Consider the following 72,089-nt stretch of genomic DNA (forward strand, 5'->3'; position numbering starts at 1 on the left):
CACCAGGAGGGAACTTTAGCTTCAGAACCCCGTCATACATCAGGTTCCATAGTACCGGGCCCAGGATTGACCCTTGCGGGACTCCTGCGGTAATGGGAACACTTTTCTGATCGGCATCGGTCTCGTATAGCAGCACTCGGTTCTGGAAGTAGCTTTCCAAGATCCGGTACAGTCCCACCGGCAGGCTAAGCCGGTGTAACGAGAGCGCGATCCCGAGCAGCACAAGTCAGACAAAAATGGTTGCAACAACTTCATTGTGACTAAATCTGGTCACATATGAGTTGCAGTAACCCGTGTGGAATATGTGTGCTGCTAAGGATGGCATCCCAGCTTGCGCTGTTGAATGCGTACTTCACGTCCAGTGTCACCAACGCACAGTATCGAATTCCTCGCCTTTTCCGTTGGATCGCTACCTCTGCAGTCTTGAGTACTGAGTTGATAGCGTCCACCGTGGACTTACCCTTCCGAAAACCAAACTGGTTACTCGACAGGCCATCCGTACCCTCTGCGTACGGGGTGAGCCTGTTGAGGATGATCCTCTCGAGCAGTTTACCCGTCGTGTCGATCAGGCAAATTGGTCTGTACGCCGATGGGTCGCCCGGAGGCTTCCCGGCCTTCGGCAGCAGTACCAACTTCTGCCTTTTCCATCTTTCAGGGAAACGACACTCATCCAGGCATCTCTACATAGCTAGCCTGAACATGTTCGGGTTCGCTATGATCGCTGCCTTGAGTGCACTGTTTGGAACTCCATCGGGGCCTAGAGCTTTGTTCATCGCAAGGGTGTTACCCGCTGCGAGTAACTCTTCGTTCGTCACCGGAGCCACCATTTCGGCCACACACCCAGCGCCTTGCAGCGCAGGAGGAGGCCAGGGACTGGTGGCTCGGGACGGGAAGAGTACTTCGATAATCCTCGCCAACCGGTCCGGTGACCGTTCGGGGGGTGAAGAGCCCCCTTTGGCCTTGGCCATCACGATCCTATACGGATTCGCATTGGCACCCTCGCACAGGTCGTTGAAGCACGCTCTCTTGCTGCTATTAATGGCCTTGTTAAGGGCCAGTCTCGCAGCTTGGAACACTTCCCGGCGGACCGCTCTTTCCTCCTCGGTGCGGGCTCGTTGCGTCCTACGTCTAGCCTTGAGGCAGGCTGATCATAGGGCTGCAATTTCGGCACTCCACCAGTATGCCGGGCGTCTGCCATTTCTTGGCAGGGCTTTCCTCGGCATAGTAGCATCGCACGCGCGTGATAGGACAGCTACCAGCGCATCCCCGCTTAGACTGTCGGAGTTGGCCTCCAGTCCCATGGCCGCGGTGAAAACTTCGCTGTCGAAGTGATTGGTCTTCCACCCACGGACCTGACAGGGATCACCCGCCCTCGGACGCTGCACACCATAGTTGATCTTGAAGCGAATTGCTAGGTGATCACTATGGGTGTAGCCCTCGTCTACCCTCCAGTCCAGGTCCGATACCAGACTGGGGCTGACAAACGTTACATCTATCCATGACTCGGCCCCATTCCTACGGAATGTGCTACTGGCTCCGTCATTGACAAGCACTGCGTCGAGTTTTGCAAGTGCCTCGAGTAACGCTTGTCCCATTCCACTGCCCAAGCATTAAAATCTCCCGCTATAACGAACGGGCTCCGACCTACTATGTCGGACGATAGCCTGTCGATCATCTGGTTGAAGTGTTCCATTAGCCACCTTGGTGGGGCGTAGCAGCTACAATAGAACGCCCCATTGATCTTGGCTATCGCGACACCCTCCGCGGAGGAGTGTACAACCTCTTGAACGGGGTACCTTCCCGTTGTGCAGATTGCCGCCGACCTAGACCCGTTCGCCACCCAGTTGCCATTGTCGGCAGGGACGTTGTACGGGTCGGACAGGAGAACGACATCGATCCTCGACTCCGAGACCGCCTGCCACAGCAGTTGCTGGGCAGGTGCACAGTGATTCAGATTCAGCTGTGTTCCTTTTTCCGCTTTTTCCGATTGGCTTCTCCGAAGGGACACGCAGGCCCGCCCATAGCATGGTTCCGGGCCTGCTTCTTAATGGCGCAGATAAGGCACCTAGGTGCCTTGACGCATTCCTGCGCCTTGTGTCCCTCCTTGTGACCTTTTTGGCGTCAGCCACCGGTAGTCTGAGATAGGCTACCTGCGTACCAAAGAATCCCCCTCTTAGACGTACAGAGACGACGTCTTCCCCCGAGCAGGAGCGACGACCTCGATAACAGAAATTGGTATGATTTAGCCTTGCATAAGAGGTAAAATACCAAAAAATAATACCAAAAACTTATATGCAGAATACTTGAGGCATACCATGCTTAGGTATTTCAATACCAAACGAATAATAATTGGTTATGCATTTGGTATTGAAAATCAATTTAATAAATGAGTTTGTTATGGCTTAAGTATTGTGCATATTAGTTTTTGGTATTATTCCTTTGGTATTTTACCTCTTATCTAGGGCTAGTTCATAACAGAGTATGGTATCAATAACAGAATTAAGTATTATTCAGCCAATTCCTCCTGCTCGGGCCGCGGTCGTGACCTCGTCCAGTTGCTTACACTGGAGGGTCACTTCCGCACCTGAAGAGGCTGCTGAAGAGGAGTATACTTACCCGAATGGAGCATTATCAATTACTTGAGCATTGTATATGGCTCAAACCTTGGCCTAATATTCTGTGGTTGAGAACATTTATCGTTGTGAATCTTCATAAATTCAAGCTCTAACCAAAATTATGTCACCAGACGGCTTTCTTACTTTTGTTCATTACGCCAAGTAGTCAAAAAAACAATAATTGTACACAATCTCTTTCATAAGCCATCACAGTAATCAAGCGAAATGGAATTTATGTTTAGCAAATTTTCCTAATCTCAGCTGGTGGGTGCTGCCAAGTCGCTCGCTGCGACAGCCTTTGCAATGGGATCGGCAATGTCAGCATTCTCACATGTTCCACTTAACAGCATTGGTTTATTCTAAAGACAAGCACAAAGGAACTTTCGAAGTCAATTGATCTGCAACGCAACACCTTTTATTGTTTTTCTGTATAAGAATGAATGTATTCATATCACATTGTACAAAATACGTTACTTAAATACGATTTTGATTGTGAATGCTTTCCTATGTGGGCTACCGGGTGGCATAAATATTCGCCAATAAAGATAAAACATTTATAATCTCAGTACTGTGATGTACCTTGGTGGATAGTTAAGGTAAACCAAAAGTTATATTCCACAATTTCATTAACGAAATACAAGTTCTTTTTTGACTTAGAAGCATGAATCAGTACGAAGGAAAAGGTAAAAAATTTCTATAAAATCATACGTTTTTATTTGCTATTGACAAGCATTCAGAAATTGTGGGAAACGCCCACAAAATAAAAGTGCCCTTTTCAAAGCTACTTGAGACTTACATATCTAGAAATCATTGCATATCAATATAAACAAAATAGAATTTCTAGTTTTGACTAATTGGTAATAAACTAGGAAGATTTGGGACCACCGATCGACGGTTCGGTAGAATTGGGAACGACTTGTTGAACGGTTGCTGCAGGCACTTTTTCTTGTTTCCGGAGCTCCGCCACATAATTGCGAAGGTGGGTCATGTAGTCTTGCATTAGAGTTGTGTAGGCCTAAAGTTTTGGAATATAGAAAAGTCTATCATTTTAAATAGATATTCATGAATAGCTATTGGGAGTACTCACAGTATCTAAAACGTAACGTGGAATATAGCCTTTCAAATCCAAACACAGCAGCCACTCGAAAATGCAGTAGTCTTTTTGGTTCTCGATCTCACGCATTGCCCAGCATGACACTTTGTTCTCGCCTCTAAAAAATATGAAATATTAAATATAAAACTGTATAAAAATAATATGTTGATTATGATTATAATTTTGTATTGATATTTTTTCAGCACATGCTCTTAATGAATAAAGCATCCTAATAAAAAAATCGTATTCTAGTCGCACGAAATGTTGAAATGTTCCTCACAATTCCAAGAGATGGCAATGTTTCAGTTTAACATGGAAGTTTCGTTCAAACGAGAGAGTGGAAACATGTTTGTCCAACCAACTTGTATACCAATCTCACTGTCCTTCATAATAATATTTTGACAATATTTAGTTTAAGGTTTGTAATCTTTTGACTTGACTTTCATAAACTTTCCTTTTTTAGAGCTTCCAGTTTCAAAGAAACTTTAGGAAATCGATAATAACTATTGGATGGAAAATGCATGTGAACAAACCAAGTTAATGCTTAGAGCATGTAATTTTTTAATTTGAAAAAATGTCATACTCAACAGAGGAATATTATGTTTAAGCATTGCGATTATAAATGTTTAAGCATTGCGTACTTTTAATTGATAAAAAAAATCTCTACTCACCGTATATACTTATTAGAAACAGGAGCACCAGGATAATCAATACTAATTGCAGCACTCACAAACACATTGCCACCCTTCGGCACCTCATCACCAGGTCTGAGCCTTCTCCGGCTCTTTGCAGCGGTATCCCTGTTAGAGTCCCCTGCTCGGTCATGATGTTCAGTAAGAGCATCCGAAAAGACGTCCTCCGGGTCGGAATTGGCACCGCCAGCTCCACCGTGGTGAAAATCTTGTGCACCCAAACTTTTACTCAGCGACGAAAAAGCCCTTTTTGTAGCTTGGTCGTTACTATCACTTACACTACTGCTTCCTAACTTAAATTCACTACACGATTTGGTCATCATCGGCGATGCCTTTTGCAGAATGCATTCTTCATCACTATCGGCACCCCCGATGACATCATCATCGTCATCGTTGTCCTCTCCGTCGTTGGTCTCCTCGGTGACTGGGGTCAGAAGTGGGGCTTGAGAATTGGAAGGATGTAAATCCACGCCCTCTATCACACGTCCGTCGCGACACAACTGCCAACATCGGAGATTCACAAAGTCCCGACACTTCACTACGCCTCCCCCACCGCCGATGGTTGCTTGGTAGGAAATATCCGTGTGACTGTCTATTTTCTGAGAAAGTGCAATAGCATTAATAAGAAAGTTTTGACAAAATTATATGTAAACTAACTCTGATGATCTTTGATTCCAACAGTGTAGGATTCCAGGTGGGCACATCTTCAATCTTGTAATATAATTCCTGCAGCAACTTTTTTGCCGGATAATGTATTTTTGCCTAGAAGAGCAATAAAATATGATAAAAATATATCTATTTGAGCTACACACTGATATTACCGTCAATTTATAAATTTTTCCTACTTTATCCTGAGTACAACTTTGGATGGTATCCCCTTTGGAAGTAATCTTCTCAACCTTCCAATCCGTAGATTCAAGCAATACGTACGCCTTGCGGACACATTCTATGCCCATTTTTTTAAACTCCTCATCCTAAAACGAATTTCGTAGCATATTAAAATCACTATTTTTTTGATAATAACTAGAGATCTACAAAGACAGATTTCTCGACACAGGACATTGTAAGACTGGGTGTTGATCGTTTCAGTTCTGGCACAGCACTATAGGCATTTGCAACAGCGAGATGCTGGACACAATTGAAATCGAAAATGATTTGAAAATCAAATTTGGTACCAAGCGAGGGTCAATCTCACCTAGGAATAAATAATGCTAATGTGTACCCAAAGATAGGTTTAATTTACATCAACTTCGTATGAATAAAATACTACTGTGGACGGAGTACTGTATCCCACCGGATGTGGACTGAAACAGCTCGGTGAGTTGGTGAGAGAATGCAGTCTTCAATCTTTACCCCGGATAGCGGGATATGTAGCAATGCGAAGACATATTTAATCAAATATAATCTACAGGCGTTCGATAGTCTCGTGTTCATCCCGGTATAAAATTGCATACAAATGCGACCCAAAGATACACTATCGAGCTGTTTCAAAATACGCCACATAAAGAAGCTACAAAGCAAAGTGCAATGCTGCAACCTTCTTGGACTTCTCTCAAAATTCAAAACTTAAATATCGGTTGGTTCAACTCATCAACGCGGCACAATACAAAGGGGCGCGCAATAGACAGCGCTCGATTTTGGAGGAAAAAGCGCAGCTATAAAAACCGAACCGCGAAGAAACGGTGCAACTGCACAGCGCTAGGGTGGGTGTACCAATCGTCACCATACTTAAGAACAACTATTTTTAAATAAAAAAATAAAATGCATGTGAATGGTATTTATATGTCAAACGAAAGGTTTCCTTTCCTGCTCCTTAGAACAAATGTGAAAACCGCAATCAAATTCGCGTTAGTGCCCAAAAATGCTCTGTCCGTAATAGGAACGCATGTACCAGTTGTGGCACTATTCTTAATTTTATGTTATGTTGCTGTTATGGCAAATCCCATTGTTTTCTTATGGGATTGGCCAGAATGGGACCCCTAGTTGGACAACTGCTGCAAAGGACGTTAAAAATTAGGAAAAAACAATTTTTATAATTATGTTTTGTTAGTTTTGGAAGAGATTAAAAATGTTATCGAGTCATATGAATATGTTTCGCTGATCAGAATATATTTTGTGGTAATATGATGTGCCACTTAGGGCATAACGCACTAGTGCGACAACTGGTGCTAAAACCACGACTGTTATATCTACCCTAATTACGAACGAAATTATTAGAGAAATTGAACCACCCTGCATTGGGTTTTGGAGGATGCCGCATGAGTGGATGGAAGGTGTCGTGTGTCCCATCTACAAAAAGGGCAATAAGCTGGGGTGGCATTGCGCATCTCGATTCGAACGAAATTCTATCGAATCGAGCATGTTTGGCATTATGAGTTTCGATTTGATCTCGAAAACAAATTATCGTTCGAGGAGGTACAATAATAGCGAGATGTACATCAGACTGAAGAGGGAAGCAAAGCGGATCGGACTAGTCATTAATACGTCGAAGACGAAGTACATGATAGGAAGAGGATCAAAAGTGGACTCAAGATGAAATCGAGGTGTTTGAAGAATTCATGTACTTGGGCTAACTGGTGACCTCTGAGAGAGAGAGAAAAAAAAAGCAGAGAGTTCGATGCCGTACCAAACTGACTATCTACAAAACGGTAGTTCTCTACGGACACTACGGACTACAACCTGGACGATGCTCGAGGAGGACCAACGCGCACGCAAATTCAGGCCTGGTAGCGAGTAACTTTTTAGTGACTTGGTCACTATTTTGAGTCTAGTCACCAAAAAGTCACTATTTGCATCCAAAAGTCACTAAAGTCATTATTTTGCAGAAAATGGTCACTAATGTCACAAAGATAGTGAAAAGCCTCAGTTTCATCACATAACAATGATGTTTAACATTTCTCAACGTCAGGGAGAATAATGAGCGATAAGGGCGTCAATCACAGAAAGTACAGTATGATTGTTAAATCCGTTTATGATTGTTAAATTTGCCTTGCGACTCTTCGAGATTACTCTCGAAAAAAAATATTATAGAGCAAGTTATGTCAGAAAGTCAAGTCACTAAATTCAAAACTTTTGATTGAAATTATTTCAGAAATATCACATTTTTATAAAAAGATTTTGTTTATCAACAATTCAGAATATATACTAAAAAAAACTATTGTAGAAGTGAATGAATTGGTCGAATTTTCAAAATCTAAAATAAAATAAAATAGTTTTTCAGTTTTTTAGTAACTAGATTCAAAAGATTGTTTTTAGCTCGAGATTATTTGGCCACCCTTTTTAGCCCTCTAATGCCCAAGACCGCCTTTAGACGGGGTATTTTGATTATTTTTTGTAATTTTCAATTGATCAGATTTCGAAAAGTTTTTGATGTTGATCGATAACTTCAATTCATGTTTAAATGTGGTTTAAAGTCAATTTTAAAAATTCTACGCATTTAAAAAAATATATTGAAATTTAAGTATTATTTTGTTCCTCCGTATTTTTGCTCGTATTCCTTTGAATAGTGAATATTGGTAGTTCAGCATTTTTCTACAACTAACTTTATTCGATAGAAGGTTATAGTGATGAATGTTACACCCTAAAATATTTATGAAACTCGTTACATGAAAATTACAGATCATTTTATATAATTCCGTTAAGGTACAGTGGGGCAAGTGGGTAAAGGAAATCGTATATTTCATGTTCATCAAGTCATAAAAGTTGAATATAATATTGAAAATAATCATATTTATGACATAACGAATCATCTATCTAATCTTTATATGCCTGCGAACAAGATCTTTGAAAAATACTTTTTGGATATAAAATATTTGGAAAACAAAAAAATCGGTTTCAATTTTTCAGTTGCCCCACATGTGGGGTAAGTGAAAAGGTGATTTTAAAAGAGGATTTTTCAATATAAGAACACATTTTCCGATCATATATTTCATGCAAATGATAATTATACTGAATAGAACATAACTGTTGTGATACTTTTTGAGACTTCATGAAAGTCAAAGGGCACTAGAGGGATCTATTAAATAATTTTTATGTTTTCTTTACTTGATTTTTTTGAGATCTAATATTTCATCTCCATTTGTGTCTAATACTATATTCTATTTCAGGTTCAAGCAGGTTATAGCAGGTTTATAGTAAGATAATGAACCTTGACGATAATGCAGAGAAATTATCTTTGAAATATTCATCTAATCTGGAATCATATTGTGTGTCATTAACAATCCACTTTTGATGACAGTATTCGAGTCTACATTAACAAATAAATAAATTTTATAAATTTCAACTAAATAAATCATAATTGTTGATATATTGTTGATAATTGTTGACACATTTTTTCACGAATTATTTATCAAACATGGATTATTTAAAACACTGACACGCTTGGCACTGTAATAACCAAAAGCCTTAGATTGAGTTCGAATTGGTATCATTTGTTTATATACGCTTAATAGAAATTATTTGTGTTTGGAAAAATAGAGAAATGCATTCAGTGTCGGAAAATTTTCACTTGCCCCACTCATGGTAAAAAACAGGCAAAGCAACAAAATATTTTTTTCAAAATTTTTAATGTTCATATCAATATTTTTGTGGCTGGAATTCAAAACTACAAAGAAAACCAACTTATCAATGCACTAATTGAATGTGTTATGGAAACCAACATCAAAAAATATTTGTATTTATTGACACGCAAAACAACTTGTGCAAAAGATAAACTTGAAAGGTTAATAAACTTTTACTCTCGCATGTTAAAATGGTTAATTATTTCATGTTTCACTTATTCAACGCATTGATTTGAACGGCCTTGTATGATTGTGAAGTGAAATTGAATAATTCTGTGCTTCATCAGTGAAATACTTGCGTTTTTTTTCACTTACCCCATTTACCCACTTACCCCACTGTACCTTATACAGAATACTTGGAGCTCATATTAAACAACAAATGTTGTTGTAATTATCAACATAATTTTGTGACACAACTTGTAACTCACTACCCGTTCCCGTGATGCCGGGTAGATACCTTCTCGTGGTGTGTTACTTTATATGAGGTAACATGGTCACATTGCTAGTTTCTGGATGACCCATCTTATGTACTTATGAGAGTGACATTATTATTATTTCCAGATTGGTTTAAAACAATTCATTCGCTTTTAAAACGATTTTGAGAAGTTTTAGAAAAAATGGCTCGTCAAATCCAACTAATTCATTACCAAACATGGTCCACTTTCAACGACCATTAGTGAATGAGTTCAAAATCCGCATTTAATCGAACAAGTAATTAACAGAAGGCGCAAAAAGCGAATGCACCGGACAGCTTGATTTAATTAACATTTGTGGTCCTATTTTCAGTGTTTAACTTTGATTAGTTTTATTGAATACAAGTAAATTAGTTTCAACATAATTTTCATTCAACTTATAAATGGAGCTTTGAAAATATTCAAGAAATCAATGGGCGACGGCTAGGATAGGATGTGACAATTGAATTGCGACTGCCTTGTTGTTTCCTCAGTCGATTGCTTCGACGAGGTGGTGTCCAGTGCTTCCGAAGATTTTTTATGCAAAATCCGCCAAATAATATATTTCGTAATCAAAGATGCTACGTAATATCAGCAAAAAGTTTTTACATGAAAATAGATGAGTTTTACAGTGAAATGAGTAAAAACTTGCTTAATATTGCTTAAAATCGAGTATTTCCAATTAGCATATAAAAAAAAAACTTTTATTTTCTCATAAATTTCAATTTAATTACCCAGCAACACGGCCAAGGTAACAACAAACTGCCCTTTTGAAAATGGGATACCGCCGATCGAAGTAATCGATTGTCATTTTCACCCAATCAGCAACCGGTACGATTTTGACAGTAAATCGGTACGATTTTTAATGACTAATTGGCACATCCCATCCTAGGGCGACGGTACTGTTCGATCTAGTATTCAATTGTTTTTTCCCTTTCAACTAGGACAAGTTTGCTTACAATCACTTTTGTTATTGTTAGTGTTCCTTCCTTCAGAATGTTTATCAAAAGGCTCTTCCAACCGCTTTTAGTCAGTATTTTGAGAGAAATCGCATTTGTGTACTTATAACGCATAGGTATTACAGAAAAAATGTTTATATTTCTAGCACATCTAGAACATTCACTCATAAAATACATCGTCGTTGAAACACTAACGACATCTTTTGATTTCAGTTAGTTGTGCAAATCATGAACCAGATGGCGGTAGTGAGCAAACGTCAAACTCGAGCAAATCCGATGCACGCGCCACGAGTGATCGATTGGACAACTAATAATTATTTAAATCGACCAGTAAATCAGTGAACGATGGAAATTTTACGAGTGTTATGTCTGTTTGTCTGTGTTTCTAGCATGGATATCTGTACCACATTGATGTATGAAGTGACCAGCCTGGTATGATCATAAGGGTGGTTCAAAAAATCGATTTTGCTCCACAGTGCTCATCTGATTCTTTACCATGTTCTGAGTGTCCTCTGAAAATTTGAGCTCATTTGGATTAAAACTGATTTAGCACAAGCCGTTTTAAGTTTGCATGCAAATTAGTATGGGGAAATTTATGTTCTCATTATACTGTTAATGACGCTTCCCCATCAAACGCATGTTAAAAGAAAACCTACGTAGCTAAAAGGAATACTCAACAGCTTTCACTCAGTTTTGCCGGTCCGATATATTCCACTGGTCATGACTTTTGAGGTGCTACCTATTTTAAATTTAACAACAGGAGAAGATATATTTGATTCATCTATTTGAAAAACTGCCTATATCCATTTTACACAATTTCGAGAAATTAACAAAAAACTGTTTTTGGTCAATTTGGCACCGAATCTTTCCATTTTTTCGCTACAGATCAATAGTTTAGACACTTCTCACTCCTCATTTCTCACTTTTCGCTGTCAAAAGTGAGTAGTGAGACGTCTAACTTCTCACTCCTAATTTCTCACTTTTCGCTGTCAAAAGTGTGTAGTGCGAAGTGAGCAGTGAGACGTGAGACAGTTTTTTCTTATTTTTTGCCAAAATACGTATTTTTGAACGATGATTCAAAATATATAAAAATCTCATTTTGGCCAGAAATGTTACATATGCAGTTTCTCAAACAAACGGTTCATTTATGTATTGGTCATCCTGTTTTGGTATCATAATTGTATCAGTCACAAAGAGACGCGCGCGGATGGCTCTGGCTGAGTTTTCTGTCACGGTTTTTTCGAGTTGATATTCAATAATATGGACGATAAAAAAAAACATGTTCCTATTCATGTCCGTTGTTTCGCGCTAATAGTCGTCGCCGTAAAATCAGTCCGTATTCTTTCATTATCAGATTCTCGAACAAATTGATGTTTCGGGAACAGTAGGTTGTTGGCCCAAGGTTCCCTTTCCACCGGGAATAGCATAGCAGCCGCTGGATGCCAGAACAGACGCTGTTGGAGCCCACTTGCACATATGATGCGTACAAAATGATATTCCATCGTGGCATTTTCGTGATGTGTGAAAATTATTCATGCGATGTGTAAAAGGTTTTTGGCATGTATGAAAACCAGTTTATCGCACTTATACACAAGTACAAAAAACAGAATCGATCAGGCAGCCTCCACAGAGAAGCAATGACAAAACACTTTGTTATTGCTCATTTTCCGTTGGGGACTATAGATATGTTTTTGAACAGCTGTGGAGAACTTTACACGCTACCCCAGATCTACCCAGATTTTTCATGCTCTTTCTCTCACACCGAAACCGAAATTGATGAAAAAACCGTGGTTACTCAAAAGTGGGTAGATCTGGAATAGCGTGTAGATATGGTTTCGAACAGCTCTGAAGAAAAAATTGAAATGTATCATGAGAATCTGTGCCCCCACATTAAGAACTTTTTATAAGGAGTTTACCATGGCGTATACTGCCGCTAACCGCAAGTCGAGCACATCTGTATATGGAGCCCCATATACAGATGTGCTCGACTTGCGGTTAGCGGCAGTATAGCCCATTGAAACAATTTATTATCGTAACAGCTTGCGAAAAACGTCTCTCATTGTATACTACATATCGCGAGGGTAGATAGAGATGATAAGTGAAAAATTTTTCATTTAGCTTTGGATTCAATTCCTCGTAGTGCGAGTAAATGAAACCACTTGTAAATCTAATTTACTTGGTAATTTTCGGTAAAACACTCCCGGTGCCTGGTGCTTCAATGGTTACCAGTTCTTTCTTGCAACCAGAAGATCGTGAGTTCAATCCCAGGCATTGTGTCATTATCATATTTTATCTTTTTTATATGTTTCTCATGTCAGTCACTTAGTCTCATGAAAGACAGTGAAAATCATTATCTGATCTTTGCACTATTTCTCAAAATATCAAGTAAGCAACGCTGCTTTGTGCGTTGTCGGTTTAACTCGGTAAAACTATTTTTCCGCTTAAAATACTGCTTCAATATCAAAACCAGTGTAGTAAAATCACGTGATTTTTTCAAGAAAAATATCTAAGCTCTCAGTACACTGTTTGCCATGATGAAATATATTTGTCGAATCCGCCTGATTTCTAATCAGTCAGATAGGGACACGGCAGGTATTTCCGTCCATCGTCGTAGGGGCTAAAACCAACGAAAGCAACGTACATTTGCTAGAACTCCACTATAGCAGAACGTTTCTCCTGAGCCTACGATTTGGTACGTATGAGTTTTACAAAAAATTGGTTTTACTCTTTTATTGGTTTTCGAGACTATGACGAACAGACGAAAATACCTGCCGTGTCCCTAGATGCCAGGATAAATTGACAAATAGTGGCTCTAAATTTCAAAATCCTCGTAAAAAGTTTCACAGTGTGCCCACTCAAGTAACCAAAAGTTCCTTCAAGAGTGCGTTTTTCGCCAGTGTCAGAATAAGTGAAGAAATGTGAAGTATCATGATAAAACAAAAACCATTCGATTTTGGCAACATAAAAGTGCCGAACGTGTTGCCAAAATCGAATGGGGTCTGTATAACAGTTCTCTCTCACAAAAACTTGATCACCAAAATACAAACCTTCACAAGTAAAATTTCAGCACCGAGAAAGTCACAAACACACACAGTTCTTTGCACAGCTTCATTCTTCCGAATTCCAAAAATGAGCTTCAATAAGAAGTTCTTCATTACATGGGAGAGAATCTGTGAAGTTCAAAGGAAAAAGTTTTTATGCCTGCCGTTGCATCGACTGCTAATTTAAGACTGAACCAAATCATCGTAACCCTTCGAGTTGCAAATACAGTTATGCTGAATAGATGTAGGTCGAAGATCAAACGGTAATTGATTAATGTAGCTTCCTACAATTATGCATCGTTTTAATTCGAATCAATTGTACGAACTACTAATCGGAAGCTTGAATCATTGTCATGAATAGCAAAATTGAAACAGATTTTGCTTTTAAGATAAATTGTGCCTAAATCAAATTTTCTGTAGCATAAGAACTTTTCCCATCTGATGACTTTTTTATTTCACTTGCCCACCAAGTCTTTCATGCATGCATTTTCATGCTAAAAAATCAACGTAATCACTGGGAAAACATGTTATTTATTTCAGAATAAAGAAGACCTATTCCACGTCACATCTACCAGAGAGTCAGTCAGTTTTTACGAAACACCTGCAAAATCCCCAGTATTTTGCCTGCACCATAACTTGAAATGACGCTTTCGTGCAAACTTTTATAAATTGAATTCACCTGCGCATCTTCCTCATCGTCGCTGTTGTGGATGGAGTCGTACGGCGAGTAGAAGTTACCCACACTTTCCGTCCGGCCACTCAGGGCAGCACTCAGGAATGGTGCCAGCAGTGGCGTCCGAGATTCCGCCGCTGGATTGCTTAACGCTAAAAGATGTACGAGTTTTTAACATAAGAATGTGAGCTTGTGACCAAACTGAATTACACTTACCAACATAATAGTTCCTAGCGTAACGCTCCTGTGGTATCACACGGCAGTCCAAAAACCATGCCTCTCCCCATGCAATCACGAACGAAACAACGATTAGCAGAACCTCAAAAACGGGTTGCGGCGTTGCTGTCCACTGGAACAAATTAGATGAAATTAGTTTAGGAAAATGCGTTATTTGTTTATAATGTTCATATCAGTCACGGGAAATAGCGTTAACAATTTTACTTCATCGCCGGCGATTCGATCCGGAGATGGGATCAAATTTATATTCAAATTTATACAAATTTCATAGTCAAAACCCACTATTATATCTATACCTACCTATACCTATACCGGATTACTTTAGACATTTTTAAACAAGAATTATAACGAAAATTACTATAAAATTGTCACTATTACATATCGGGTGTCTTGTTGATAGCTGGATGGCAACTTTCTGTTTCAAATTTGGTATTTTTTCCGTTTAATTTTTTCAAAAAATCAAAAATCCAAATAAGCCCCCGAAGTCAAAAGAAGCCCCGCACGACGGTAGTCAAGAATATTTCACACCCGCAAACATCCTAGAACGGAATGAAAATCGAACTTGATATGTCCAGATTTGCAATCCTATACCTTTGGTTACAAGATTAAGCTTTGGCTTATTGTTGCATTGTATTATTCAAATATATTTGAACAACTGACTCTACTGAGGCCCTCCTTAGCCGTGCGGTAAGACGCGCGGCTACAAAGCAAAACCATGCTGAGGGTGGCTGGATTCGATTCCCGGTGCCGGTCTAGGCAATTTTCGGATTGGCATAAAAGTATCATCGTGTTAGCCTCATGATATACGAATGCAAAAATGGTAACTTGGCTTAGAAACCTCGCAGTTAATAACTGTGGAAGTGCTTAATGAACACTAAGCTGCGAGGCGGCTCTGTCCCAGTGTGGGGATGTCATGCCAATAAGAATTAGAAGAAGAAGAAGACTTTACTGGGTGACAGTCATCGTACATACATATTCTATCTCATTTTACGAGTACTTATTGAATAAGGAGTTATGCATGCTTCCTGCAGTTGTGAAAGACTCTCTCTGTCTTTTGCACATTTTATTTTCCGTCCTAGACGTCCTACTTCCTTTCTATAATCTTGCGTCCGTGCTTAAGCATCTTTTATTTTTTTCTTTGGCATGGAGAAAATCTATTCATCAGCTCAAAATCAAATTTATTAAGGGCATTCGCCACTTAAGGTCACTCCTGACGGAATCCAAGATTAAAAGTGCTCGCGTTTTCGGGGGCACACCACTCGATTCAGAGGCGGCGCACAACTGTCATTTTTGTTGATTTAGCTTTGCTGCGTCGCAGCATGCGTGAAGTAATAAAAATGACAGTTGTGCGTTGCTTCCGTATCGAGTGGTGTGCCCCCGAAAACGCGAGCCCTTTTAATCTTGGATTCCGTCAGGAGTGACCTTAATGTAATACACTGTTTTTTTTATTTCTTCGTATGTGATTGACGTGAATGCTTTCGACGCATGTCAAAACTGTCCAACATTCAAATTAATTTTGGTATTTCAAAAGTTTCGGAATTACGTTTTCTTTGGTGAATCTAAATAGTGAATGCACTTCACTGTATTCGAAAACCAGGATGAAAGAATCCAAAGAATTGGAAGAATCAAATAACAGGGGCATTTTGCAAACTAAATTCAGCTCGCAAACTGGAAATCTGGAGAAACTTTTCGTTTTGCTATTTTGGTACAATCAATTCATTTTATCTTTTTATCTAGCTGATTCGACTAGAACGACGGGCTTGGTGTTTTCATGTCTAACAGCTCAGCCTTATAAGTAAGAAGTAATGGTTTCAATTCCAGGATCAGCCGTTTCCTATCTGTAGAGGAACGGTTTGGCACTTCATCTCACAGCTCCCATTTCCATCCCATCAAAAACAAAGCAATGAATAGGAATTTGATTTGTTTTTAATTTTTGTGATTTTTTTCAACAGTGAGCAGGCATGTTAGAAAAAAGAGGTAACAAGATTGGTGCTGTATTTCTTTGTTTTGCGATGAGATGAATATATGTTCAGTGAGATGGAAAATGGAACAGTTCCCCTATCTGATTGTTATATCTGTACATCACGTTCTACGAACAGTTTCTTACTGTTATACCTTTCATAATAGCAAATCTGATATTCGTGACACCATCTTGAAGATAGTTGAGTTCTCTGCATCTTTCTTAGGTAGGTGTCGAACTAATCATCCTACATGTTTTTCAGCACAAGTCAGTGATTAGTCCCAAATCCTTATCTGTAGTAAAGAACGGGTGTGATTTTTGTAAATCACTCAATACTAATGTTATGTGACTGTTTTCACATTCTGTCCGTGTGCGAAGTGAGATAATTATCTGAAAACATTTATATAGTCACATAATGCAAAAGTGGCTCCTAAATTTTCCTTATTATGAGGAAGTGCAATATAATTCCAATCACATCTCAACAACACGATGAACCGCCCTGAAAATCACTTTCAGCAAACTTACATTGTATACAAACACTTTGTAGATTAAAAATCCGCACGAACCAGTGGTAGACAGCTGAAAAAAAACGAATTTCGATCACTGACCGTTGATAACACAATTAGCTCACACGCCAAACTAACCGCAATAACAACCCAATGATTCAGATGACATAATCCATAAAATAAGATTAAAAACAAAAACCGTAGCAACGCGGTCACCACCACGTCGAATAAGGACGTATAGATCGTGTAGTGGACGACTTGGGTTTGAAGGGCATGCACTATGTTGTCGCCGGTTATCTGAAATCATTTGAAAATGTATTACAATGAATTTATTTTTGCTGTCAACAAACTGCAACTTACCATTACACAAATGATCCACAGTAACGAGATAAACACAACGTCGAAAGTAACAAACAGACAGAAAAATCTGCGAACTACCGACATCCGTCCCTCGTCCATGTAGCCGGCGATGAAGTCTTCGCTCAGCAGGTTAACCATGTGGGATTGTGATCGTGGAACTGCAAATAATGACGGAATACATTCGTTATTGCAGTCCAGCCCAAATACGCATCGCAATGCTTACGTCCTGCGGCACCCGGCATCACCGATGAGCTGTATGAATGGTGTGAGAGTTGTGGTGGTACAGGACCATGCGGCATGAACTGCTGCTGGTACTGCTGATACTGTTGGCTATACATCGAATGAACTGCAGATCGGATTTCATCTTCATTGGCCATGCTCTTGTTGCTGTTGCACTGGCAGAGAAGCACTGGGGCTAGTGCTTTCTGCCGTTTCAGTGGATGGTGCTACCGGGTTACAAGAATTCTAGGCGAGAAAGCAACACAAGTGATGTAGGGTTGTTGTTATTGGAATAAAAAATGAAGCGTGTTTTCATGTGACACATTGTGTAATGAGGAATGAAAAAATAAACTTTATTCATATAACAATAATAGAATGTTTGAAAAGGTGTTGGTTACAAAAAATATTTACAAAATGATAATGTCAGAAAAAGTTAGTTTGTATACTTTTACAGCCATTCTAAAAGATTAATTCCAAGTCCCACACAATTTTTGGGTCTGATTTCGCACTATTTCATTCTACATGAGCATTAGGCTTTGAGTTCGAAAAAAAAATGCTGATAGAGAAAAAGTGAAGTTATAGAAAATAGGAATACCTTCGAACTTCTTTAGAAGAAATCCTTCCGAAATTTGCTTAGGAAATTCTTTTGAAATTCCTACAGGAATTCTTTCGGAAATTCATTTAGGAATTTCTACGGGATATTTAGAAAATCCTTCAGAAATTCTTTTGAGAACTGCTCCAGGAACTTACGCCAGGAATTTCTTTTGACATTCCTTCGGAAAATACTCTGGAGATACCTTGGTAAATTTCTCCTGTAATTTCTTGGAAACGTCCTCCTAGAAATCCTGCGGAAATTTCTTCCAAAATTGTTGCAGGAATTAATCTAGAAATTTAGTTGGAATAGTTTGCCGAAAATTCAATAAAGAATAAATTAGGAAATACTAAAAGAATTTTCCGAAGAGTTTCCTGATGAAATTTTGGAAAGAACTTTTAAAGTAGTTTCCGAATGATTCTTAAATAAATTTCTGAAGTGATTTAATTTTGGAAATCTTGGACTAATATCCGAAGGTCTACCTGAATGTACGGAGGAATGTCTGAAGATTTTCCTAAAAAAATCAAAAGAATTGCTGCATGATGTTTTGAAGAAATTCTGAAGGATTTCCAAGAATTTCTGCCTAGAGGGATCTCTTAAGGTCACTCCTGACGGAATCCAAGTTTCAAAGTGCTCGCGTTTTCGGGGGCACACCACTCGGTAAGGAAGCAACGCACAACTGTCATTTTTATTATTTCATGCATGCTGCGACGCAACAAAGCTAAGTCAACAAAAATTACAGTTGTGCGCCGCCTCCGTATCGAGTGGTGTGCGAGCGCTTTGAAACGTGGATTCCGCCAGGAGTGACCTTAAAGAATTACTGGAAGAATTTGTTTAAGAAATTGTTCTTTCCCGTCAATTTTTTTTTGCTTTATCAATTCTTTATTTTATTCAAGGTCAACTTTCCTAAAGAACCCATATTTGTTTAAGCCTCTAAGTATTTAAAAAAATTAAAATATAAATTGAAAAAGTGCTGTTTTCAAGATTGGCCTAACATTAGCCTGATTTTGAACGAACATCGGGTGAATTTTTCAGACCGGTTCACACGTGCAGCAATTTTTCTGTTTGTTTTTCGATTTTTAAAATAGTTAGAGGCTTCAAAAAATATAGGTTCTTAGGGAAAGTTGACCTTAAATAAGCCAAAGAACCGACAGAGACAATGAAATGAGATACAATTATTGACGGGAAAGGTCAATTGCTGAAGTGATTTCTTTGAAAAGTACGATGGAACTCCTAAACCATATCCGCAGGAATTTCTGAAGCAATTAAAAAAAAACAGTCGGAATTCTCCTAAAGGAATTTTGGAAGAATTCCTTGATACAATTTCCGTAAGTATTTCCGAAGAGTTTTCCGTAGGAATTCCGATTTATTTTCCAACAGAGTTTCCGAAGAAATTCTTTATAGAAAATCGTTAAGATAATTTTGAAGGAATCTTTTGACACATAGGGATTCTCAAGCATAGCATAGCATAGTTACGGTGTACTTCGTAGATTGGACACTAGTGATACTCATGTTTATCTTTTGAAATCCTTATTCAGATTGCTATCAGAAATCAAGGTGGGTGTGGTCCTTGATTTCAATCTAGGATAAAAACCACAGAAGCATGAGGATTCCCAACAAACAACGACAAGCTACTAATAAGCATCTAGGTTGAATTATTGTTCATTTGTGATCTTCGTAGCTGAATAAAATGAATGCTAACTGATTCGCTAGACAGATTTCATATCAGCATCTAATCTAACTAATATGCGACATGGCCTATTTATTTGTTTACTACCTTTATTTGAAGTCGAACTAACGTTTTCGTTTTATCACATTTCAGCATATTGGGGAAGTTTAACAATATGCTGAACTAATGATTTTTAAAGTTTTCTGTTCGACTATGATGTGATGCTCTGAAAGGGTGGTCGAATTGAGTTTGAATAGTAAGTTAATAAGCAAGCATTAGACATCCTTCTTAACCGTTGTCCTTCTTAACCATTGGATTTCACATTTATCTGATCTATCGCACAGTGGAAAAAAAAACATTATGCTTTTCAGTTTGAAAGAAAATCTGGATTCTAGATTTGGAAAATTTTATTTATAGGAAAATAATGAATTATTTTCAAGACATGCTTTTTATATTCGTGATTTTTTAAGCTGTCGGAACAAACAAAACTGCTGGGGCAATGAAAAAATCATGCATTCATGCGCAACTAAATTTACTAAAAGCCGGACATAACGCCGTTGAATAACGTCGGAAAATAATTGAATCTTTGATGTGTGGAATCCCAATATTATCGCATGGATGTTGATGAAATTGGAATAATCTTAGCATTTGACAATCATATCGCAACCGTTTTTCAAGAGATTCTGGGGAAGGCCGAATATACATTGATTTTATTTTCATAAATTCATAAATAGCATTGGGGACGGATTTTATTTTATCGTTTATCGACATTATTTTTACGTATTTTTCCTAGTGTGCGATGGTTATGACTGGCTGAACAATGGTCGAAATAAAAATCTTGTACAGTTATTAACAAACTGTAGTTTGACAGATCGACTTATTGAATAAGAGTCCAATTATGATTCATATTCAGCAATAAGTTTAGTTATGTTATGCAATGAGTGAGCCATATCTAACAAATCAAGGATGGCGCGGATGACAACGTTACCGGAAGATGATCAAATGACAGCAGTTCGAGACCCGATTTAGGAAAGTTTTAAAATGATCATATGAAAATAGCAATTGCTTTAAAATACGTTCATTGGAGATCTTAATGATGTTACCTTCTATGTGTTATTATTTTCGAAGAATTCACATGTAGCTGAATTGAGGCTTAGTAAAATGCTTATTAAAGGTTTAACGAATCAGTTAATAAAGTTGTTTTGTAAAATGAGATATTATAGTTGTATAACTTCGCCAAAATTGTGTGAACAAAGCTTGAACAGAAGTTGTGATAAGAAATAGTACAGACATAATTCAACACAGCGCTGAATTAAATCATCACAATGATGTTAGTTCAACTAGTGAATGTTTGTTGGGTACTACTCCTGGCCACGCCCATCTTCACCGTAACTTGGAAGAGGAAGGAAGTGTTGATGTAGTATTTACTTAACGAGAGGCCCCCGACTCAGCGACACCCTCATAAGTACCACGGAGTTGGATATTGAGGAAGGTATTCGTTGGGTCAGGATTTGCCTGTAGCTGAGAATGTGACCGTGGTAGATCTTACACCGTAACACACCACGCAAAGGTGTCTACCCAGCGTTACGGGGCAATTTCCGTAGGGATTCTCAAGATCCAAGAACTCCTTAGGGAAAATCTGAAGGAGTTCCTAGAATTTCTACTTTGAATTTTCGAAGGAATATCTTGATGCGTTCGAAAAGAATTTCTGTATCTATCTCCGAGGAAATTTCCTGAGAATTTGCCGAAAGAATCCCTGGAGGAAATTCCGAAGGAATTTTCGAAAGATCCTACAGAGAAGTTTAAGTTTTTTTTGTATCTTTTTTAAGGAGACATTCAGCCCTAGGCTGGCTCGTTTCCGAAATTAAAAAACTCCTTCAGGAATTTGTTCGGTAACTCCTAAAAGTAATTCCGGCAGAATTACGGGAGCCGAGGGAATGGAATACCTGTTAAACTTAATCTAGAATTGAAAAAAACACCTTAATAAAGAAAAAAAAAACACCTGAGAGAATTTTTGAGCGTATTGCTATTAAAGGAAAAAAAATTTGGAAGAAATTTTCGAAAGGATTCCTAAAGGAATTTCTGAAGGTGTTCCTGAATTAATTTGCTGAGGATTTTTGATGAAATTCCTTAAGAAAATTAGAATGAATAATGAATTTGATGAAATTCCTTAAGAAATTAGTAATTCCTTAAGGAATTTAGAAATTTACGATGGAATTCCTGGAGGAATTTATGAAAGTATGCATGAAAGACATACTGGATGACTTATCGAATTTATTCCTAGGGTATCTTTTTATGAAAAAATATCTGGATTATATTCCGAACGAACTTTTGGATAGATCCATGAAATATAACTTGGATAAGTAGTCTAAGAAATTTCAGGAGATATTTCCGAAGCAACTTCTGAAGTAAATCGCTAAGGAATTCTTGAGAATATCCGAAGAAGTATGATGCTGGATCGACTACAAACTCCAAAATTTGTTTGGGTTTATATTTTTGTCATGAAGTCCTAATTCCAGATTCAAAACAGGGTTTTGCTTTACTGCTGTCCGAAATTTCCAAGAATTTCCGAAGCTGTTCCGAAAGTGAATTCCTGACGGAATTCTTGCGAAAGTCTCTGAAGTAATTTCCGAATGAATTCCAATAGAAATCTAGAAGTTTATATGAAAATGCCCGTAGAAATTTGTTTGAAAAATCCATTGGAAATTCTTTCGTGCATTCCTTTTATAATTCTTTAGGAAATTTCTTAAGAAATTCGTTTCGAAAATCTATTCAGATTGTTCTTTGTAAATTCATTCTAGAATATGTACATTCTAAAATTCCTCCTGAAATGCATTTGGAAACTGCTGTAGAAATTTCTTCCAAAATTTCTCCAACAAAAATCATTTAGAAATTCTTTCGGGAACTCCACCAGGAATAATTCATAAAATTCCCCCAGTAGTTCATATGAAGGATTCTTCCGTAGAGCCTTCCGAAAGGCCTTTAAAAATTTCTCCAGATATTCCTTAAGTAAAACAATGTAATATTCCTTCAGAAATTCCTGCAGGTATCATTCCGGAAGTTTTGTTGAAAGAATTCTTTCGGAAAATTATTGAAGAATGAAATTGGAAATCCTAAAGGAGTTTTCATAGGAGTTCCTAAGGGAAACTAAGAAGGATTCTCGAAGAAATTCCCAAAAGAATTTTCAAATGAAATTTGCGAAGAATTCCTAAAAGAGTTTCTGAAGGATTTTCCAAGAGATTCCCGAAAAAATGCTCTAAGAAAATTCGGAAGGAATTTCTATAAGAGTTGCTAAAAAATCTGGAGGAATGACCGAAGGAATTCTTATAAGAATTTCCGAAAGAATTCCTGGAGATCTGAAAAAAATCGTGAGGTAAATTTTGAAGGTTTCCAAAAATTTTCTCCTAGAAACTCTAGAGAAGGGATTTCGTGAGAAAGTACTAGCGGAATTCGTAAATAAATTCCGAAGAAATTACCTTATAAATTTCCGAAAAAAAAACTGCCAATGAAATCTCCAAAGGCAATTTTAAAGAAACATCAGAAGAAATAAAGAAATTTCTGAAGGTAATCAGTAAACAATTTTTGTAGGTATTCCTGAAGGAACTTCAGAAAGATTTTCTAAAATAATTTCTAAAGAAATTCCTGATAGAATTCACAAAGGAATTTTCAAATGACTTTAGATATTTCTCATGATTCCTTCTTTGAATTTTCGACAAATTAAAAAATAAGCAATCTTCCAATTTATTTTTTTGGAAATTCTTTTCTAAATTTTCTCAAAAATTCCACCAAAAAATCCTTCGGAATTGCTTATAGGAATTCCTTCAAGAATCCTTCTATAATTTTTTCTATTCATTTTGAAAATCCTTTAAGAATTCTTCCACAAGATTCATTAATTTTTTTTAATTCCTGCGAAAAACCCTTCATAAAACCTTTTAAGAATACCAACGGAAATTGCTTCAGGATAATCTTCCAAAATTCTTTGAGGAAAATTGCCTTAGGATTTCCTGCAGATTTTGAATAAGGAAGTCCTTCAACTTTTTTTAGGAATTGCATCAGCAATTCCTGAAAGATTTTCGGATAGATTTCGCAAGAAATTGCTTAAGGTATTTCCGAAGGAATTCTTACAGGAATTCAAATTTGTGTTAGTTGTACCTACATCCTATACTCAACCCGAAAATTGTGTGCACCAAATGGAAGAGTCTTCATTATACAACCTTAATATTATATGTACACCAATCGATAAAATGTACGTTTGTTTCACTAGAACTAGACCATTGTACTAAACCGATCTAATATGTCTTATTTAATAGAATAAAGCAACTATGTACATGTTTTCTCGCTCATAAGAACAGAAGCAAAACATTCGGGTACACCCAACCAGTGTGTTTTAGATTTTCTGACAAGTATGTATGAGAACCTACCAAAATCTGTATAAATAATGGGAACAAGCGAAAATGAGATACTTATACAATTTATCATTTTTTTTATGAAATTTTAGTTTTTAGACGTTTTGCGTCACAGATGGGGGTGGGTGGGTAAGAAGAAAATGTTACAAGCAAGTCACGGAGGGGTGGTGGTGGGTGGGGGTTCAAATCTGTTTTTTTGCGTTATGAAATTTGTGAATGAGTCCTTAATAATTTCGCATATGCCCAGTTCTTAGACAGGTTTTGGTAGGTTTTCAGACAGAGCTGTTAGAAAATCTAACGGTCGCTGGTTGGATGTACTGCATTATGCTTTATACCAAACTTATTGAAACATTATGGTATTCAAAAATCATCAATAATTCTTTTAGCTATTCAGACTATATAGGCGACTAGCGTGTGCACGGATGCAATATGTGAAGTTCAAATTCAATAAATAAGGCAGCAATCATCTGTCGCCAATTAAGAACAGTACCGATGTTTTTCAACCTAAGTGACAATTGTCACACATTAACTGAAATGTGATGTGCCTTACAATAAAATTAGTACAGCTGACCGCTTTCATGATGATTATCTCTAAAAGTTTCACAGAATTGCATGGTAAATCAAACTATTTTCTTAGCGGTTTTGCTGAAGAGCAATATGTATTATTCAAAAACATCAGTTTTATTAACTAGCGTGAATAATCTATGTGTCCCTTCGTTTGAAAAACGTCGGTACTGTTCTAAATTAAACGTACAATAATAGTTTTCCACATTTTTTTGTTCAGTGTATGTAGGCCGTAGGGTGGCTGTGCCCGTAATATTGGTGTACCAGTAATAGTGAAAACACGATTTTCCCTGGATTTATTTTGTTAAAAAAAATTGTGAAAAAAAATGTTAAAAAATTACATAGCGCTTGCTTATAATTGGTGAATGTGTGCGAAAAAGATTTGAAATCTTTCGGGAACATATAACAAAAACATCATTTCTCTTTACCTTTTTGCTACTATATAATAGTGAATCTCATAAGAATCCAATGGAATTCAATATTATAATTAGCTAGTAGGACCACTATTATTTGTCCATGTACTAATTAATGGAGGAAGCGATTTCAAAAAGAAAACAATAACCTTAAAAATCAACATTATTTTTCCCGAAAAGTAGAGGTCTGTTTTCTGCTAAAATATTCACATAACATTTGTTTTGAATTAAAAAAATTGACACTAATACCGCTATTAATGTTACACCGACCCTATACGTTTTTATTTTTCGCCGATTACCGCCAGTGTGCATATCATTCATAACACTGCAGGAGATTCCTACTCCTCAATGTTTATGCGTGATAGGGTTGGCAGAATATTTCTATATATACAAAATCACACAAAATGTACACCATGCAATAATAAACAATAATCGAAAACATAAGCACCTATTATAGACACAGACACAAACATAGTTTTTGGTGACTAATGGAAAGCCATTTGAAACGTAAACAGATGTTGAAGAGGCAGAAGCAGAGATTACAAATTTACCGGGATGCCTCGCCAAAATCGATCCTTGAACATAATTGTTTTCACGTTTTAAATTTTATGATATATTAATTAAGCTTCATTTATTACTTGCGATATGATTTCTTAGTTACGTGAGTCATACCGAGCAGAACGGTTTGGGTGGATACTTTCGAATGGGAAAAGGAGATGAATTGAAAAACGAAGCGCGTTGTAGGACCTGAGGGGCCAGTTCATACGAATAAAACACGCGAAGCAAAACTCAAGAGAATGAAAACCAACAGCAGCACCAAGTAAAGGATGCACTTCGCAACCTGCAGACAAACTGATCTCATTTTCTCGATCCTCCACTGACGATTGGAAAGTGTCCACTTTTTTTTTCTCCAAAGGAATCACCCCCAACTGCTATCTTCACTTTGTATTGCTCACAAGGAAACGTACAACTTCTTCCAGGCCACTGCGATGCACCCTTATCGTCGTTCGTTTGTAAATATAGAGCTGATTATTGGTAATTACCAATCCATTCTTGGCCACACATTATTGCGCAGATCGCAATTGACACCTTTTAATACTTGCTTCTTATCAGTTCACTCGAAATATCAACGATTTATTCGCTAATGACTAAACGGTACACCAAAACAATGCATTTTCCTATTTTCACGAACTGTCAAAAGCAAATGATGATGCATCTTGACAGCTCTCTTCAATCCCGTCCCGTAGAGCTGTGCCCAACAAACAAGAGTGAGCGCATGGAGCGCACAGTTCTAATAGGATTACACAAGCAGAAGGAATTACCCAAAATTCATGTGTTTACTCTCAACTTGTAACTATACGAGATTGTCATCCAACTTCCTATGTAATCAACTATTTGATGCAGGAAGGAAGGTAAAAAGCAATAAGTAACACAAGCAGGATAGTAAAATGCTAAAGCTACCAGATGTTTCACGGCACAGTCCCGCATTTTTACAATTTGTCATGTACTGTCGATCTTCCTTCTATACCAAGCTTCCAATTGGAGCGGATTACAGTGGGAAAAACAGGACCCGAAACGCGAAGGAATTTAGTTTCTCAGCTCGGAGTGGGACGAATTTGACAAACAATACATTTTCTCAAATATAAATTACTGGAGAATTGAATGGAGATATGGTTTTATGCACCGCACAAAACCAATAGTGGAGATATCGAACTCATTGTACCCCAATACCCCATGATTTTGTAAATAATTCATCAATACCTTGACTCGGAGCTCCAGAAAATCAAAAAAGCACGGCTTTCCTATCTAATGTAGCTGGTTTCGTAGACCACACGGCATGAAAAAAAAGATATGGCCTATTTTACCCCATTTTTCCTCATTTATTATATTATTTGCCAATATCTTTGCTCGAAGTGCACCAGAATAAACAAAATTAGGCTCATCTTATGTAAAAATAATCGTAGAATCAAGGGAAAAAGGTTTCATGCACCACACGATACTGTGATTCGAGGTATAACTAAGTTTACTAACTCCCCTCATATTTGTAAGTTATTCACTCGGCAAAGAAAGGCTATTCCGATGTGGAATCTCCTAGAGAATCGAAAAGAGGTGTTTTCATAAACCGCACGGCACGAAGAAATAAAATATGGACTATTTTACCCTATTTCCCCTTATTTCTTGGAATTATTCGTCATTATCTTTGCTTGAAGCATGCCAAGACCAATGAAATTGTGCTCATAGTATGTAATTTTTTCCGTAGAATCAAGGGAAAGGGGTTTCATCTGGCGCACGATACTGTGAATAGAAGCATGACTCACTTTACCCCAACTCCCTTCATACTTGGTAAGTTATTCATCAATATCTCTAAGCTCCTTAAAATAGACAAAGAAAGGCATGTTTCATGTGAAATTTCCAAGAAAATCGAATGGAGATGTTTCCATGAACCGTAAGGCATGGAAAAACAACTTTTGTACTATTTTACCTCCTTTCTCCTTATTTTTAGAACTATTCGTCAATATCTTTGCTCAGAGTGTGCCAAAGCCAGCGAAATTGGACTCATCTCACGTAAAACTTTCCGTAGAATCACGGTACTTTACCGTTTTAGACACCACACGACCTTGTGATTGGAGGTGTGGCTCAGTTTACCCCAAATTGCCCACAATTGTGAAAATTAATAATTAATATCTCAACTCGGAATTCCCGAAAATCAATACAGTAAGACTTGTTTGCTGTAAAATTGAATAGAGTTGGTTTCATATTAAGGACATTCCTCACGGAATCCAATTTTCAAAGTACTCGCGTTTCCAGGGGCACACCATTCGATACAGAAGCAACACAGAACTATCATTTTTATTATTTCAGCTTTGCTGCGTCGCAGCATGCGTGAAATAACAAAAATGACAGATGTGCGTTACTTCCATATAAAGTGGTGTGCCCTTGAAAACGCGAGTAATTTGAAATTTGGATTCCGTGAGGAATGCCCTTAATCTACAATCGGAGAGAGAAATAGGTTTAGAATTAGATTTCTCGTGTACATATGAACCGTTTGTTTGAGAAGCTGCATATGTAACATTTTTGGCCAAAATGAGATTTTTATATATTCTGAGTCCTCTTCCAAAAATACGTATTCTAGCAAAAAATACGAAAAAATTTTTTTTGTTCAGGAATGTATGATTTTTTTTTCGTTTGTTTGAGAAACTACATAAGTCCACGCACTTTGAAGAGCAATTATGGAGTACTGTTTACAGTTTTTGCACTGGAAGTGCCTCAGGATGTTGAGTTTTGCCAAAAACTATTGATCTGTATCGAAGAAATTGAAAGGTTCGGTGCCAATTTGTCCAAAAACAGTTTTTTGTTGTTTTCTCGAAATTGTGTAAAATAGACTTATGCAGTTTCTCAAACAAATGATTCATATACCATTCAAACATTGAGCGAAACAGTTGTGAACCATACATACTTTTAGAATCTTACTCTCAATTCAATACAAGCAGCATATTCCATACATCTCTCACATATAGGGTAACCAACTTGATTTGGACCCCTACACATTTTGGACCCTCCTTGCGACATTTTCTTGATTTCTGAACTAAAAACAATGCTGCTGCTTATTCTCCCATTGGCTTCAGGAAAATAATATTGTTCAGCATCTGTTTCACTGGTTTCCCGTGTGAAAAAGCGATATTTAGATGACATTTCGAGAAAATTATATTGTTTAAGAAGGCGAGCGTTACACTTAAATATATACATCACTGAAAATCTCAGAACGCACACAAAAAGTTTAAGTCGGAATAGTGAATTTAAAACGCAGGAATCTTATAATTGATGCATGCCAATCGAAAAATAAGACCTTTCTTTGGCTCAATCGCCCACGGTAAATTAGAAATTCTGATTTGAAGAGACTAAATTGGGGGTGTCCAAATTGTGAACATTTGGGGGGCCAAAATATGTTGCACTGTTCAAAACGAAGAATGTTTCAGATTGAAAGCTACAATTCCCAGCGATTTATCGACGCTTGATGGCAATTTCAAATTTCTATTACATAAATGAGACTTCCATCTATAAAATGGTGTGATTTCCGCCTATATCTTTTCTTATTTATTACCAGACTAAGGCCAGAGTGACCTGTGCAATACATAAAAGTCTTCTCCATTCAGCTCAGTCCATGGCTGCACTTCGCCAACCACGCAGTCTGCGGAGGTTCCGCAAATCGCTCTACACCTGATTGATCCACCTTGCCCGCTGTGCACCTCGCCTTCTTGTTCCCGTCGGATCGTTGTCGAGAACCATTTTCATCGGATTACTGTCCGACATTCTGGCTACGTGCCCGGCCCACTGCAGTCTTTCGGTTTTCGGAAGGTGTGAACGATGGATGGTTCTCCCAACAGCTCATGCAACTCGTGGTTCATTCGCCTCCTCCAGGCACCGTCCGCCATCTGCACCACACCATAGATGGTACGCAGCACTTTCCTTTCGAAAACTCCAAGTGCGCGTTGGTCCTCCATGAGCATCGTCCAGGTCTCGTGTCCGTAAAGCACTACCGGTCTAATGAGCGTTTTCGTTTATTCTATTCGATCGGAGCGTTTTGCGGAGTTCAAAGTACGTACGATTTCCTGCCATGATACGTCTCTGCTGGTATCGTTATCGGCGGGCTACGAAATGGTGAATTGACATCTGGGAAGGAGCGCCTAACATAGCTCTGGTCCTCATAAGTTCCAATACTCGCGCTTCCACGGGTCTTCCGATGAAAAATGACCGCTAGTCAAGGGCTACGTACTTAGCTGGTAGTGTAGCCTGGGCACTGTTGTCCTTCTGACATCAGCTAGAGTGAGAGGGTGTATCCTGTGGGGTCTGCCTAAGATGTGTTGGTTCTCAACAGTGGGCTCTGTTGAACTTCTATAAAAAGATGCATGTGTACCCTGGTAGACCCTATCAAAGCGAGCGTGTGCCGCCCAAAGCGCACTAGCCTAGTCCTGGTGTTGGGTGGGACTTTAACCAAATTTGACCCGACTGAATGAGCGTCTGTTCACCAAGGAGGTGCGGCTGAAACAGCGTCTGTTCTGGCATCCAGCGGCCTATTCCCCGGAAGTTATACCTAAGATGACAGCCCCATCCGGTAGATAGGGAACCCTGGGCCAACAACCTACTGTTCCCGAAAAATCAATTTGTTCGAGAATCCGATAATGAAAGAATACGGACTGATTTTACGGCGACGACTCTTAGCGCGAAACAACGGACACGAATAGAAACATTGAACGTTTCAACCCTGGCCCAGCAGGGTAAATTGGTATTGGTACAGGGTAATTGGACGGAGTGAAGTCCGTTGGCCAAACTTTGGAGAACACAGAACGCCGTCGGAACAAGTTCTGCTATACTCTGATTTACGCTCTGCGCTTATGAAGTGGGAACCTATAAGTGAAAGGATAATCGTTGCCAGATTTAGAACACTCTGAAACCTTACTATAATCCAAGGTTATGCGCCAACCGATGCTGCCGATCTGCAAGGCAAAGAGAACTTCTACAGTCAACTCAATGCCGTCGTAAATATAATTCCGAAGGGTGATATCAAGATATGTTTGGGCGACTTCAATGCGAAGATTGAATCCGAAAACTCGAACCATGAGCGCATTATGGGACGCCATGGTTTCAAAGAAATGAGACAAATCGGAGAACTGTTCGCAGAATTTTGTGGTAATAACGACATGATGATCGGAGGATCGCTCTTCCCTCATCGACTGGTTCACAAGGTCACGTGGGTCTCCCGTGACGGCTTTACAGATAATCAAATCGACCACATCTGCATCATCCGAAAATGGAAACGGAGCCTTCTTGATGTACGGAATAAACGTAGTGCCGATATCGCGTCTGATCATCACCTCCTCATCGGCGAAATACGCCTGCGCATTGCGCGGATTCGTCGGCAGGAGGAAAGAGTTGGATGACGATTCAACACACGCCGACTGGAAGATGCCACGCTGAAACGGTCCTTCGTTGAAGAACTGGAGACGCGTGCTGCAGATATTCCGGAAGGTGGCAGCGTGGAAGACCAATGGACCGGGCGAATTGCGATGGGCGAACTGCGCACCCAGAGAAAACAATGGATCACCGATGAGACCTGGAGGAAGATTGAGGAGCGAACAGAAGCCAAAACTGCGATAGAGTGATTAAAACCAGAGGAGCCAAAGTCTTAGCCCGTCAACGATACTCGGCTCTTGAGAAGGAAGTAAAACGCTCATGTCGACGGGACAAGCGAGCGTGGGCAGACTCTCTGACCGACGAAGGAGATAGAGCCGCAGCCACCGGGGACATTCGCCTCCTCTACGATATCTCACGACGTTTAAGCGGGGCGAAGATGAATGCAACGATGCCTGTAAAAAACGCGAATGATCAGTTATTGACCGACCCAACTGACCAGCTGAAACGCACTTCGAACAACTTTTTCAAATGCCAGCCAGGCCACCACCCCGGCATAATCTGCCTAGGATCCGACGTATAACACGCGTCAATACCGAAGCTCCATCACTGCTAGAGATTCAAACAGCCATCCAGAGCATCAAATCGAATAAGGCCCCGGGGGTCAATCGCATATCAGCCGAGATGCTCAAAGCTGACCCCATGACATCCGCTTAACTACTGCATCGTTTATTTCGTAATATCTGGAATACCGCAACTTTCCCGGTTGGCTGTATGCAAGATACCTTAGTGATCCAGTGATCCAAATAGGGTGACCTGACTGTATGCGATAACTGACGAGGCTCTATGCTGCTTTGTACCGGTCTCAAAGTTCTATGCAAAGTAATCCTAGCCCGGATTCAGGAGAAGATCGATGCGACTCTCCGGCAGCAGCAGGCCGGATTCCGTGCCGGAAGATCCTGTGTGGACCATATTGTCACGTTCAGTATCATTCTGGAGCAGGTCATTGAATTCCAAGAGACCCTTTACTTGGTATTCATTGACTACGAAAAGCGATCGACCGTCTCAATCACGAGAATATGTGGGGGGGGAGGGGGCTGAGACGCAAGGGGGTTTCTGAGAAAATCCAAGGTTATGCACCAACCGATGGATCCGGATCGTAGCTGGTGTGAGGCAAAGATGTTACCGTTACTGTTTCTCATCGTAATCGACGAGATTCTGGTAGGTGCGATTGACCGTAAACCAAACCGCGGGCTGTTATGGCAGCCTATAACCATGGAGCACCTAAACGACTTCGAATTGACTGATGACGTTGCACTCCTCGCTCAACGGCGCTCAGAGTAAGCTCTACGACCTTGCCAAGCGCTCCTCTTCGGCAGGCAAAGTCATCAACGTCAACAAAACCAAATCGTTGGATATAAACACGGTGACCCCTTCCATTTTCACAGTAGCCGGGCAACCAGTGGAGAAATTGAAAGCTTCCAATATATTGGTAGCCAAATGGCGTCAGACGCCGGTATCAAGATCGACATAGGCGCACGGATAAAGAAAGCCTTTGCGAGTTTAAGAAATATCTTGAAAAACAGGCAGATAAGTGAACGCACCAAAATACGAATTTTCAACTCTAACGTGAAATCTGTGCTGTTATACGCTAGCGAAACATGGTGTGTATCAGTGTCAAATCTGTAAACAAGCATTAGATTGGAACCCAGCCTGACATCGCAGCAGAGGCAGACCCAGAGGCTCATGGCGGCGAAGCCCCAATAAAGAAATAAAATAAGTCGACCGAAATCTAACCTGGCAATAGGTTAAAGCGATAGCTGGACAACGCTCAGGATCCATAAGTGAGTATTGCATCTATGTTTTCTATGATCAATTTTTCAGCAAAGTATCGAATTTGTATTTGCAAAATGTCAAATGTAGGAAATAAATTTTTCACAGATATTCATATACATACACATCCATCCATATCCATATACAGATTTTTCAGATCTTCTTCTTATTGGCATTATATCTTCACACTGAGACAGAGCCGCCTCACAGCTTAGTGTTCATTAAGCATTTCCACAGTTGTCAACTGTGAGGTTTCTAAACCAAGTTACCATTTTTGCATTCGTATATCATGAGGCTAAACACGATTATACTTTTATGCCCAGGGAAGCTGAGACAATTCGAAAATTGTCTAGACCGGCACCGGGAATCGAACCCAGCCACCCTCAGCATGGTCTTGCTTTGTAGCCGCGCGTCTTACCGCACGGCTAAGGAGGCTAGATTTTTCAGATATTCAATGTCAATCACTTTCATTGCCAGTATGTGTTAGCGAAGTGTGATAACAATCTAGTTTATTAATTGTACCAAGTTCAAAAACCAGATTGTTTGAAGAATGATAAATTTCTGTTCTGACTTCCAACTAGGGATAGATTCAAACATAGTTGGAAAATGTTTTTTGGACTAGAACTTAATAAGGCAATCGTGACTGTCTACACATATTCTTGGCCCCCATGATTGTATGCTCCTAAATCCAACCAATGAGAGTTATTTCTTTTATAATCCGTTTCAAAATAGAGATTAGAATCAAATGAAAAGCAGGTCAAGTTCCAGTTGGAATGTAGAGCCATTGAAGAAGAAGAAGAAGAATATGCCACAAAACAGTTGACCAAATTCTTATAAATTTTTTTTTGAAGAATGTCCGTACATGATAGGGGAAGAGGCCGCAAAACGCCTGTCCCAGTCTTATAGTTGAGATTTGAGAACGTAGATCTGAACAGATACAAAGTTGTGGAATATGGAAGAATAGTTCTTTTATAGACTAGTTGAATGATGCGTGATGAACTTATAAAATAAAACAAAATAAAATTAAAAAAATTCTCACAGAATATTGTTAGTTCCTATGAAAAACCGAAGTGAGATCTGGTCTAAATCCTTACGGATCTCAATGTTTTGCCTTTCTCGTATACAAAGTATACGTAAAGGCTATAGGATCACTCCAAAACCGAACTTTTGAAAGAAGGCTCGGAGATCCATAGTATACCAATCGACTCAGTTCGACGAATTGAGGTGATGTCTGTATGTGTGTATGTATGTGTGTGTGTGTACAAAAATGTGAGACACACTTTTTGGTACTTAGCATTATTCGATTTGCTCGCAACAAGTTGCAGTCGATGCGGATTGCGGTCTAGTTGTTTCCTACTGAAAATTGGCCCGATCGGTCATTGTATTCCAAAGTTATTGAAAAAACATTGTTTTTCTGCCCCTTGGCAATTTTTTTTTAAAACGAAAAAAAAATTTTTTTCAAAGATTGCAGCAATGCATTCAAACGTCCGCAAATGCATATGAATTGATGGAAAAAGTAAAATCTATCCCTCTAAAGTGCTATTTCGACCTCTCTTATGTGTTTTTCTTATTTTTTAATGCGCGAGAAAGGCACCACCAACGCTAGGTGGATTGATCTGGTTTTTTTTTTCAAAAATGCTTAAAATATTTACAAAATAAAAATCTAAGAAAAAATGACAAAAATCTCGCAGAATCTCAAACATTAGTGTAAATATTAGAACACTTTGAGAAGTTTGTTTCTTTAGTAGGTTCAGTCGTGTATGACACTTTGCGAAGCCCCAACTCATTTGTATGCAAATATTATGATCATAAACTCATAATAATAGAGATTGCATTTAAATTTCCTTATTATGGACCCCATAATATCAACAAATCATCTTCGTTTCTACGTTTATTACGTGAGGATTTTTTCTGCGCTCCCCGTCTCACAATATAAGATTTTTTTCATTTAAGTTATAGTTTTTATTTATATGGAGCGTGAGAAAACAACAGAACTCCTCCTTTCCCCGATAGCCCTCACGTAATTAGTGTACGGCTATCGCAATCTTCAAAGTGCTCTAAAACAAACATAAAACTGAATAAGAAAACCTTGTGCATAAATCATTACGAAAAAATAAATACACTCAAACTAGTGTGGTAATTTTCCGAGGATTCCGGACAAACCTCCGGCTGACTTCCATTCGATCTGTCAGACTCCATCTTATTTTTTTTTCGCTCCTTACCTACCGACTCACGAGCGCGACCACACGGTCCAAACTTGATCGAGAGAATGAAGTAAAGTTCGTTCGATGCTACGACGTAGAGTTCGGCATTATACTGATGTGTGTAATTATTATTTATTATATTTATTTATCATCAGACTAAGGCCGGAGTGGCCTGTGCTGCACATAAAAGACTTCTCCATTCAGCTCGGTTCAAGGCTGCACTTCGCCAACCACGCAGTCTGCGGAGGGTCCGCAAGTCGTCCTCCACCTGATCGATCCACCTTGCCCGCTGTGCACCTCGCCTTCTTGTTCCCGTCGGATCGTTGTCGAGAACCATTTTCACCGGATTACTGTCCGACATTCTGGCTACGTGCCCGGCCCACCGCAGTCTTCCGATTTTCGCGGTGTGAACGATGGATGGTTATCCCAACAGCTGATGCAATTCGTGGTTCATTCGCCTCCTCCACGTACCGTCCGCCATCTGCACCCCACCATAGATGGTACGCAACACTTTCCTTTCGAAAACTCCCAGTGCGCGTTGGTCCTCCACGAGCATCGTCCAGGTCTCGTGTCCGTAGAGAACTACCGGTCTTATAAGCGTTTTGTAGATAGTCAGTTTAGTACGGCGGCGAACTCTATTCGATCGGAGCGTCTTGCGGAGTCCAAAGTACGTACGATTTCCTGCCACTATGCGTCTCCGAATTTCTCTGCTGGTATCGTTATCGGCGGTCACCAGTGAGCCCAAGTACACGAATTCTTCAACCACCTCGATTTCGTCACCACCGATAGAAACTCGTGGTGGGTGGCTCACATTGACCTCTCTTGAGCCTTTTCCTATCATGTACTTCGTCTTCGACGTGTTGATGACTAGTCCAATCCGTTTAGCTTCGCTTTTCAGTCTGATGTAGGCTTCCTCCATCCTCTCAAAGTTACGTGCCATGATATCAATGTCGTCGGCGAAACCAAATAACTGGACGGACTTCGTGAAAATCGTACCACTCGTGTCAATCCCTGCCCTTCGTATTACTCCTTCCAAAGCGATGTTGAATAGCAGACACGAAAGACCATCACCTTGCCGTAACCCTCTACGGGTTTCGAAAAGACTCGAGAATGCCCCTGAAACTCGAACTACGCACATCACCCGATCCATCGTCGCCTTGATCAACCGTATCAGTTTATCCGGAAATCCGTTTTCGTGCATTAGCTGCCATAGCTGGTCCCGATCGATTGTATCATATGCGGCTTTGAAGTCGATGAATAGATGATGTGTGGGCACGTTGTATTCGCGGCATTTCTGCAATACCTGACGTATGGCGAACACCTGGTCTGTGGTAGAGCGTTCACCCATAAATCCCGCTTGGTACTGCCCCACGAACTCTTTTGCAATTGGTGTTAGTCGACGGCATAAAATTTGGGAGAGTACCTTGTAGGCGGCGTTCAGCAATGTGATTGCGCGGTAGTTGCTACAATCCAGCTTATCGCCCTTTTTGTAGATGGGACACACGACACCTTCCATCCACTCCTGCGGCAGAACCTCATCCTCCCAAACCTTGGTAATCACCCAGTGCAGCGCTTTAGCCAGTGCTTCACCACCGTGTTTAAACAGCTCTCCTGGTAGTTTGTCAGCTCCAGGGGCTTTGTTGTTTTTCAGCCGGCCGATCTCCTCCTGGATTTCCTGGAGATTCGGAGCCGGAAGTCGCATGTCCTGCGCGCGTGCTCCTAGGTTCAATACCATACCGCCACCGTTGTCTGCCATATCGCCATTCAGGTGCTCTTCGTAGTGCTGCCGCCACCTTTGGATCACCTCACGATCGTTCGTAAGAAGGTTCCCGTTTATGTCCTTACACATATCGGGCTGTGGCACGTGGCCCTTACGTGAACGGTTCAACTTCTCATAGAACTTTCGTGCGTTATTAGCGCGGTACAGTTCCTCCGTCTCTTCACGGTCTCGATCTTCCTGCTGGCGCTTTTTCCTCCGGAAAATCGAGTTTTGTCTGTTCCGCGCCCGTTTGTAGCCTCGTTCGCCCTCGTGCGGTGTTGCAGCAATCTCGCCCATGCTGCATTCTTCTCCTCAACTAACTGCTCACATTCTCCGTCATACCAGTCGTTTCTCTGATCCGGAGCCACCGTGCCTAGTGCAGCGGTTGCGGTGCTTCCAATGGCGGATCGAATATCTCTCCAGCCATCTTCAAGAGATGCTGCGCCTAGCTGCTCTTCCGTTGGGAGTGCCACTTCCAGCTGCTGCGCGCAGTCTTGGGCTAGTCTACCGTCTTGTAGCCGCCCAATGTTAAGCCGCGGCGGACGACTCCGACGCGTGTTGATCACCGTCGAGAGTTTTGAGCGCAGACATACTGCGACGAGGTAGTGGTCGGATTCAATATTCGCACTGCGGTAAGTGCGTACGTTCGTGATGTCGGAGAAGAATTTACCGTCGATTAGAACGTGGTCGATTTGGTTTTCCGTTACTTGATTAGGTGATTTCCATGTGGCCTTGTGGATATTCTTACGGGGAAGAAAGTGCTTCGGACTACCATTCCGCGGGAGGCTGCAAAGTTTATGCATCGTTGGCCGTTGTCGTTCGATACGGTATGCAGACTATCCGGTCCGATGACCGGTCTATACATTTCCTCCCTTCCTACCTGAGCGTTCATGTCACCGATGACGATTTTGACGTCCCGCAGTGGGCATCCATCGTATGTCTGCTCCAGCTGCGCATAGAACGCTTCTTTCTCGTCGTCGGATCTCCCTTCGTGTGGGCAGTGCACGTTGATGATGCTATAGTTGAAGAAACGGCCTTTTATCCTCAGCTTGCACATCCTTGCGTTGATTGGCTGCCACCCAATCACGCGTTGGCGCATCTTTCCCAGCACTATGAAGCCGGTTCCCAGCTCGTTGGTGGTGCCACAGCTTTGGTAGAAGGTAGCCGCTCGATGCCCGCTTTTCCACACTTTCTGTCCTGTCCAGCAGATTTCCTGCGGCGCTACGACATCGAAGTTGCGGGGATGTAATTCATCGTAGATTATCCTGTCGCAACCTGCGAAGCCTAGCGACTTGCAGTTCCATGTTCCAAGCTTCCAATCGTGATCCTTTGTTCGTCGCCTAGGTCGTTGCCGATTGTATCGAGTCGTATTATCTTCTATGTTGTTCGTAATGGTTGTTTTTAAAGGCGGCTTATTGGGCCTGCGCAAACCTCCTGTCTCGTCGGAGGGCCGTCGTGTCAGGGCTGTTTAGCGTCCCACCTAACACCAGGACTTGGGCTTGTGCGCTTTGAGCGGCACACGGTCGCTTTGGCGGAGCCTACTTGCGGATTCATACAGCTTTTTATAGAGGTTTAACAGGGCCCACTGTCAAACCCCACCACATCCTAGGCAGGCGCCACAACTCGCAGATGGCCTGGGGAGGGATCGTCAAGCCCTTGGACATAGTCCCTGCTGCCCCCAATGTGTAATGCATTACGTTGTTAGTATGTGTAAAGCTTATAGTACTTCTCGTCGTGATTTGAGCTGTAGAAGTATTCGTTACCACGGAGATGAATCGAAGCAGATATATGAAGTGGTAAAGTCGAATACAGGGTTGTCTACATATCGCAATGAATTTCCTGTTGTCCATATTATGTGAAATTAGGAATCACCAAGGTTTCAAATGATAGGTATAATTATTCTGTTTTTTTAAACAATAATTTTATTCGTTATATGAACATCTCTTATTACTTAACCTTTCTCTCTATTTGGGTACTAGGGTAAAGTGCCCAATAGTGGACCCCCCAAACCAATAGTGGACCCTCCAGACATTTTTGCATTATTACAGCACAATGGAAACATTTTGCTATGAAATTCCATCGGGAGAACCTACCTTACAGTCCTATAATTTGATTACATGCATTGAAAATGCTACGGAAAGTAAAATTAGTTGATTTTTTACAATTTCATAAAAAATAAATACGAGAGTGTCCATTACAGGAATATTTTTGGGGGTCCATAATAGGGAAGAAGAACGTCCCGAAACGAAACATGAAAATCAAATGAAGTGTCGACTATAGGGAACCAATTTCCTATTATGGACCCCCAGGGGGTCTACTATAGGGCAAATTTAGTCCGACTTTACAATGTTAATTTTAAAGAATAACGTCGAGTATTTGAGCGTTTTATGTATGAATCGTAAAGAGGAGATGCAGAGCTTGATATTAGATATCACGATTCTTCTGGAGCTTTCCTTACATCGTTAACATTTCTGGTATATTGAACACCGTTGTTGCTTTGCTGACTACAACAATTTTCGGCCCAACTCTTGAGACAACTTTAAACTGCTCGGAAGAGAAATTAGGATCTATCTTGTTACGCTTTTGTTGCAAAATCAAAACTCTGTCACCAACTCCAATATTAGAGCTTTTAGCTCCACGTGATGAGTCAGCATGTTGCTTGCTTACCAACTTAGACTCAGCGTCGCGTTCTCTTATATCAATTCTGTCCAAATCTTTATTGACATTACACCAGAGGCTTGGGAATGTTCCCCGAAATTTCCAACCCGTCATTAATTCGAACGGAGTAACAAGCAACCGTGAGTGGGGAACCAAGGTATTATGGTGATGTACATAGCGCTGCAAGGCTAGCTTCCAATTTACATAATCATAATACTCATAATTCATCTGATCTTTTCGTATGGGCAAATAAAGGAATTCCTCCAAAATTTAAACATGTCAAAGATTCATGTCAATTTCCACAAGATTTTGTTTAAGTTCTTGCGGGGAAATTATCTGAACTACCACAACGAATATTTGAAATTTTAGGGATGTCTCTTCAGATTTTCCATATACCACATTTTCATAGAAAGTTCTAAATTTCAACAGGAAATTGTTTTAAATTTTCTCAGTAAATTTTCTTAAGTATCCATGATCGAAAATTCTTACGAACGTCGACAAGAAATTGAAATTGTTCTGGTGTTGGATGGCTATTTTTCACAATTGCCACGGTAAATAATTTGATGAATAAAATCAGAGAAATTTCATAAACAAATCCGCCAGAGTAGAAATTTCAGGGAACACTCGTTACACTTTCTCGTTGAATTCCTCCTTGAATTCCTTTGGTATATTTTCTAGAAATATCATTGGACACTTTTCCAGATTTTTATCTGGGAATCCTTCTAAGAATTTCTCCAGTAAATCCCTATCTGGAATTATTTCTGAAACTCCTCCAGGAATTCGTCCGCAAATTCCTTCAAATATTTTTCAGAAAATTTCTCCAGAAATTCGTTTAGAAGTATTTCTAGGAGCTTCTCCATAAGTTCTTCCAAAAATTTCTCCGTAGGATCCTCGAAGAATTCCGTCGGAAATACCTCCAGTCGTTTCTCCAGTAATTCCTCCACAAATTGTTTCTTTCACGACTTCCTCCACCGAATCTTCCTGGAATGCATCTCAAAACTCCTGCCGGCATTCGTTCGGAAATTCTTCCAAAAATCCCTTTGGAAGTTTCTCCAGGAATTCCTCTTGATGATTCTCCAAGTATGTTGCCGAAAGATTCTCCAATAGTACCTCTGAAATATACTCTGAAATTTCTCTGTTATTTCCTTCAGCAATTCTTTCGGAAATTGCTGCAGCAATACCTCAGGAAGTTCCTCCAAAAAGTTATCCAGAAGTTCCTCCGGAAGTTTCTTCAGAAATTTCATCAGGAGCTCCACTGGAAATCCTTTCAGTAATTGCTCAGGAAAATCCTTCAGGAATTCTTCAGGAAAATCCTTCAGTAATTCCTCCAGAAAATACTTCAGTAATTCCTCCAGAAAATCTTTCCTGAAAATTCTTCTGCAATTCCTCCGCAAGTTCCGTGCCAATGGAACTAGCATATCACCCGGAAGTTCCTTTAGAAATTTATCTGGAAGTACCTTGATCTAAATGTTCTAACAGTAATTCCTCCGTACCTTTTAGGAGTTTCTTTAAAAATTCTTCCGAAAAATCCATCAGGCAGAAATTTCTTCAGAACATCTTGTGGATATTCTTCCGAATACCTTCAGGGAATTCTTAAAAAGAAACTCAGAGGAATTCCACATGAAAATTCGTTTGGAAAAATCCTTTAGATTCATTAGAAAATCCAAGGGAAATTCACTGCCCTTATTCGTGAAGATTTGAAGGAATATTCTCTTGAATTCTAACAATTTGAGAGTTAATGCTACAAAAAACAAGGAGATGCTTGAAATTACAAACCTGTTGGATTTTGAAATTTCTTATTGATAATCGTAATTTTGATATTGAAGACATTTGAAGACATTTTTACTCGACTTTGAAGACATTTGTAAATATCCCCTGGCATCCCTGGTTGCTGACTACAACAATTTTCGGCCCAACTCTTGAGACAACTTTAAACTGCTCGGAAGAGAAATTAGGATCTATCTTGTTACGCTTTTGTTGCAAAATCAAAACTCTGTCACCAACTCCAATATTAGAGCTTTTAGCTCCACGTGATGAGTCAGCATGTTGCTTGCTTACCAACTTAGACTCAGCGTCGCGTTCTCTTATATCAATTCTGTCCAAATCTTTATTGACATTACAACAGAGGATGGGGAATGTTCCCCGAAATTTCCAACCCGTCATTAATTCGAACGGAGTAACAAGCAACCGTGAGTGGGGAACCAAGGTATTATGGTGATGTACATAGCGCTGCAAGGCTAGCTTCCAATTTACCCCATCGATTTTGGATCCTGCCATAGCTTTTAATAATCCCTGATTCTGTCTCTCAACCAAACCATTGGTTTGAGGACAGAGGGGGATCGCCTTTCGAACTCGTACTCCTTTTTGTTCCCAAAAATCCACAAAGGCGGTACTTTGAAAGGGGGACCCATTATCACTTTGGATTATTTTCGGACACCCCCAGGTCTTGAACACTTCGCACAAAGCTGCATTGGTACTGTTTGCATCTGTTTGCTTCATCTGCACAACCGACAGGTAGCGTGAATAAGTATCGACTACCACCAAGAAGTGACCAGAACCAACCGTAGGGACCGAGAGAAAGTCAATCTGAAGAATCTCCCATGGCCCTTCCGGAAGTTCGCGTGAAGATAGGAGAACTGGGGGACTTTTCCTTGACAACATAGCACAGGTCTCACACCGTTTTACGAACTTAACAACGTCTGAGGCCATCCCCGGCCACCAGAAAAACTCACGCATGATTCTCTTCATCGCAGTTCCTCCCATGTGGCCACTGTGTGCTAGTTCCATAGCTTTGAAACGAAGCTTGATTGGCAACACTGATTTACCATCGTTGAAGACAAGAGGTCCTAGTACATGAAGATGATCCTTTTGTACTTCGAACCTACGTAATCCATGGGGCCATTGCTTAGCTATAACAGCATCTCGTATTTGTCGAAGCTCTGCATCTTCCTCTGATTTTTGTTCTATTTCTTCCCATGTCATGGTCATACTGCACGAGCTCGAGCGGTTAGTTTTTCGGGAAAACAGTCATCACAATTTGAAAAATAAAACACTTGAACAATTCTGATGTGACTTGCTAACTCCAAGTCCAAAATCCGACTCTCTTCTTTATTTACAAAAACGTTATTTATAACTACTGGCTATTGTTTACAATTTTTCTCTCATTTTCAATAATGTTGCAGAATGTTGCATGCTACCTACATTTACTCTCATGTGACATTCTGCTCCGAGAGCATTCGTACTGTCTAAATAAACAATTATTTAACAATTGAGTCAGCTACTATTTCCAGGCCAGCTTATTCGCCAAGTTTTGCTTATACTTAAATATCCGTTGTTTATTTTCAACAGCGGTTGCTATTTGATAAACATAAATGGACAGGTTCCAACCTGTCCAATCTTTCCTTTTTTTCGTTTATATGACATACTTTAAAATTGGAAGAAAAATGATGATTATTGCATGGCGTTTAGGGTCGCTACATCTCTTCCAACCCACTGAGCTTGAAATTGTAAATTATCATTTCAAGTGGATAGTTGATGGTTTCGTTTCAAAACTTTGGGGTTCTCCTGAAGCTATAGATCAAACATATTCATGAAATATTCAAAAGTTGTCCTCTGATCATTAAAAATACAAATTTTCAAGCAGTATATCTTCGAAATTCCTTGATACTATTTTTCGTGAAATTTTCTGATTCCTCAAATTAATTTTGCTATAACTTTTTTGTAATATTTTCGCTTAATCCTTCTACACATATACTTCCTCGAGAGTGTCTTACCTGATGATGCCTTCTTAACTCGCCTAGCGTCTGCTTGCTGATGCTCGTTTCTTCATCATATCTCGTGTAGATCACTTGGTCGGTTTCAGATTCCGAGTGCAGGGTATACTCCTGGTATGTTGCTTGGTTGTTTGAACTTGTAACGTAATATTGGATCTCCGTGGTGAAGTTTTTGATATATGATGTCTATCGTTTGCTGGGTGCGTAAAATTTGATCGTACCGTTCACTAGTAATAATTTGACGTGCCATCTCCGAATGTATATGTTGCTTTCCTCTGGTTGTAGTTCATGAATTTACTGCTTGCCTTATAGCAAAAATGTGTAGCTATTATAGTGTATCTCCAATAGTTTTCAGTTGATTCTCCGTTGATACGTAAGTTGTGGTGAATTGCCGTGTATACGCTGCTCAGTTTTGTTGTGAGACATTCGCATCTTTTGTTGTGTGATGCAAATTAGTTGTTATTGATAAAATTTTGCTCGTTTGATAATTCGCCTTGGGTTGATCCTCTTCATAACTTGTCTTCTATCGTGGGAGTTTAGTCTTCACGGTTTTTCTGTTTCTGCTTATCTCGGAGTTATTGTGTTATTTCGCCTGGTTAAATCTTCTTTCATATCGCCTTGTATAATTCACCTTTTCCTAGTGTTCCTCCGAAAATTTCTACTCCTGATGTTCCTCCAAAGATTTCGTCCCGTTGAATCCGTCTTGATACCCCCACACTCTTTATCTTCAACCTTCCGTATGACCTGTCGTTCTGGTGATACCAATTAACTCTGGTATGTATTTCTCGATACACGATGTCTTCCTTCGTTCGATTCTCGATGTCTTCCTTCGCCATCGGATGTTGTCTGTTCGTCTTCGCTGGATGTTCTTTCGCCCGTTTGCCTCTCGAGTAAGTTATTGTGCACATTTACATTTGGAAAATAATTGTGAACTATTTTACTGTCTTTTACTACTCTACACTGTTTTTTGTTTTTTTTTTTGATTACCGGATAATGATTACATCTTCAGTGCTATGTTACTATTTTTATGAATTTGATTCTACTTAATGGGCCTTGCCTCCTTTTGAATTTATCGTTCGATAATAAAAAAATAATTGATTGTATTACTTCATCTGATTATGTTATTCTCGCTGAATTATCCCCCGTGAAAAAAAATTGATTTGCAGCAAAGAATGTATTCTGCAGGTTTTTGTACAGATATATCTCTAAAGATAATAAAATTTTCTGCGAAATACTTTCTGCCACATATTCCATATTATACCTTATTGTTTTTTTTTGTTTAGGTTGGCCTTGATGGTTAATTGCTGCAACTGCTCCCCTCCACCGTTTCTGGCTTTTGGCGTGTTTCTGAAATGAGACTTAGACCTCGTGTTTAGTTTATATTTCATATTTAGGCGATAATTTAACATAAAGCATATTTGAACAAAAAGCAAAATTCTCAGATTATTATTTTTGGTTAATTTAACAGTAACTCAGCTTGTTTGTAATACCTCGATACTTATAATAATATCAACCATTTCCAAATTCTCTTTCTTTTCACGAGTCTTACTATAGTAATTTAAAAAATGTTATTTAGTATAACCATGATTACCTTTTCATTTATTTGTTTTACCTTTTTTTTTCAATTCTCAAATTTTTCAATTGTCTAATGCCCTTTTTTTTAAATTCAATTTGATATTGATTTTCCCTAGATTTCACTTAGATTCGCTCCACTTTGAATTTTTTTCATCCCCATTTTAACCGCATTGTCTCTTCTCACATATTTCATGATTTTCGTTTTGATCATTTTCTCAGTCACTATTTGTTACATATTTAATCAATCATTCATACAACAAGTTCCATATTCACACATTCCGAGGACGTCTCCTCTTGTCCATTCAAATAACTGTTCACCTTCATACTATCAAGCACTCAAACAAAATGTTTCATTTGTTGTCATACTCTGTCACATATTCCTTCTTTATGATATGTTTAATACAAGCGATACCATCGCGCAAATCTTTCTCGGTACCCAAAACTAGTTTCTCATACTCATATTAATTAGTTTTAAAAAAATCACTTTCATATATCGTTCTTCTGGAATCATATTTTTACATTTCCGTTATACTTACAAACTTTACGAATTTCCATCGATTATAATTTATTCAGCTTTTTCCATATTACGTATATATTTTTTTAACTTTTCTTGTTGTCTTCTCATACCTGTATTCAACTTCTAGTTCCTCATATTTCCCTTTTTTTTAGCATAAGTCTTTCATATAATAATTTTGATATTTATATTACCTGATTTATCTTCAAGTTGATCTCGTATTCTTATCTGTTTCATTCTGGATGGCCATCCATTATCTTTTTAAAATGCTTTCTCACTTATCATCAGTTGTAAATACGTTTGTAATAAATCATTCTGTTTAAATTACTGTTTTATCTTTGCATTTAAATTTTTCTCGCAACGAATCAATTAAACTTTTCATAGAAATTCTTTTTCCATACCATTTTGTATTTCAGCTATTCGACGATATATATTTTATATCCCATTACATGTTGCCTTTTTATTTTCCATCATTATCCCTCTTTCATATTTTCCCATAGTTGTTCTGTTTTAGACCCCAGCAGGTTACCCATTTTCATCCGTATTGGATTTATCATTCTTTTTTTTTGTGTTCTCCCATAGTGCCCCTGTTTTAGACCCCAGCGGGTGTCCCATTTATATTCTCGATCGTGTTAATGTTTTGTATTTTCCCATAATTTTCCAATAGCTTTTACAAGCTTCAATAGAAGTAATAGTTGATTCGTGTTACACAGCTTTCCGGCAATGCTGTTGTTATACTTGTAAATGTAGGTTCGTTAAATTTAAATATTAATTCGTTGACTATACTGTTTATGCTAGTTACCTTCTTCATCCGTTGTATTAAAACATATAATATACGCCTTAAAAATGTAAACGTATAAATCATTCCATTCTTTGTACTTATTTTAGTTGAATTTATTGACTATTTTGTATACTATTTAAATGAATGTTTTTTTTTTCATCATGCTTGCTAATATTTTAGTTTGTCTCCAATTATAATAGTTATGCGCTTAACTAGATTTCATATTGTTTTAAATTTATTATATTTATATTTATTTGCTAAATCGTACTTATTGATTGTATATATAACTTATATAATGTAAATTAAAATGTAAAGATATCAAAAATAGTCTTAGTCAATATATTATGTATAGAACTTAAATCAATACTTATTCTAACTAAGTTTAAAACTTATTTTAAATAACTATGTTCTATCTATTTACATTACTTATGCTAATCCTTATAATGATAATCCTTAAACTTACTATGTAGACTCACCATGCTCGATACTAAGCTTTACTTTTCAGTCGTTGTATTTCTTTAGTCTGTTATTATGCACTTTTTCAAGTCTTTTCCTGTTTTTGATTATTGTAGTTTGTGCACTTGGAAGACTAACTACTTCATATGGACCTCTCCATAAAGATTGCAATTTCTGTCCTGTACCTGTGGGGTTGGCTTTCACTAAAACCATATCTCCCCACATTGGTTGCCAATCTTTAGCTGTTTTGTCGAAATATTCCTTCCGTTTCTCCTTCGATACTATCAAGTTTTCTCTAGCCGTGTCGTGAATATATTTTAGAGTGACTTTCAATTCATTGGAATAGTCTCCATAGGTAAATTCCATATCTCTCATTCTGTATATTGAATTAGGAATTCTTGCTTTTCTGCCATAGAGTAATTCGAAAGGCGTGAAACCAGTCGATGAATTAATTGTAGTGTTATACTGGAATGTAAAATGGGGTAAAAGCCTATCCCAGGTTTGTGGATCTCCTCCTATAAATTGGCGTAAGTAAATTTTTAATTCTCTGTTGGATCGTTCCACAAGATTTGCCTGAGGATGATATGCTGTTGTTGTTAACTTTTTTTTGTTTTTAAAACTTTACAAACATTTTTCATGAGTTTGCTCACGAAATTTGCACCTTGATCTGTTACTAGTTCCTTGGGTGTTCCAAATTTACAAATAAAGTTATCTACGAAAGTTTTCGCTACAGTTTCGCTTTCTTGATTTTCCATTGCCGCAACTGTTAGATATCTGGTTAAGTCATCCTGTATGACCAGGCCATATTTGTTGCCATTATTAGATTCAGGTAGTACTACAATATCCATAAATATTTTATCGAATGGTTCAGTAGATGTAGTGGTAATCTTCATTGGAATTTTGTTTGAGGCACTAATTTTGTTCTTTTGGCAAGAGTCACACTGCTTGACGTAGTTTTCAATATCTTTTCGCATATTTTCCCATATGAACATTGGGCTTATCCGTTGAAACATACGTTTACCCCCAACATGTCCCCCCAACGGGCAGTCGTGAAATTCCTTAAGTACTGTATCTCTTTCTTCATGTGGCACCCACATCCTCTCTTTGTTTGGGGCAAACAACGTGAATTTCTTATTAAATTTTTCTGCAATAAATCGTAGCATGTTTGCATATATAGGAGCTTGGAGGTTTCTAAACGAAATTATTTGAATATTTTTCGCTTCATCTGCGAATACTGGATGTTTGTTAAATCCATTCGTCAATTCCTGAAATAATGTTTTCGGGTCTTCTTTTGATTGCTTGGATCCGTTCAATATAATGCCCCACATTTTGTGATCTGGTATTGAAAATATGTTTCCATTCAAATAATCTTTCAGGCCATGAGGCAGCTTAGCCAATTCGCTCAACTCTTTGTATGCTGATCTGCTGTTAAGAATAACAAACGTTGCATCTATTTTATTTTTTGGAATTCTTTCTTTTGAAAAGTTCAAAATTTGAAATCAATTTTACCATCTCGTTCAGCGTTTTCAAATTCTTCGTATACATTCTCATGACATTGATCGTCATCTATTTTGAAGCTTAAATCAATGTTATCCAGTCCATCCATATCTGCGCTCCAATTTTTACTCGTTTTTCCATTGAAGGCTTTTTGTGTTTGCATTGTCATGATTGGTCTTTTCCTTTTCTTGCTGTTGTATTTGCCTTCTTTGTCGTCTGGTAACGACTGCAATATGGTTTGGGCTACTTTCCTTCTCATTATCCAGCTGCTGCAGTCTAGATAAGAAGTCCGCTACAACGTTATCCTTTCCCTGTTTGTATCGAATATCAATTTCCAATCCCTGCAATTTCAATCTTAATCTGGTCAAGGTTGGAGAGGTTTCCTTCAAGTGCCATAGCGAAATCAGTGGTCTATGATCAGTGTAGACTATAAACCGCTGTTGATAAATATAATGTTTAAAATAGTTTACCGCCCATACGATTGCAAGTAATTCCTTCTCAATTGTACCTATGATATTTACGTTCAGCGCCAACAAGACTCCTACTGGCAAATGCAATAGGTCTGTTTATAGATTTTTCATTTGAAAGTACTGCTTCGATCGCATAATCACTAGCGTCTGTAGTTAAAACAAATGTATCATTGTAATTTGGCCTTAGTAATAAGGTATCCGAAGTTAAAAAGTTTTTCAATTTTGTAAATGCTTGTTGGCATTCGTTGGTCCAATTAAATTTGATGTTTTTCCTGAGCAAATCGTTCAATGGTTTTCGTATTTCGGCTATTTTGGGTATGAATTGTCCGTTACAGGATGAATTCCGCTTTTATTCACGATGTGTCCCAAAAATTTTAATTCTGTCCTTAAAATTTGGCATTTTGATGGTTCAATTTTCAAATTATGCTTACGAAGAGCCCCCAATACCTTTGACAAGTTTTTGTTGTGTTCTTCAATTGTACTTCCTGAAACTATTATGTCATCTAAATAAACGAATGCTTTTATGCCTCTTAGTTCGTATAACACAGTGTTCATCAATCTTTGAAATGTTGATGGGCTATTTCTGAGTCCCATAGGCATTCTCGTAAATTCGAAATGTCCTGTTGGCGTGGAGAAAGCTGTTTTGGAGCGTCTTTCGGATGAATAGCAACCTGATAAAATCCTGATTTCAAATCGATTGTTGAAAAGTATTTGCTATCACCAAGGCTATCTAAAATTTCGTCAATTATGGAATTGGGTATACAAAAGGTTTTGTGATAAGATTTAGAGCTCTGAAGTCTACTACAATGCGATATTTCTTATTGCCGTCTGTATCCAAGTCTTTCTTCGGAATACACAAGACTGGTGCATTCCATGGACTTTACTCGGTCTAATGATCCCTTGCCGCTCCATTTCCTCTATCTCTTTATTGATTTGAATTTTGGTTTTCTGGGAATCGATATTGTCGTTTGTTGATTGGCACATAAGATGTGGCTTCGATCTCCTGAACAGCCGCATTTGTTACTGTAACGTGATCTCCTTGGAGAAGAAACATCTTGGTAATTAACCATAATTTGGGCCATTGTATTAAAATCATCTGTTTTCAAATGTTTCATTTCTAGTAATTTCATTAATTCACTTGTTCTAATATTTCCGTGCAATTGTTCATGAATGTTGTTTTCTACAAGGCTGCAATCCAGTTTTTGATCTAAATTTTCGAACCCATAAATTTCCTCGGATGGTTCATCTACCATAGCCTCTGATGTAAAAACTTCTCCCATTTTCTGTTAAGTTTGGCAAGGTCGTCATTCACAATAGTATTCCCAAAGTATTCTTCTTCGTCTGTGTATATATCATCTGGATCTGGTTCCTCTGGTTCTTCTTCATCTTCATCAACATGTTTCTTTAAACTGTCTTGGTCTTCAATATCCCTTAAGACGTAGTCTACTATGTTCCATCGTATTCGATTATTTTCCATATATGGCTTCTTACCCTCTGCATTAGTTTTGAAAATTCCAATTTTAAAATTATCTTCAATGGCATGAACGTGTTTTTTGATAAAATTCGCTCCAGTTATTGCTGGGACAGTCAGATTTTAACCACATAAAATTTTGTGGGAAATATTTTCTCCAATCTTCAAATGTATCCAAATAGATCCTATTGATAAAATCGAATTTTTAGTCACTCCTTGAACTGTCATTTGATCTTTCGTATTTATGGATTTTGCCCCTACTCTGATTGCTCTTTTGGCGCTGATTATATTCATTTGAGCTCCAGTGTCTAAAAGATATTTTGTTAATTCGTTTGGATTTTCAAGTGTGGCAAGTTCCAAACAGAATCGATGATCGTAGGTAAATTCTATGGGGTATCTAATACCTTCATTTTTCATTTCGTTTAATTCCTGGTTTTCTTGAATCTTAAGCGAATAATTGTCTTCAAGTTGGTTGGTTTGTTCCTGTTTGTCATAATTATTTTCTGCAAAACAATTTAAATCCGTATGTTGTTTCCTATAAGTATCCTTAGGAAAATGACCTGTATCAATAGTTTGATTATTTGTTCGACATCCTTTGTCAATAATATGTTCAGCTTCTTTAAATGCAAAATCTTCGTTATCTGTTGTCTCTGTTTGACAAGCCATGTCACTAAATAATACGTAATTCCGATTACTTGTGTTTCCTTCACTGATTTTTCCAGCTAATGAATTGACGCCATTTATTATCTTTGATTTATTTTTAGTAGTGTTCGCAATAATATCTGGTTTGCGCAAAATGATATACGCAAATTGCTGATCAATATATAATGTATGTTGCTTAAGAAATTCTGCTCCTATAATTCCCGGTACACATAATTCTTTTATTAAATGGAATTTAATTTTATATTGCGAATTCCCCATTATCACGTTTATTTCTACTGATCCTAATGTTAACGTTTGCGTTGAATTGAATCCAGTCATATTCAATTTGTCGGACAAATTTACTTCAGTTTGCCTCATATTAGCAGCTACGTCCCATCTCATTAAGTTACAACAAGCACCAGTATCTATCAAAAACTTCATTTTACGATTGGGATTGCCCATTGCTTTGAGGGCCAATAAAAATTGATTATCGCTCGTACGTATAATTGGCACCCTTTCATGTGCCGGAATGCAAATATTAAGCTTGTGCATACTTGTAGAGGAGTTTTCTTCCATCTTATTTGAACGTGAATTATTGGAATTTTCCCTATAAACTTTAAATTTATTGTTATTATTATCCACATTATTATATTTAGCAATATTAGTGTTATAGCGTCTAATTGGTTTATTATCTATTTGTCGGGGTGTTCGGACGCAATATTCGAAACCCCCATTGATCAGTTTTTTTGTTTCGTTTTAGATGTAATCCTTTGAACATATACGTGTGAAAAATCATTTTGACATTCTTCCCCATTGAAGTTTTTTCTATGTCCCTCGTTAGAGATTTGATTAAGATTGTCTTCCATAGCCTTGTTCAATATTTCCACTCTTACGTTGATCTCTTCAATTTCATTCCTATCGTCCCACTCGTTTTTTAACCAGATAAGTAACTCTGGAAATGATTTTTCTCTCTGGAATATTCCTGCATGGGCTAGATCCTTGTTTCGAAGTCCCCCTAAGAAGTGTTTTCGCAAAGATGATAACCCAAACGGCCCTTCATTTTCTATCCATTTATACAATTCTTCTCCTCTCGCTTTATATTCATCAAACGATTCGTTTGGTTTCTGTAAAAGTGTTTCAATATCTTTCATGAGAGCACTAATGCTTTTCTGAAACTTAAATTCTCGTTGTAAATTAGCTTTCACTTCTGTCCAAGTAGGGGCAATTATATTCGAAATTCTTCGAAGAGCCTTACCTTTCAATTTCATCCATATAACATTCAAAAGCGGAGTTTGATCGTGTCCTTCTAACTGAGATGCAAATAATTCCAATTGTAAAATGAATGGTTCCAGCTCTTCTGGATTTCCATCATATACGGGTATACATTGGAGTGCTGTTATTTGTGAAAACTCCATTTTACCTTCCGTTTTGTACCGAACCAAAGTATTTAATCAAGAATCAATTAATTGTGACATTGAGGTGTTAAATTGAATAAACTTGTTTGTAAGAACACAAATCCTGCGAACACATATTGCTGGCAATTACTGTACTGCTGTTGCATACATTATTTCATTCAAATTAAAAGCTCCCGTACGTAGACGTGTAATCATATCCAATGCATTGCATTGGAAACGCGCCCATTACCGTGCGCCTATCTGCTCGTCCGCGGTTTGGACGACTAATTGCCGACGCATCAAAATGTACTCAGTCCGTTCGCGGGTCGTTCGTTCAGTTCGTTCGCGGGTCGTATTGAAAAAAGTGCCGAGAGAGTTACCGAAAAAGTGTATCATCCAGTGTCCAGTGTAGAACATCGTCGTGGAAGGTAAATATATAGTGGTAAAATAATTTATTTTAGGTGAACATATGTGAATGCCATGGGTATCTTAATTTTAGTTTTCACCGGAAAATCCATCAAGACGTCTTCGAGTTATGCGAAAACGAACAGAGACCGTTTAATCGTGGACAAATTCTAGTGCTTTACCGCAGTGTTTCCTGTTGTGCGGTAACCAAGTATCGGTGATAGGTGAGTATACCCGAGCAACACATTAGTCACAAAAGAGTAAATGTGACTCCTTTACGACCAAATTTAGTCATATAGAAGTTGCGGCAACCGAATAGGACCAAACTGTGTTGCTAGGGTAACACCTCTGTATCGTGTAAATAATTTCACCTTTCAATTTTAGGACTTAATACCAACTTTTAATCGGATACTCTGGGCTTGTCATCTATTGAGTGTGAGTATTTAGTAGTAAATAATTTGTTGAGGATACTTGTATTATGGTATTTATAAATAAAAATGTTTTATTTAATATTACATTTAGCTTCGAAAAGCCCGAAATTCATGTACTCACCTATACCACATTTTTTTTTTACTGCTCCGATGCTCCAGGGAATTTAATTAATTTGTCCGAGTTTTTTGTTCATTATGACTGATTTTTTTTGTCCTTTTTCGCACATTTAAAGTTTTTATTCTGATGTGCACAATCATAGTTTTCTTCACTTTTTACACATTTTGGATGTGAATTTCATTTCACTAAGTTTTTTTTTGAACTTTCTCACTTTGAAATTCAACCATTCTGTCTTCTCGATTTTTTTATAACTACTAGACAGTTCGAAACGGCGTTTCCATTGCCAAATTTTAGCGGTTACCGCTGTCACCAATTGCACGAGCTCGAGCGGTTAGTTTTTCGGGAAAACAGTCATCACAATTTGAAAAATAAAACACTTGAACAATTCTGATGTGACTTGCTAACTCCAAGTCCAAAATCCGACTCTCTTCTTTATTTACAAAAACGTTATTTATAACTACTGGCTATTGTTTACAATTTTTCTCTCATTTTCAATAATGTTGCAGAATGTTGCATGCTACCTACATTTACTCTCATGTGACATTCTGCTCCGAGAGCATTCGTACTGTCTAAATAAACAATTATTTAACAATTGAGTCAGCTACTATTTCCAGGCCAGCTTATTCGCCAAGTTTTGCTTATACTTAAATATCCGTTGTTTATTTTCAACAGCGGTTGCTATTTGATAAACATAAATGGACAGGTTCCAACCTGTCCAATCTTTCCTTTTTTTCGTTTATATGACATACTTTAAAATTGGAAGAAAAATGATGATTATTGCATGGCGTTTAGGGTCGCTACAATACATCCTGCATCTAGAGCAAACAGGAAGTGATTCTCGTCGTCCTCCTGGAATGGTGCAGCCGTTTGCGTTTCCTGAATCAACCGTGATAAAGCGTCGGCCACATTCTGCTCGCCTGACACTCTCTTCATTGTAAAGTCGTATGGTTGTAAACGAAGTGCCCACGCTTGCGCTTCCGCTCGTGACACTGCCCGTTTGCCTAATCGATAAGTTGAGCTAAAGATATACTCATTAGCCTCGGCATCTGTCCTGATAACAAAATAGCGACCGAGAAGATAGAATGAAAATCTTTCGACGCCCAGACTACTGCTAATGCCTCCTTGTGCGAATGCGGATACTTTTGCTCCGTCGATGTGAGGGCTTTGGATGCACACGCGATAATCCGTGCATCTCCAGACCCGTCGTATTGCACTAACACCGCCCCTAGTCCAATGGGTGATGCATCGACAAATAGTTCAGTCCTATCCTCTGCTTTGTAATAACCCAGCTTCCTTATGGTATTCAGTGCCTTATGTTTTAGGTAAGTGAATTCGTTCTCCTCCTCTTGTGTCCTGTAAAATTTATCAGAGTTTGCAAGGAGACGTAACTTTTCCGTTCTGTCCGCTCGATTCAAGATAAATTTATCCGCGAACGTCACTAGCCCCAGGAAACTCTTTACTTCTGAACAGCTAGTGGGCCGCCGGAAATTTTTGACAGCGCTGACCTTTTCTTCCTCCATTGTCCAACCGTCACTAGTCAGGATGAAGCCCACGAACTTAACGGAGTTGCTTGAAAAAACACACTTCTCGCGCTGAGTTGCATAGGGGCGTAGCTGTATTGATCGATACCCGACTAGAAGAGCCTAACAGAAACTGAACACGATATTAACATATTGTGATATGTATAACTTATTTTGATACAATTTTGTTCTTACTAGCCATTATCTTTCAAATGTTGTAACAGGATTTTATCATAATATGATTTAAAAAATGCTTTACACCGAATTGCCCAACAATAGGCAATTTAAATAGATGTAGCAAAGTCTTCCAGCCATATAGATATCACAACGCTGATATTATTTGCAAAGGTTGCCTTATTTGTAATGTTGTTAGTTTCATGTTCTCGAAAAATATTCTTGTTCAGACAAAACTAAAAGTTTCTGATTGTCGATCACAATCTGAAGACCTATCACGAACTGTAAAAATTTGCAACTGCACAGAAACAATATATTTTGTATCTGATTCTGTTATAAATTTCTAACAAAATATGTTATATTTATGATAAAATTGTAACAAAATTTGATAGTTTTTTGTTCCCAGTAGTGTAATTTTTGATAGAAATTTAGATATTTTAACAACATCCTGCACCACGTTTCTAATAAATTTTGTTATAAAAATTTAGAATAACATAATAACATAGGTTGATATAATTTTAATATGACCTCCTAGTCGGGTATCTCTTCGTCGATGTTTTCTTTTTATTATTGTACCAAATTGCGCAAGTTTGTCGATGATTTAATGGTTTAGTGTGATAAAGAATGATTGTAAATGGCACTAGAATCAATAATCACGGTTGTAGCTTTTGAAACAATTGAGTTATTAACAAAATATAAAATCGATTAAGAGAAATCGATCAATACAGTTACGCCCCTATGAAACTAAGCGCGAGACTTAGATTCGTTGAGTCTTACATTATGATCACGCAAACGTTCCATGACAACCGTCAGGTTAGCGTCGTGCTCTTCTTTTGAAGCTCCGAACACCAATATGTCATCCTGGTAATTCCTTACTCCGTTGCAACCACCTAATATCTGACGTTGCAAAGTTTCCTGGAATACATCGGGCGCATTACAGAGCCCAAATGGTAGACGAACGAATCTATACATGCCGAATTCAGTAAAGAAATTCGTCAGATGACGTGAACTCTCATGAAGCTCGATATGGAAGAACGCGTTTGATAAGTCAATGGTGGAAAACCAGGTTGCCCCATCAAGCTCAACCAGAATTTTCTCAAGTGTAGGCGTTGGAAAAGGTGTTCTGTTGATATACCGGTTTGGCCCTCTCAAATCGATAACCAAGCGTATATCCGATTTACCTTTAGGGACAACAATCATGGACGAACAAAATGAGGTATCCATGTCGTCATTCACACTTTTAATTATGTCTGCTTCCACTAATTGGCTCAATCTCTGGTGTACCAAAGGCTTCATAGCGTGAGGGATTTTCATAAAAATATTCCTACATGGGACCTCATTTCTGTTATAAGAAATCCTAACAGGTGGCACATTGAACTTAGGGAACACTCCTTCCTTAACTACGGAAGCTACGCCCAGAAGACTCCGATCGATGATATTCCACGACGCATTATCCCTCCTAACATCTAAGTTGACGGGAACCTTGAGGCCAAGCATGAGAACACAATATCTACTTGCTGTAGCTCTGCTCAACAAGGACCGATACTCATTAACTACATAGAACTTTTCGATATATATCGGTCGGTCGTCGCTGATATACAAGGGTGCCTCGAAGGTTGCCAACACCTTTATGTTACCCATGGCTGCATAAGCCCGTATTGAACAATTCGACCCATCCTGTACGTTGATCACTTTGCCCACACCATCTTCATTTGCGATTAACACTTTAGAGTGGTCTTCCGTAAACGTGTTAACTTGTGCGCCTGAATCAATTTATTTATTTATTTATTTATTTCGTCAACCGACGTAGACTAGTACATATACAATATACATGTTTTTCTTTATTTTCTTAATGCTATAAATACGGTATTATAGTGTATAAAAATAAAAATAGTTTGGTTAAGTAGTGTTTAATTTTACGATTTAATGTAAATTTAGATGTGTAGGTTTCGAATTGTGACAAAATATTTTTTTAGGTTCTGCCGAGACATTGTAAAGTCAACAGTTTCGCAGTGTTGATTATAGATAGCCATCATCTGATTGAGAGGTCCGAATTTTGCATAATTTGTACGGCAGTGATTAATTAAAAATGTATGTCGATGACGCAGTTGTCGAGATGGTATGTAGAAATTTAATTTCGATAAAATGTTTGTTGAATCAATACGCTGCGAAACTATATCGTTAATAAATGAAACCATTGCAGTTTCACGACGCTCTTTCAAAGATTGAATGTTTATAAGCTTGCAGCGTGCCTCATATGATGGAAGTGGGAATGTTGTCCAACCTAATTTACGAAGAGCACATCTTAGACCCGCCACTTCACACTGGATCAAGTCTTCTTCGACGTTCCTAATAGATGCTATTAGTAATGAATCAGATGATACTGTCAATGCGTGGGATTCTTCCTGAAATTGATATGTACTTTTCAACCAAAGATTCAATTGTTTGTAATATACTTTTACTACCTTGTGGAATAATCTCTCGATGAAATCAAAACTTGTGATTTTAACCGAAGCACAGCCTTCAACAAGGCCTTCAGCTTTATTGGAACGTTCCTGCTGTATAATACATTATCATTAAATGGTATCTTTCACGTCAATGAACAAAGACACGAGACACGATGCTTTTATCTTCATTTCATTTTCATTGATTTGGATTGAAGTCAATATTCGGCGAATTTTTGGTTTCGGTGTTGCTGCTGGTCACAAGACGGCAGCTAGTCTAGGAAACGCGAACTGAAAAAAATCTGCCTCGCGAGCAGACATTTTTTTAATCAGTGTGCGATCGATCGTGAGAACACGAGATGAAAAAAATAATGTCTGCATCGAAGAGCACAAAATTATGTAGTGCAGAATCGATCGTGTTGTAGCTAAGCTTATTAAACGAAGCACATTGATTATGCGCCGGATTGATTTGAAACACGGTTTTCGTCTTCGGGTTTTCATTTTTCATTTTTCATTTTATTTTTCATATGAATTACCTTTTCAACTAACCAACGATTCTTTTCCCGTGGCGCTCACGGATATGCAGAGCATTCCTCTGTCTCTTATAGCATTGAGTGTCAACCCTAGCAGCTCAATTTTGACCGATTTGGTAATGCAGCAACTCAAATGTGATCAAATTCAATTGTATACAGGTCCGAGTATAAGTCACAGAAGTTGTTGCCTCATGTGTGTTGCTTGGGAAACTAATCTTCCTCTCCAAATCCTAAATTGACTGTAAGGACGTGACCAGCATCGTTATTAATCATGAATTGGAAACTCCGAAGCAAGTACAATGAGACCTTTTTTACCCCAAGAAGATTACTCAATTGGTAAGCTGTGCATATTCGCTGTTTCTCGGCCAATCATGATTAGCAACTACGATGTGTACAATTAATCAAGCTAAGCTAGTTTTTACTATTTGCACAATATGTAAGGAACATTGCGGAGTCGTGGGCTTTTTGCATGCCTCATATGCACAATTGCACACACATATACAAAGACAAAATACAACAATTTCTATATTTTTATTAATTGAATTGAATGAATTGGTTTGAAAGCGACACAAATGCTGGGGTATCGCCTTATCGCCAATGGTACATAAACGGGAACGCGGAAATTTATCAAGACTGCTTCTTCTGTAATTATAGATCTGTTGGTTGCAAAACAGATATTTACCTTCGGAAAAGTAAAATCAGAATTGCGTACATAATGTAAAACCAATTGAAAAAAAAAATCCGCGGAAGAAATTCAAATTTCGTTTCGTTTCGTAAAATTTCGAAATCAATGGACCTTGATTTCGTATCGTTTCGAAATCTCGAAAGTAAATCTATGTTTCGTTTCAATTCGTTTCGAATCAACATAGACATTTTAAATTTCGTTTCGTTTCGTTTCGTTAGGAAAAAGTGTGTTATCGCATACCCTTAGCAGAGAGCAGTGTTGGTAAAAACTCAAAACTCATGGATGATTCAAATCAAGCGTGAGCTGAAACGCACCCATCTCAGCACCTAAAAACTCAGTGTTGAGTTGAATCATCTATTTGAATCATCGTAGGTTTTCTTTTGTTCTCCTTCGTTAAAATCAGTGAATTGACGTTTGTTGCATAACATATTAGACACTCTTTATGTATAATCAATAAATTGCCCCCAAATTGAATTCAAATGCGTTTTAAAACCAAAATGATTTTTTGGCAAATGAGTGAAATGATGCGTTTTAGCATGAAAAATTCAAGCGTGATGCATTCCTATAAAATCGCAGATGATTTCGTTCGCACGGGAGCGCTCGTTGATTGAGATTTATGAGTGATTTTACCAACACTGGCAGAGAGAATCGTTCATGATTCGACTTGTGATTTGAATCATTGCTTGATTTCTACGTATCATTCTCCGTTGAATTAATCAAATTTACTTTCTTTGCTTAAAACATTGGAAAATAAATCCATAAGTAACATAAAATACGCTTCTATTGGGTTTTGGTTCTTTTCCAAATCCTTTTTGGTGATTAAGCGGAATGATGCGATTCTGCATGCAAAACTCAAGCACGACGCTCTCCCTGCAGAATCGCAAGCGATCTGAAATGGGACGAAATTTTTGATTTTCTGAGCAGATATCTATTCAGTCTCAACTGTTTGGAAATAAATTGGAACAATAACCGTCGTGAACCTGATTCCTGAAGGCGAAATCTTCAACCAGAATAGACTAAGAAAAATATGATCTAATTAATTCATAATCACAGTATCTACTTTTGTTAGATATTTTAGAAATAGTTATTAAGGTTATTCAGGAAATAATTTTCGAGATTCGATATCATTGCTTTCAAAAAAATTCTAACAAAATTCTGTACACTAGACGATCAACAGCTGAAAGTCATTTAATTGCAACGATTTTCAACTGCAATTCGATAGTTGCAACAATTTTATAGTTATCGGATAGGGAACCGCTAACTTTAAAATTATACGAAACTCGAAACTTAAATTGAGCTGCAAAAACAACGTTTGAAGAAAGCTTTGACTTCTAAAATAAGTAGCCGTTTATGACAGTTAGCAAACTAAGCCTTGCTAAACGTAAAAACGTATTAAACTATGAACTTTTGTTTGTCCCGCGCTCACACTATATGTATGTGGTCACATTAAAAATGCCTGAGCAAAGAAGTATTTTTTTTTTTTTGGTCACATCCGGGAATCGAACACAGCCACCTTTATCAAAGTATTGCTTGGAAGCCGCTATGCTAACGAAGGTCATATGAAGGAAATGAAAAATAAACGGTGCTCTAGAATTCACATGCACCAGCGAACTCGAAAATCAGATCCAACCAATTAGCATATAATGAGCATATAATTATATATAGGTAAGCAAAACCGCATGTATACCAGAATCCAGCATAATTTCACAAGTTCGATTCGATGTTAGAGTATAAGACAAACATGTATCGTTTATCGTCATCAGGTTAAGGAAAGCCCAGTGTTAATTGCGGAATCCTTCAAATTTCGAGCAACTGTAATTTTCAGTGTCCCTTGTTCCCATTGCTGCACAAAACCTGTTTCTTAGAATAAACCAGAAACAGACCAAATCTTGTTAACTTATAAGGCATTTTAGAGGTGACCAATTCCAATTTAAGTCTCCGACATGGTTTTCGTGGAGTCGACCTTGGTTAGATAATTTTCGGAAACAATCAACTTGGTTTGGCGTTCACTTCGTCCAGAACATGTCGATAACGAACAACACGAGATGATCCCAAGCAGTAATAACTCAGTTCCGTTTTCACTTTTGAAGTTATTGATTTTTTCAACCAAAAATCTTGTTGTCTGCCAGCATGAAATCGCTTTTGATAATTTTGATTGCAGCGAACATAATTGGAGAGCGCAGCATTCACAGACTATGCCTACTTAACATGAGGTTTTCCTGTTACTTGCAATGTAGAGGCGCCATTGCCGATCCGAGGTGGATTTGGGTCCGTCAATTTTGTGGTGCTTCTCAACACTTCGGCCATCCACATTTCGCTAAGAAATAGTCCATATTTCCAAATCGAAAAACGTAGTTCCACGAGTTTGGTGATATATGGTGATCTATAATATTTCGTGTTTGTTTATTCGACTTGGTTGCAACAGTTCAGTCTGTGGAAATAACTCTCTTCGTCAATAAATTGTTGCATGTAAATCAGATTCGATCGAAACATGATTATTTCTTTGATCAACATATTACGGTCATAAAAGGCGATAAATAATTGGATCCACAGGGAACCTGTTCCTGGTTTATAATTAACTTCAATTCATTAACATACTCACAACTACAGTATCTGGTTATAAATAACTTTGTGTCGTCAACGTCAACTTCATTTATGTATCCCTTGTGTATTGTTTGTGAAACATCGCACAAGTCCGTACTTTGATATCTTGTTATGTTGGCTTGAGTAATAAAATGAGGTCATGCAAATGCCATATTGCAATATGCAGTGAAAATTTGTACACAGGATTTCAGTTGTAAACTAATTGTAATAATGATAAGATCTAATTTGATTCACAATTGTATTAATTTAATGCAAGTATTTCAAGAAAAATTTACTCATTAACATAATAGATAGTCCTTGAAACAAAAGCTTTTCGTTATGGAATTGTAAAGGTCGTATTATGGTAACTTGACAAACAACCAGCAACATTAATGCACTATCTCTTCTGAAAGGTATCGAAGATTCAGATAATTTGGAAGCACCTCGTACTTTATAAAGATTATAATTTTACATTTATAATTATCGGTTAGCGACTGTTTTAATCTAACAGCCAAACACGACCTTACAGAGAAAGAAAAAAACGAGATGGATTTACCAAAAAAAAATCAGTTCAACTGAAAATCAACAGATCGAAGGCCCCCGCGCTTATATGCTAGCGGTGTAGTTGGTTAGCTTCATATTATAGTAGGGGAGAGACAAAATTTGCCCTGCAGAAAGCGATGTGTAAATTTTAAAAATGCCTCCATATCAGACAGTGTGCACATGTATAAAACTGGAATTATCGTTCCATGACTTATATTTAAATCGGTATGTTTTCTATCCAGGCCTCTAGATTTTATTATTATTTATTTAATCAGACTAAGGCCGAAGTGGCCTGTGCGGTATATAAGAATCTTCTCTATTCGGCTCGGTCCATGGCTACACGTCGCCAACCACGCAGTCTACGGAGGGTCCGCAAGTCATCTTCCACCTGATCGATCCACCTTGCCCGCTGCGCACCTCGCCTTCTTGTGCCCGTCGGATCGTTGTCGAGCCTCTAGATTTTACTATCTATAATTAAATCCTTCTAAATTTTGTAAATACAAAAAAAATGGTTTTTAAAATATTCAAAGTAATCGTTCAGCACAAAAAAGCCAATAGGTAGCAAAAATACAACATTATTTTACATTTTATTGCCCTATCCTGTAAGTATGCTCTCACTGACAACCAATATTCCCACAGGGCAACAAGTGGGAGCAACCTCCAAAAAATTTAAATTTGGTAGCTGTTTGTCTTTGACTTTTTCAACGTGCACTTTTCAGCCTGGCTGTGGTACAGGCCCAGACAAGATGGGATCGGACTGCAATGAAAGGATACAATTAGTCTCGCCATTATATTACGATGCTACTGTTTGCGCGCGATGTTCAAGTTTTTCGGCTTCAGGATCTTTTTTTTCTGCGAGATGGCTGATTTGCGTATTTGTTGATTCCAAGCCCGAACAAGGAGAACATGCCATCGTGGTACCGTGCTTGTCCACTACCGAGGCCAGAGAAAATGAACCGACGTAACTGAACTGGACGACAAGGACGCGTTTTCTCTCACAGAAGTCAAGCTGTCAGCCGAACAATCAGATTTAAATCATTGCCGAAACTTCTTCAGGGCAGTTCGTCGAATTCGAGACAATTTTTTCCGCTTCTGTCTTTTGGATCGGGCTGGGCAACTCACCTTTCGAAAAGCAGTCGAGCGGGCGTTCACGCTGGGAAACTTATGCAGATACGCGCCAGGTCCTAAGTAGGTGGCGACCAGCGTAGGCAGTGGACGGCGGCATCAAGAACATGACTCAAATCAGGGGGACGTGATATTTGAATTAATTATGGCTCTTTTTTTCATACGAAAATGTTTGCGACTGAGAAGGGAATCGAACCCACGCCTTGAGCACAATGCGATTAAATGTCTGCCGATGTGTCGACACTAACCACACGGCTACGAGACCCACGAAATATTGCTTTTTTATCTACATTGTATTCTGTTTTCACTACTATTCAGCTAAATGTATATAATACCCGGTCAAAAATCTGATAGATCGCAATCCGTTTTCGATTACATAATTTTGTTTGACTCACTGGTGGTTTTTGACAACTAGCTATACCTATATCAAGCTATACCGCATACTCTTATTACCATCTGCACCGTAAACGTGGAAGCAGCAGCTTTTTTTTGCGCACTGCCACCGAAAGATTTCCAGCGGAGAGATGTTTTGAATCTGATTCCGAGCCGGCAAATCTTGAAATATTCAGTTTTCCTTCGGGGCATTTCACGTTCCTGGAAGATTCGGAATCGAAGGCGTGTCCGTCCATCTCTACCGGTTTTTGTACTTTTGTTTCTCGGTAGGGGCAAATTTTTGATTTTATTTTATTAGCAACAAATCTACCGTGCTGTCCGCTCGCACTACTGAACTAGACCCCGGAGGAAGGAAAGGTTGTTTGGCCGGGCGTTAGATTGTTAAAGGTTTCTGCCGAATATTTTTGGCATTTGCTTGTACATTTTATAAACTATAATTATTAAGATTAATGACAATGTCTACAGCAGTAACTCAGACTGTGTCAAAAAGACGAACATTCATTCGGAAAACTTTGTTGAGGATGTTTTCTCTAGAATCGATCAAATGTTGCATTCGGAATGAATCGTGTTCAAGCCAGATACTAAACTCATTTTTATTTCGTTGAAATTATCCTTTTAGTGATAATTGAAGTTACGCTCAGCTTGGTTTGAATTTGAATCATTTGTTTGAGAAACTGCATAAATCCATTTTACACAATTTCGAGAAAACAACATAAAACTGTTTTTGAACAAATTGGCACCGAATCTTTCGATTTCTTCGATGCAGATCAATAGTTTTTGGCAAAACTCAACACCTGGGGCATTTCCAGTACAAAAACTATAAATTGGAGTACTGCACAATTGCTTTTCAAAGTCCGTGGACTTATGTAGTTTCTCAAACAAACGAAAAATAAACTTCATACATTCCCGAACAAATTTTTTTTCGTGTTTTTTGCCAGAATACGTATTTTTGAACGAGGATTCAAAATATATAATAGTAGTTTGTGCAACTAGTTGCAAAAAGATGATTTTTTCAGCACGAGTTGTTCGTTTATCAAACGAGGCTTGCCGAGTTGGATAAATACTACGAGTGCTGAAAAAATCAAGTTTTGCAACGAGTTGCACATGATATTTTTTGCAATGACGAAAAATGGGCTTTAATGTGATAAATCTGTACTAAAATGTTACAATTGTATTTACTTCACATAATCAATCTTGCCAAAATGTCATGCTACTGCAGAAAACTAACATATTCCATGTTATCGTGCCACATTGTATGCTCGACAGACCATAAAGCGATAGATAAACCTGCTTTTAGATAATTTGATGTCATGTCCATTAAATTATTTCATTAATTACGTGACACAGAGGATACACTGTTTGAACACTCACCCAAGTTAATTGAATTAAATCTGGTCATATCTGTCATAAGACGAGTTTAAACAATCCCATTGAATTCCACCACTTAATTGTATCCTGACAGATACGTATTTCGACCTCAACAGTAAGGCCGTCTTCAGTGTCTTGTACTTGACTCGACTTGGTCATATAATTATTGTTCTAATGCTGGTTTTTCATTATAGCACCAAAATGAGTGCTATAATGGATATTATGCAACCCATTTGAGTTGCATAATGTTCATTAAAGCACCCATTGCATTGGTATGGAAAAGTAGGCCGTTTTATCACTCAAACGCCAACTGTAATCCAAGTATTATGATCAGGAATTGCAAAAAATCTTATTTTGGCCAAAAATGTTACATATGCAGTTTCTTAACCAAACGGTTAATTTACTGATGCCACATTAGGTTTACTTGGAATGAACATTCGACTTTTAGTATGTTTACAGCGTAATTTAAGAATAAATTTACCGAATTTAAACGTTTTCATGGAATAAATATCCGTATACCTTACATGTGTTTGAAAAATGTCGAACAATTCAAATCCAAATGCCTTTCATCATAGCGACTTTTTTGTGGGAAAGACGAATTCCATGAGGGAAAGAGAAAGAGAGTCCATCTCTATCTATCTATTTCTGATAGTTATACACTCTATTTTGTCTAGAGCAAAACCGAATGTAATGTCATATTCCAGGTCACTCGTTCTTGAGTTGCCAATTGCCAGTCTTCTGCCACCGCTAGTCTGAGATAGGCTACCTTCGTACCAAACAGTCCCCCTCTTAGACGTACAGAGGACCGCTCAACCTCTGTACCACACTGCTCTTTGACGGGACAGCAGGCACTTTGTCCAAGGGCTTGACGATCCCTCCCCATCGCCACTGCGAGTTAGACCGGAACCCTCGTCCCTAACCCCTAATCCCAAGGCGTTAAGCGACCCATGCCGAGGGGATACATGGCCAGGGGGGTGAAATAATAAGCTACGCCTTTAACGGAGCCTATGGGGTACCTGGGCACCCTCCACAGTAATTGTCCCTTACCGCGTCATGCTGGGCTCTGGCGTGGTGGGACCAAAATGGAAAACCAAGGCAATTCTTCAACTAGTGGTAGTAGTGTAGACGACAACCCCTTCGCAAGAGGTGGGTTGTTCAGGTCTCCGCCTAGGAGGCCAGAGGCAATAGTCGGCAGCTCAGTGCGCAGCGCCAGCGTGGGTCACTTAACCTTCATCTCGGTTAAAAAAACGCCAGTAAAGGTTATTGACGGCCCATGGCTTGTGGAGGCGATGAACCGCAAACGAGATGGGCTTTCGGCCTTCGAGGTGGCGACGGAACAGCTGGCAGCCATCATCGACTTTGCGTCATCGAAGCATAAAATCAGTAAGGACCTCAAGAGGAGCTTGCTGAAACTTCGAAAGTCGATGTTGGACGTCAAGCTGGAGAGGGCGGTCCACATTGGAACAACTCAGAAAAAAGACGGTCAAAACCTCATTGTGGCGTTTAATACAGATTTAGAACCATGATTTTTTCATAGAATGTGTTCAAAAAGCTGCCCGACAAAATCTAGAGCGTGAAATCCACTATTAAGGCTCCCCCAGACCTAAGCGATTTCATCGCCGCGACGGCGACAACTAGTCGCCGCGATTCTATCGTTTGGTCACTGCAGGCAATGTTCTATTTACGCTTCCATACCAACGGCGACAGAATCGCTGTCGCCAAGCGATAGAATCGCGTCGCAACTGTCGCGTCGCGTGTGTTTGGGGGAACCTTTATGTTTTAATGCGACACCCGAGCAAAAACAAAATTTTCAAAAATTTTTTTAGTTCGGGTTTTTGACAATGTTTTAGAATATTGTGTTTTGAGAAATTTTGACAAAGATACTGTATGTTTTCTTCCTAATTTTAAAGGTTGAATCGTTGTTTTTCAATACTGTTGTCTAAAACTCATATAAAAATCGATTTTCAATATTTTTAAAATAAATATACAACATATCAACACGTTTTATATCACAAAATGAAAAATGGCACTAATATACGATCGTTTTCAGATAATATGGTCTTTCTGATTGGAATTTCAGTCAAATAGAACGGTTTTATTGAAAAAATAGGCTAATTTCTTGATTAAATATCAGCCTTATAGGCACATTTTGGCAGCTAGATTTCCGTTATTCTAAAAGCTGATTTTGTATAAATGAAGCCAGTGGCTAAAGCTCATTTCGGTCGGATGAGGCTCACTGATTTTTGTTCCAATTTTTATAGTGTAGTTTTCGATAAATATTTCTCTTTCTCATCATATACTCATTTCATCGGCCTTATTGTGGATCTATTTATTATTTCTATAAGTAGGGTGAGCGTACCCTTTGCTTATAATTCAGTGCCTAATTTAGCCAACTTTTGAAAAACATTGTTTTCTAATAAAATCGATTGGTTTTAGAAGTAAATTTGGCTAAATAATAAGTGTATCTTTATGAAAGCTTAAACATCACTAGAACTTCGAAAATATTTTAAATAAATGCACGAATATGGAGATATGGCCAAAACTCGGTACTATACCCGTATAATACGTTATTGGTCAAGATACTTGCACCTTACAGTTAATCGATAATGCGGAAACAACTGCCTAATAATCAATTAAAGGCAAATCAAATTGAAACAAGAAAATCAGTATACTTATATTTTACTTACTTATCATGTTTGAGCGCATATTTCTATCTTCTATATCTTAAGGGAAGGGGAATGCTCTTTGTGAGCGGGAGCTATAGCATTTTTAGTACTATTTTTAGTACAAACTGGATACAGGTGAAACACAATCAATTTTTTTTCGAATTTTTTTTTTTTTAAATTGGAACAAAACCAATGAGCCTCATCAGACCCAACTGAGCTTTAGCCACTGGCTTCTTTTATACAAAATCAGCTTTTAGAATAAAGGAAATCTAGCTGCCAAAATGTGCCTATAAGGCTGATATTTAATCAAGAAATTAGCCTATTTTTTAATAAAACCGTTCTATTTGACTGAAATTCCAATTAGAAAGACCATATAATCTGAAAACGATCGTATAGGGTAAATGATATATTTTGGACATGTACATATTTTGGACAAGCCTGAGCTTCTTCGATCAATTTTAGATAATGTGTAGGAAAATTTTTATCGAAAGTATGATCATTGCATACTTTTACCGCAACTCTAGCGGCTCCAGATGAGAATTCACAAATCAACTATTATTTACCTTTAAAATTATCTAAAATGTAAAGCTATCTACCAAAGTGCCTGCTGGACGCCAGTATGCATGAGAACATGCATTATAGGACTCCTCGTAACATGCACCTGAAACACGTTTAAATTGGTCTAAACGGCAATCTTGAGGTCCTGCGGCCAAAGTTTGATTGTAATTGAGATACTAACATATTCCAATCGCTTAACATGCACTTGAGACGGATGAAAAAGGAGTGACCAAAATGAAGTTATGTTTTTATTCATCAGATATTTATTGGTCACCCCATGTATAGTACATGGATGAACCATTAATTGCCAACTTTCAGGCTGTTTTCAATGATATCGATAATATTGCGAAACAATGTTAATTTCTGGTTTAATCTATGTCAGTTAAGCAAATAAATGCTTTTAAATGAATGTGGATATGTGTAGGTAAGTCATACCATTGAGATCTGTAGGTGGCCATTTTTAAATTTGGAGAAAATGACTCTGTCCAAAATATATGCATTTTCCATGTCGAAATTATATATTTGATGTCCAAAAAGAAAATATTTCAGTTCGCAGTATATCACAGTTTACACCTAGTAAACGTAATTTACTCAAAAATTGGGCAATGGAGACACAAGACTAATCATAGGTTATGTATATGGATGAACCTAGTGGTTTTCAATTGTTTTATACTATTCAATCTCGATATATTTTCTAATGAATGTCCTGCGCTTGTCCAAGATACATCATTTACCCTATTAGTGCCATTTTTTATTTTGTGATATAAAACGTGTTGATATGTTGTATATTTAATTTAAAAATATTGAAAATCGATTTTTATATGAGTTTTAGACAACAGTATTGAAAAACAACGATTCAACCTTTAAAATTAGGAAGAAAACATACAGTATCTTTAGCAAAATTTCTCAAAACACAATATTCTAAAACATTGTTAAAAACCCGAACAAAAAAAAAATTTTGAAAAAAAAAATTTTTTGCTCGGGTTTCGCATTAAAACATAATAGTGGATTTCACGCTCTAGATTTTGTCGGGCAGCTTTTTGAACACATTCTATAAAAAAATCTTTGTTCTAAATCTGTATTAAACGCCACAATGAGGTTTTGACCGTCTTTTTTCTGAGTTGTTCCAATGTGGGTCGGGACGACCAAGTCTAAACCCGTGAAATCCGTGGAGTCGAGGTCTACCCAGACTGAGGCTCAAGGATTCGCGGACTCGGGCAAGGTCGAATCGACCGAGGGCGTGCCAGCGAAGACGGTGGTGCCAAAGTCTACCCTGACTGAGGCTCAAGTATTCGCGGGCACGTCGGGGGTGACTGCTCCAACGGAGTAGACACAAAAACGGGGGAGACAGTCTCCAGAGGATGAGCTCCCTGGAGGCCGCTCCAAAACGCGGAGGGTTACTACTCCGAACAAGGGTAGTGGGGCTGGGAAGCTGAACCCCGGCCAGGTACCTCCCAAACCGGGGGAGGAAGGACCTGGAAAGGTCCGTCCACCCAGGAAAGACGGTGGTAAGGGGTTACGGCAGGCTGAGAACTCTCAGCCGCCCCAGACCAGGGAAATAGATGGGGATGACGCCTCCTGGACCCTGGTCAAGAACAAGAGGAAACCGAAGACGTCAAGGGCCGAAAAGAAGGCCCAGGCGAATGAAGGTAGCAAGAATTGTGTTTTTCAATTATTGAGGCACTAATAAACTATTTTGTTCGCCTCGATGATGATGATGGATTTTATATTTATTAACGTAATTGTAATTTGACCTTTTTCTTGTGTAGTCTACAAAAGTTTGAGTCTCGCACGCGTAAAGCAGATATGAATGATTTTTAAATTTATGTACAGACTTGCGCTTTTTCAGCTGTTTCAATGATTCTGCGGATTAGTAATAGGCTATCTAGTAGAGTTTGGTTTTCGCGGTTGATACAGAAACTTTTGATATCGACGGAGCGGTAACACAAGTTTTGATTTTGTTGCCAACGACATAGTTTATTAGATTATTATTGATGCTTTCGAGTGGCTAACGTTACTTGAAATAACATGAAACGCGATTCTTGGTGGAACTTTTGAAATCTGTGCGAGAGGTATCACAAGTTTTGCATTTTTATGAACTCGAAGCATCACTACTGATACTTATGAGAATTTGTAGATGAAATAAACAGTTTTTAACATTTATTATTTTTGCTGGATAGTAATCGAAAGTTTTGAAATTTATATCTGTGATGGTAATCAGATCGTTTTTGTTTTGTTTTGCAAATCTGATTAAATTGTTGAAAAATTAAATTCAATTAATTATCTTAAAGATAAATCGTCTAGCTCAAAACTTTGTAGGGGTATGTGGCGGGACCATCATCATCATCATCATCATCAGAAGTCTAGGGTAGGTGCCAATCGCTCCAGGGGCGATGCCCTAGTCATCAAGACGGACGAGGCTAGGTACTCGGACGTCCTGAAGGCGATGAGGAGTGACGTCAAGGTCGGTAAACTCGGTGCCGACGTACGTCGAATAAGACGTACCCGGATGGACGAGATCAGGGTTCTTATATCAGGGTTCACTCACTTCGTCAGTAGATGGGAGAGACTAGCGCGGGGGTGAAAAATTCATTTTCAGTGCAAAACATGAACAAACTCGGTGGCTGCCCCATATAAAAATCCAAGATGGCTGAATCATGAAATTGGCATACTGCTACACCTGTTTGTATTCACCTTGGACGAGATGATCCTCGAGTTGAAGCGGGGCGTCTCGCAAAAGGGCGCCGCCTACAAGAAGTTGGCGGAGGAGGTCCTGGGTGAGACGGTCAAGGTGAGGGCACTCACGACGGAGGTGAATCTAAGTGTTAAAGACCCGGACGAGATCACCGAATTCGAAGAGCTCGTCACGACACTGCGGCGACAGTGTGAAGTGGAGACGCCCACCGCAGCCGTTCGGCTACGGAAAGGTCCGGCAGGGACACAGGTAGCATTGGTTCGGCTATCTGCAGCGGATGCCTCCAAGGTAGTCAAGTTAGGAAGCGTCAAGGTGGGATGGTCGGTGTGCCCTGTGGGCATATACGAGCAACCCGAAGTTTGCTTCAAGTGCCTGAAACCGGGGCACAAGCAATGGGACTGCAAAGGCCCTGACAGAAGCAAGCTCTGCCGACGCTGCGGATTGGAGGCAGTGATGGGAAATGTCAAAAAAAATGTCATGGGGTTGCTATTACTAATTTGCTAATAACTTTTTTCAAAAGTTATGTACAATTCGGATTTTTTTTATCAACATGTAATGCTCAAAGGACCCTACAAGTTTGCCAAACAGGTCATTGTTCTAAATACACAGTATGAGGCACGATAACGATTTTTAAAAAATGTCACGGAATGTCATGACGTTAATGTCATTTGACACTAATTCGGCTCTCACGGCGCCAATTTCAGTTTTAGAGCAATGACCTATTAGAAAAAGTTTTAGTATCCTTTGAAGGCTTTATATTCATATAAAACATACGATTGTAAATTACTTGTGAAAAAAGTTATTAACAAATTAGTCCCATGACATCGATATGACATTTCCCGTCACTGATTGGAGGGACATAAAGCAGCTTTAGCTTTAGCTTAGCTTTAGCTTAGCATTAGCTTAGCTTTAGCTTAGCTTTAGCTTAGCTTTAGCTTAGCTTTAGCTTAGCTTTAGCTTAGCTTTAGCTTAGCTTTAGCTTAGCTTTAGCTTAGCTTTAGCTTAGCTTTAGCTTAGCTTTAGCTAGCTTTAGCTTAGCTTTAGCTTAGCTTTAGCTTTTAGCTTAGATTAGCTTAGCTTTAGTTTAGCTTAGCTAGCTTTTAGCTTAGTTTAGCTTAGCTTAGCTTAGCTTAGCTAGTTTAGCTTAGTTTAGCTAGTTTTAGCAGCCCCACCCCACCCTGTTCCCACCCCAGCCCCACCCTGTTCCCCATCCCTGTTCCCTGTTCCACCCTGTCTGTTCTGTCTGTTCCCACCCCAGCTGTTCACTCCACAGCCCACCTGTCCCACCAGCCCTGTTCCCCCCTGTTCCCACCCACTCCCCAGTCTCCAGCACCCCACTCCCCACCTCACCTGTCTCCTCCAGCTCCCAGCCCTGTTCCCACCCTGTTCCCAGCCCCTGTTCCCACCCTGCCCACCCTGTTCAGCTCCCCACAGCCCTGTTCCACCCCACTCCCAGCCCCACCCAGCCCCAGCTCCCAGCCCCAGCCACTCAGCCCCAGCCTCAGCCCCAGCCCCCACCCCACCCTGTTCCAGCCCCACCTCCCAGCCCCAGCAGCCCCAGCCTCCAGCTCCCCACTCCAGCCCTGTTCCCAGCTCCCAGCTCCCAGCCCCACCCCACTCCAGCCCCCCCACCCCAGCCCCTGTTCAGCCCCAGCCTCCAGCTCCCCAGCCCAGCCCCCAGCCTCAGCCTCCCAGCCCCAGGCTCCCCACCTGTTCCCAGCCTGTTCACCCCTCCTGTTCCCAACCCCAGCCTCAGCCTCAGCCTCCACAGCCTGTGCTCAGCCTCACTCAGCCTCACCCCAGCCCCACCTCAGCCTCCCAGCCCCTGTTCCAGCCCTGTTCCCAGCCCTGTTCAGCCTCACCCCAGCCTCCACTCCCACCTCAGCCCCAGCCCAGCTCTG

General features: G+C 38.9%; 2 protein-coding genes and 1 long non-coding RNA gene across 3 annotated transcripts in view; 2 read left to right on the forward strand and 1 right to left on the reverse strand.

The window, feature by feature from the left end:
- Window positions 1–3,306: 3,306 nt before the first annotated feature.
- On the reverse strand, window positions 3,307–26,210 carry LOC134211104 (steroidogenic acute regulatory protein-like). Its single transcript, XM_062687720.1, has 12 exons — window positions 25,562–26,210; window positions 17,371–17,612; window positions 17,148–17,305; window positions 16,926–17,084; window positions 16,807–16,860; window positions 14,301–14,433; window positions 14,091–14,236; window positions 5,222–5,374; window positions 5,058–5,162; window positions 4,380–4,999; window positions 3,703–3,826; window positions 3,307–3,630 (listed from the first exon to the last, which is right to left on the reverse strand). Exons 2-12 carry the CDS (start codon window positions 17,522–17,524, stop codon window positions 3,481–3,483), a joined length of 1,956 nt encoding a protein of 651 aa, XP_062543704.1. The 5' UTR covers window positions 17,525–17,612; window positions 25,562–26,210; the 3' UTR covers window positions 3,307–3,480.
- A 25,915-nt stretch (window positions 26,211–52,125) lies between these two features.
- Window positions 52,126–52,774, forward strand: LOC134215407 (uncharacterized). The gene is made up of 3 exons (XR_009980144.1): window positions 52,126–52,375; window positions 52,447–52,576; window positions 52,737–52,774. It is a non-coding gene; the product is annotated as an uncharacterized LOC134215407 (long non-coding RNA).
- Window positions 52,775–55,375: 2,601 nt separating this feature from the next.
- Window positions 55,376–72,089, forward strand: part of LOC134209343 (uncharacterized) — a 17,462-nt gene continuing 748 nt past the window's right edge. Inside the window, exons 1-2 of the mRNA XM_062685333.1 lie at window positions 55,376–55,408; window positions 71,447–72,089. The exon at window positions 71,447–72,089 is cut by the window's right edge and continues 364 nt beyond it. Of these exons, the coding sequence (XP_062541317.1) occupies window positions 55,376–55,408; window positions 71,447–72,089 (676 nt within the window). The remainder of the gene's footprint in view (window positions 55,409–71,446) is intronic.

This window comes from Armigeres subalbatus, chromosome 2 (genome assembly GCF_024139115.2).
Source record: "Armigeres subalbatus isolate Guangzhou_Male chromosome 2, GZ_Asu_2, whole genome shotgun sequence".
NCBI classification, from domain to species: domain Eukaryota; kingdom Metazoa; phylum Arthropoda; class Insecta; order Diptera; family Culicidae; genus Armigeres; species Armigeres subalbatus.

Bases quoted from the DNA above. Each gene is read 5' to 3' on its own strand.
- LOC134211104 (XM_062687720.1), bottom strand. From the start codon at position 17,524: ATGGCCAATGAAGATGAAATCCGATCTGCAGTTCATTCGATGTATAGC. The intron at 17,085-17,147 runs GTAAGTTGCAGT...AAATGATTTCAG, and splicing joins TGTGGATCATTTGTGTAATG to ATAACCGGCGACAACATAGT. The intron at 14,237-14,300 runs GTAAGTGTAATT...TACATCTTTTAG, and splicing joins CGCTAGGAACTATTATGTTG to CGTTAAGCAATCCAGCGGCG.